Source organism: Paramormyrops kingsleyae, chromosome 12 (assembly GCF_048594095.1).
Source record: "Paramormyrops kingsleyae isolate MSU_618 chromosome 12, PKINGS_0.4, whole genome shotgun sequence".
NCBI lineage: Eukaryota > Metazoa > Chordata > Actinopteri > Osteoglossiformes > Mormyridae > Paramormyrops > Paramormyrops kingsleyae.
Genome location: NC_132808.1, coordinates 22,167,313 through 22,228,260, shown reverse-complemented (window position 1 = coordinate 22,228,260; position 60,948 = coordinate 22,167,313). Strand labels below are relative to the sequence as shown.

Sequence of the window (60,948 nt, the reverse complement as noted above, 5' to 3'; positions counted from 1 at the left end):
TTATGTTATACATTAGAACGCTTGTATGGGGCTGCTGTGAAAACTCTGATGTTAAATCAGCTCATTAGTCATCTAGGGTAGGATGAGGGTTATCTCTTATAATGAGATTTTTGACATTTAACAGTTGTTTGCATTGATTAATCTTCATCGAACTAAAATACAAAGCCATGAAGAATTATAAAAAGACATAACTATAAAGATCAAAACGAGATTTTTTTTTTTAAAGTTTCCGGTCTAACAATTAATTTGAAATTTAATTGTACGACTAAAATATTCCATATTTTTGCGTCCACTTTTCAAAGTCAATCATATTAATTATGGTGCATAAAAAGACATTAATCACGTGTCGAAAAATATACAGGTTGTAAATGCCTGTGAGAATAATTTCGCTATTAAGTGTAATATAGTATTCCGGTTGATTTGGGGTCCTGATCAGTAGTAGTGGAAACGTGCTGGGATCTGTAAGACACAGCGCTGCTTGCTTGTCTCCACCTCCCCAATTGCGCCCCCACCTCCGCGCTGCTTGTCACGCGCATGCGCAGCCGTTCGCTCGGAGTGGCTGCTCGGTCTGTTTCGGGATTGCCCGGACATTTTCGCCTCTTTGTTTTACTGAAAGTACATTTAACTCGGATTCAACCCAATATCTAGCGGACTGTTGTGCTCTCGAACAGGTCAGTTGCCGTAAGTTTAAAATGAATCGAGTTGATCGGGGTTTTTTTTTGGACGAAGGCTTCTTTTTGAACGGCTTGTAGGAATTGCATTACGTATGGGTTTTCTTATTGTATGTTTCTTTTTTCCGCTTGCTGGTGTATGCATGCTGCGCGTGTTGTTGTATGTGTCTGTGTGTATGTGTGTGTGTGTATGGCGACCCTGGGCCCTGCAGTTACACACCGGAGGTCATCTTTTCACGTAAAAGTGCAGTTTGAAAGGGGGGGTGGGTTGTGGGTGAAAGGACTCGCGGTGCCCTCTGCTGCAGTATGGGAATGTAGTCGTGCACGCTTAAATGTGTGTTATTCGGACGTGCATCCATGCTGTTGTACACGGGGAACACACACGTTTTCATCGGTCCGGAGTGTCCCTGCGATCCGTAGCCTACTGTTAACCCCTTCGGCCTCCCAAAGTCCGGGAGTTACAGCCGAGGCCACACGATTTAATAAGGACAAAAGAAAGTTGAAGCCCAGGCAAAGCCGATTTCGTGCCCATCCGTGACAGCCTCACAAAGCTGTGCCCCCATTACTTACGGAGATCGATTCTACAAGTGATCGCCGCTCGCCAGTTATTCGCACTTTAGTTACATCTTAACAGCGAACAGTAGCCGTGAAATGTGGTGTAACGACTGGGGTCGAAACGTAAGGAAAATGCGCGTAGCGATCGAAACGTGGGGGTCTACGGATAAATGTTCAGATCCAGGGCGAAAAGATGATGACAGGCATACATTTAAATGCCCCAAGGAAGCCGGGAATTCTGTTTTACTCTGAAAAATAAACCGGCATACATGTTATTTTCCCAACATGTATGGTATGGACTTTTTGCGGCTTGTTTATAGCAGATAATTGTCCCTGATGCATTGTTAAATTCCCGATACACTGTTAAATCCGTGACACTGATGGGGGGTATTTAGTCCTCCGATCAAATCCTACCCATCACACAAGGAGGTGGAAAATGAATCCACATAAAGCAGCTTTTCTGAATTACCAGGGGATGCGTCGTGGATTCGTACATTTCAGTTGCCACACACTTGCTGCCTCAATAGTTACTTTTCACCTGTAACGGCATATTTATATTAACACCTGTATGTTGTTACATTTTAGCTATACGGACACGTTTGGGGAAGCTACATTCAATCAGCTTTTAAAGAACAACTCGGTTTGCAATTGTCGTATAAAGGCAAGATCCAATGAAATCGATCAAAACTTCAAATGAACGTTTAGTAAGTAGCTAAAACGCACGATAGATTGAAGGTGTACAGGGTTCTGTTTCCGTTTTTGCAGTTATCAAACGTCGTTACAACCTCGTACAAAGGTTTTCCCCTTATAAGTTTGTCGTTCATTTGAAACGCATTGCATGTAGATTTGAATGAGACGGCACACTGAGGAGATATGGTGTTGTGCTGTCCTGTTTTTTCCAAAGTACCTTGCTCACATTTCATAGACAGGGAAACATTGTATTAGAAAACTAGAGAAAATGGAGGAATTTTAAATGAATAATTGCTGGGGTCTTTTTGAATGTTGTTATATATGTCCATTATTGATCATATTTTGTTGGCATATTTACAGGAGCATAGGAAACAGTGGGGCATAACCCCAGTATTTAATTTGGCTTCACCCCCCCTTTAAACGTTTAGGTTGTTCCTCACAATATCATACTACCTCTTACATCCTTTCATATTCACATGAGTGATATTACTGACAGTGTTCTGTTAAAAAAAAACAAAACACACAAAAACTGAACTATGAAGCACCAGTTGATTTAGTCAGCCCAGATGTATGCTACAGTTTGTTCGTGTGGTCAGACGTCTTTATTTATAGCCTGTGACATAAATATGAATAATGATTCTGAAAATAGTGTCACGGTGGGATTCTGACATTTCACAAGGCGTGATTTTTGGGAACTGCACCGCCGATTCGGTTTCAAAACACACGCGCTCCTGGTGGTTTATTCTTGCATGTTTTGGGAACGTTAAGGACATCGCTTTGGGTGGCTTCTTAAAAAAAAAGGATGCCCAGTTGGAGAGAAGTGGAGAAAATTGGGCTTCTTATCGCTGTGGCACTTGTAGTTCCTTTTTCAGTCCTGGTGGCCCTTGGTCTGTGACATGACACCCACTCACCGTGGTTTTGGTGGTCTAGTCTTTCTGCTCTCTGAAGAACTAGCAAATGAGAGGAAGTCGTCCTCACGTTAGCGTGATTGTCACTGACATTCTGTCAGGGCATCTTGTTAGCAGAAGAAAATGTGGCAAATATAAGATTAGTATTTTTGCATACACTGTTTAATAACGTACTCGAGTGTTACCTGTGAATTAGTTGCCGAAAATGGCCTCCAGTGACTTCTGATGACTTTCAATGTCAATGCACCGTGACCGTTATGTTTGTGGAGGTTCACATGTGATATAGTGTACGTTGGCTCTAAATATTCAAGCAGCACTCGCCTGAAATGTGGGGCTACCTGCTGGTCAAGATTTAAACTGGATATAGAAGCGAACCAGGGAAAACTGGTTTAAAATCGGTGTCTGGTTTTGTTTGCCTTAAGGTGAGGCTGCTCGTTTTCAACTGACGCTGGGGATTATCTCGCTGGTATTCCCCTCATAGGAACTCCTGAAATTGTCAGTAGGTTGCAGAAATATTTATTTTAGGAATCTATAAAAACTTGATGCAGTAGTTGCGCAGAATGTGTTGCTCGTTCGAATATTATAGGCCCATTTCGAAGTGCTTCAGTATGGAATACATACAACGCTTTCAAAGACTCCTCCTTGCGTTTTTCCTCTTTTAATTTTCATTGTGTGGCTTTTGTTTTTATTTTAGGACCCCTTATAAGCATGTTTTTGGGATTTGGCTCCCTGTTTTATGTGCCCCAGAGCATCAGTGTGCTTAATGACATGCAACGCGGATTCCCTCCGTTTTCTGTATTGCCTGTGAGATGCTTCTCTAGAGTTTGTCGGTTATAAACTGGTGTAAAGGAAATGGTACGGCTGCTCTTTTTTATTGTAAACTGTCTCTACCTTGACCAGCAGGGCCAGGAAATTCCAGTTTGGCTCTGCATGGTACGTTCTCCCTGACTCTGCGACTAGTCAGCGTTCTCCGTGTCTGCAAACCCGGTAGTGGCATCCGGCGGTAAAAACCAGGCCCTTTACCGCCACTCGCCTATATAAGTCCCCAGCTGCGGACGACACTGTCAGCATTCCTAGCCATTCACATGGTTTTATTAGATTTTTTCTATGCCACTTTTTTTGAGGTTTTGGCTGCCTTTGTCAGAGACTGAAGTGGATGGTGTGTTGAATGACTGAAAACTCTTTTCTGTAGTCTCTCTTGCAGTGTACCGGGGAGTCCGTCTGTAAGTATCATGTAGCCTGGGAGTCCGTCAGACATGCACCCTTATAATAATAATAATAATAATAATAATAATAATAATAATAATAATTGATACTTTATTGATCCCCGTGGGGAAATTGTTTTTACACCTCCCTCAACTTGCTCTTTGCAGAGTAAGTTGTCCGTGAAGGGCAGCAAATGCATGTCTGTCTTTTTTGATTCACACCTGCTCTGGTATTTTTTCAGCCCATACCTGATAACTTTTTTTTTTAAGATGGCACTTCTTTCTGAGAGTGGTGTGAACCAACAGTTGGGAGTCTGTGAGGTGCAGGGGCTCCGGCATCCTGTCCCCAGGGTCATGTTTAGGGTGTGAAGCTGCATTTTGTGTTTAGTCTAGCGGTGGACGTGTCCCGCGGCTTCTTCGGTGAGTAATGCTAAGGTGATATCAGCTTTTAATTTTTGGACCGATTATTTCCCTCCCCACTCGTCCGTCAGCACTCCTGGAACTGCAGTATATCTGGGTGACTCATGATCAGTTAGTCTTGCCCCGGTTTTTGTTGAAAACTTGCATTTAATTCCTCAAAGAAATGCAAATTGACTCATTGCCACCCCCCTGACACCAACGCCTGAGTTTCGGCCCTCTCTGTCGGGAGTTTCTGATTCCATATCAGATTTGGCTCGTCTACGACACGCCCCATGGCTTCCTAGATCCCTCAGCAGGGGAGTGGGATGGGGGGGGGGGGGTGGGAGTGTATTCCCTACCCCGCCAAAAGCTTTCACACACAATGACACGCATGGTGAGTTGGAGTGGCTTCTAAGGGCACCCCTGCCACTCTCTGATGCTTAAGGATGTGGACAAAGGTTGTCAGGATTTAAATCCCAAGAGGGACACTGCTGATGTACCTTTGGACAGAGCTGCTAACCCAAATGGATCTTGCCAAGTATCCTCCTATAAAAAATTTGCTTGAGTGCCATATAGCCAAGTATACTTAAAGCTGCCTTATGTTTGCTTGTGCCAGATGGGTTAATTACACCCTAATTATGTCCCACCTGTGAGGGACTTGGAGGAGAGACAGCCTGAAAGCTAAGAGGTGGTCTCATCGCTGCCTGCCCCCCCTCCCCCCGACATCGTTGTCTGTTGTAATTGGATGGCCTGTCTCTCTCTCTCTCTCTCTCTCTCTCTTTAAGTTCCGTTCATTAATGTTCCGTTGAGATGCCGCCAGGCCGAGGTGCCGTGGACAGTAGAACGCTCACGGTTCGCCCACCGGGTGGCTCTAGCCACTACATGCCAAGAAATGCAGCGACCAGCAGGATACTTGGTCTTCAGGTCCTACCTGCGTGTTCAGCAAGCATCTCACTCCTTGTTTAACCCAGGATTAGTTGGAGCCTGTTGTATGCGTTCAGCGGCCTTCCCGCATTCAGGTGAAACACACACTGTGCGGATTAACACATTTTTGTATAAATGATGCATGTATTACTTAAGTGGTCATGTTAATTTCTGTTGAAATCTGTTGCGAAAAATTGGTAAATGTTACATCTCAAAAATTTATTTGAGCTTTTTAGACAGATATGGCTCTAATGATTGGAATGATAACATTTTATGGGTTTTTATATTATATGGGAAAATGTGCAATTTTGTTGGGTGGGGGGGCAGCGTGACATAAATGGACGGTTCGTGTCCTTGTTCCTTTTATGCACTGGGTTTCGCTCAGCAGCAGAGGTCAGGAAAATGGCTGGCAGTCTCTCTTTTCTCTGTTTGCTGTGATGCTTTATTGGAAAGATCGTGTTATATGCAGTTATACTGTTTGCCTTTTACTTATTTTGAGCAGAATTGCTCAAGAGAAACTCCCCCGTTCCATCTCCCCACACGCTCTTTGATTCTCCACGCTCTTTTAACCATGTTCCCGGCGAGCCCCCCCCGGGCTGTCCTGTCTACCCCCGCTCCTGTGAGGGAACCCGCGAGCGGGGGCGTGCAGCGAGCTCCCCCGCACCAAACGGGACACGCGGCAGGCTGCAGAGTGAGACGGGCCCTGCTTTCTTAAAGCTACTTAGCGGCATGTGGGGGGGGGGGTGGTGGTGTTTTCACACGACAGGAAACCACCTGCTGGGGCCTCGAGGCCCCCGCTCGCGGGATGACCTTTTCGAGAGGTCACAGTTGGCTGGGGTGTACTTGTGTAATGCGTGTAACTGCATGGAATGCGTCCTTATGGCCGGGAATGCAGCTACATCCGCTAGCTTGGCGCTAGCTCTGCAGTGACCTTAGGTTAACTGTGCTTTTGGGGGTAAATGACTTAAACGTGTTGTAAACAGGAGGAATCTTGTTCTCCTAGTGGGATCTGATGTGAGTGAGAGGTACAGAAAGGTGATCTGTATAGCCTAGTACTCTGGTAATCCAGGTACGTCATGGAAAACTTGTGTAAAAAGCTGGCCAATTTCTATACCGGCTTGTCTTGTACGGGGTTAATTTATTTATCTCTTTAAAGGACAGGGTGATTAAATAAAGTTTTGTCCTGCCTAAATGAAAATTCCTGGAAATGGTAACTTTTATTAGGCACGAGTTACTATTATAATAAATGGTAACCATTTCTGATGTAGAAGTTATTCTCGTGCTTCATCTGTGTACATTGTCTAGTTGAAAGTTAGTGCATTAACGCGGCCTTTTGGCGGCAGGTTCTCTCATGATTAATGCATTTATGCCGGAATAATTAGAGTCGGCACAGTTCGCTGCGTGTGTTTTTGAAGTTCTGCACACTTGCCGCTTCCTTCCACTGGTCGGCCCGACCGATCGCTCGCCATCTAGATCGCACTCATTATTCTACATAAGGACTTAAGAAATTTACAAACGAGAGGAGGCCATTCGGCCCATCAAGCTCGTTTGGGGAGAACTTAACGAATAGCTCAGAGTTGTTCTGCTCTAGTTCTTTCTATGTGGCAAAATCTAGGTGTTTTTTTAAATTTTGACAGAACACTCCTGCTAGAGAGCTTGTTTCCTGTGTCTGTGTGTGTGTGTGTGTGTGTGTGGGGGGTGGGGGGGGGGGGTTGGGAGGGGTAATGTATGACAGACCAATGACTCTAGTGATCACCGTGTCAATTATCTGATTCCTCCCCTACTTGCTTGTGCTTCCATAGATCCTGTGGGGTAGAGAATCCCAGTATTTCCCTCTGGCCAACTGGGGTATATGCGGGCTTTCTCTCTGTGCACATGGGGGGGGGGGGGGAGTCGTCATTCCCCTCAGCTGAACTCGCATAACCTTCTCTCGCAGTCCCAAGGTCATTAAGCGGACTCCGAATCCTGGATGTATTTTGATTTGCCAGGGAAAAAAATAACGTTAGCCAATCACGGGGTGTGGTGCCCTACAAGTTTGTCACATGGTCTTGATGAAAACGTTAAATCGCCTTCTGGATTCTCGCGGCTGTTAAAAGTCGATGTCTCTCCACGGGTCTCTCTCCCCTAAGCCCGTGTCATGGTTTGTAAGGAGGGTGGGACAGTTGTAGGCTTCGAGAGAAATTTTGCAGATCTCACTCCTTTTTTTCTTTTCTCCAGATGAATGGTTTCTCCAACTCTTTCACACACCTCAGTATGTCAGTAGAATATTAAGCAAGATAATATAGTCAGGCTGAAGCTTTTGACCCCCCCCCTCCCTCCCCCCTGACTTGTTCTCTGCTATCAGTGAGATGTTGTGTAATGATTCCAGCAGTTGGGTTTGTAATAGTCGTAGAGAAAGATGTTGAAGCTTGACTCCAGGGGTTATTTGGAGTCTGGTTTGCACAACTCTTGATTTATATTTTTTTTTTGTCTGAAGTCCTCGAACGTGTCATAAGAAGTTGGAGTGAGGAGGCAAAATTACATTTAGATGCTTTTGTCCAAAGTGTTGAACAAGTGAAGAAAGCTCAGGGTCATTCAGCATCTTGCATTAATGGAACAGTTGGGGTTAAGGGTCAGAAGATTGCTCGTTTGGTTAAGGGAATCGAGCCCATGATGGGCACCAATCGCAGCCCTCGGACCCTAATCTGTAATGTGTGGCGCTGCTTGGTTAGCATCGGGGCCCCAGTAGGCCACCAGTGTCCAAACATTAGCGGCTCCACCCTGCTCTCTCACTTGCCCGCTAAGCTGCTGTAACAAGTCGTGCTCTTTGGCCCTGGTGGTGGGCCGGTGCCACAGCGGCCTGTGTTTTAATTTAATGTCGAGTCAGAAGGTTCCAGACTGGTTTAATTCTGTCGGCTGTGGTTCTTGTGGTTTCTCGAGGCTCTGTGTTCAGCAGGGCGGCGTGTGTCCTTGCGCTGCATTCGTACCCTATTTGTATGTGGCTAAAATGGTCTATACCAAGATGGTTTACTGCATCGCCGAATTAAGTAGAGGGACCTAAGTAGTTGTCCTCCTTCTGGAGAAAGAGCAAAGTTCTTCATGAAGCTGCACCCGGATTTGGGCTTGGCAAACTGAAAGAAAAGGTGCAAGTACAGGCTGTTTTCGGTTTGGGATTATTGGAAGGAGCTGTTATATGTGGGCTAGATACCCCATGGTCAAAGAGGGTTGTCTGGCAGGTGTAGCCACCCGCTCCAACCACAAGGGGGCTCTTTGAGCAAAGGAGAGGAGGCTGTTGTTCTTGTTGACCGTTCTCTGACCCAGGCCAAGCCATCAAGCAAGCGTGTGCCGGAGCCAGCCTCCCCGCTCTCTTTCCTCCGGGCCTGGCGCACTCGTTTCTGGGTAAGGGTGCCAGAGCCTCCGCTGCTGCCGCCACCAGTCCGGAGGTCTGGGGACCGGGCCGGTACCAGAAGGCCTGTGCAGCCACTCGCTTTGTAACATGCCACAAAGCCGGTCTTGTCCAGCAGCATAAGCCTCTCTTTGTGAGCAGGGTTGAACTTGGACTGCGAAACAGCGCTAACCTTCGCTAATTGTAAACTTCACTTAGGCTTTTAAAAGTGTAAATAAGCACAAAGATTGCGAGAGTCTTCAAAATAAATAGTGTGTTTTGGGCTGAAATGGGCTTCTTTTCCCTTTGTTCTTCAAAGCAATAAACTTCCACGAAAGCTTTCAGATGAATGAATGCTCATTTTATTTTATTTTTTTTTAATGTTATGTGCTTTGACTGATTATTCTTTTGACAGCATCACTGATTTGTGTTGAAGTCTCACACTGGGCCAATTTTTTATTTTTTTTCCCGTTATGCTTCCTAAAACTGCCTTACGTTAACATTCATTAATATGACCCCTCACGCTTCTCTTATACGCTTGTATCGAAAACCTTGTGGTTCGAATCCATTCCCTACTGACCACAAACTGGAGACGAGGCGTGAAAAATTAAAAACCTCTGTCGGCTGAATACTTGTGTCTTCTGCTTAAAAATGCATGTTCTATGTAAAATAAATACTGGGAAAGGTTTCAAAAATGTTTTTTTTTTTTCTGTTCAAGGTAGAACAAGCTTTGGAAAATCTGTGCAGTCTGTCTGTTAGCTGACGTGCACGCTTGCGGTTGGTCAGCTGTGCGTATCAGTCCTCTTAAGCAGGTCACCACAGTCGTGGTGATCGTCGTGTTTTTAAGCTGTGAGTTTGAATTGTCACCCACATCTTTCTGATCTTTATGAGGCATGTTGATGCCATTTCATAGTGCATTTGGCACCTCTCCATCCCACTTCCATACCTCTTTGATGTCTTCATTTCTGCTGTTGTACAGTGAAACCCTCTTCATTTTTGTTTGGGGAGTCTAGCACCATGAAATACACACATAGCTGAGATTTGTTTTGATGTTGATTTGCAAATGAAACTGAATTTCGGTGTCTGTTCTTTTCAGGAATAATTGGGCTAGCCTATGATTTTTGCCGTGTATTTTCATAGCTTCTAATCGGTTCCTTGACATTACTGGCCCACACTGCAGACCCGCTGGTTTGTGGTTAAGCTGATCCATTCTTGCTTTTCCGCACCATTCTGAACGATGAGTGTAGTGGATCTCCCAGTGAGGTCTCTTCTGTAATTACCCAAAAACACAAAGCAGCAAACGGTAACCGGAAAATCTTTGGCTCGTAAGGTGTGAAAAGCTGAGGTTTTGCTGTTTGATAGCTGTGGTCACCAAACGAATTCAGTTTTTGCATCCAGCAGATGCTGACGGGGATCATATGACCTTTGCTGGTCGCTGTGCACGGCTCACTTGCTCGGAATCTCTCTGCTCCTTGTAACTGTGCCGGTTGCTCAGTGGTGAATTCTTCCCTGGAAGTAGATAGCAGCCCAATGGACTAATAGGGATGACATGGCTTTTATGTTTCCTGGGATGTACAGTACCAGTCAGAAGTTTGGACACACCTTTCCGTAGACAGGCTTATTTGTACTGTTCTCTGCATTTTAGAATAATTATATTAAAATTGTAATGTGTATGAATTATGCTCTGACGAAAAAAGTGTCAAGCCAAGAAATATAGAATTTGTTTTGGGTGGAGGGGGGCAGCTCTGTGGTTTGAGACTCAGAAGGTTGCTGGTTCAAATCCCTGGGTCAGCATAGTGATCCCGCCATTGGGCCCTTGAGTTTGGCCCTTAACCCCATCAGCTCCAGGTGTTGGCTGACCCTGCTTTCTCCTCTATGCCAGTTCCATGAGGTGGCCTCCTGGATGCTTCTCCAGCTGTCCTGAAGGAGGTCCCACGTATACGCTGAGCACCCATTGGCCGCTTTTCCTTCACTCTCTGGTCAAACTCCTCCCAAACCATCTCTGCTGTGTTTACGTCAGGTGGCCTGGTCATGTGACGTGACACTGTATCACTCTCCTTTTTTAAGTGGCCTGGCCTGTCCAAACTGTTGACTGGTACTGTACTTGCTCCACTGACCCGAAGCCCGAAGCATGCCAATGGGCACAGATCTGTCGTTTCGAGCCCCTCCTGTCAGTTGTGTTGTGTGGCGGTTGCCAAACAGCTGTCTAAAAAAAGTTTCCAGCCCAAAGCTGCTCGCTCCCCCCAAATAAGCTTAGCAGATAAGGTCCTAACTGTCGTTGCTGAGACCACCTCTGATGCTGGGTTCAGTGCCATTCATTTAGTGAGATGCTGTGAAGTTTAAACCTACTACATTTGTCTCCCAGACCATCCAGCGCCTCCTCTTTAAGTCTGTAGACACTGAGGCTATATGTGCACCGTCATGATGTTTGTGTTGCCGGTTGTTTAGTAGCTCTAAATCGTCCATTGGTGGGCCTCTATGAAATATGTTGTTCTAGGGGTCTGCTGAGTTCAGAGGGTTTGCCGAGGAGAGACTTTCCATGCACTTGCATCATCCTCTGTCTTTCCTGGAAAGGTTAACCAAGGCTTCTGAGGCGAGACAGACCTGCGGGTGTTTCAGCTGTTAGCCTTAACCCTCTTCATCTTGTGTGTTGACCTAGAGCGGCTGTCGGCCTTCACTCGATTTCGCCGAGTCCTCCTATGGCACGTAACTGAACATTAAGACCCGTCCCTAAATTGCGTCCATGCAGATCCGTCTGCCGTGGAAAAAGTTGAATCAGCCATGGTGCCTTATTGTGTGACACGGCCTGTCGCTGGCTGACCTCTCCCTGCCACAGCTTGATCCGAGGGTGGATTCGAATGGATGGAGATTTTTTTTTTCTCAGTGGTTCTAGTGTCATTTCTGGCTCTGGGCAGCTTCTCCGGATAATCAGAAGGTTTCCCTGTCACAGTGTGCTGTCCTGTATTGCCCCCTCCCCCCCCCCATGTTGATGCAGTTGTCTGCAACAGAGTCATTATCCAAGTGTTTTTATACAATATATATATATATAATGTGCTTTTTCTTGTTATAAGTATACCTTGCCTGCAGACTCACCAATCAGCGGATTTAATTCGCGATCTACATTCTTCTCTCCCCTTACAAGGTTTTTTTTTTTTTTTTTTTTGCCTCAACCCTTGAATGGATTCCACTCAAGCATTTGAACCGAGCCTCGCATTGAAATCGGAACCATTTCCGATCGGAAAGCCCAGCGACAGCCCGACAGCGCGTCTCTCGTTACCGTCGCGCTTTGTCAGGAAGCCTCTCTTTTTGTCGAGACGGGAGCCTTGGGCGGCGGGGCTTCGCCGACGCTCCGCCGTGACGGAGGGTATCCGTCCGTCTGCCGCTGCACTCCTAGGGCTCGGCTGTCTCCAGCGACATTAGCACGGTGAATAAATGCAGCTTTCCCCCCTCAGGCTTCCCTCCATAACGGTGCGATTTTTGACACGGCCACGCTGTTACGGTAGCCCCTCATACGGATTTTTTGCTGGGATGCTTTCTTTTATCGTTTTGTTTAAAAAAGAGATAGGGGTAGGAATCGTTATCTTTTAAAATGAGTTGTCGGGGAGGGGGGGAGGTTGGGGTGTGTGTGTGTGGGGGGGGGGGGGATCTCTGGAGATGGTGTCTGTCAGAGGCAGCACTTCCCGCTAGGCCTTCTGGACCTGCTTCCTCAAACGCAGATGGCCCAAAGCGCCGAGTGACATATGTGCGGCGGACAGCGGTTGCTGTGAAGCGTGTGAGAATGCATCGTGTCGTCTCGGGGACATGTCGACTACAGGGAAGACACATTATTGCCCTCTTTGGGCTTGCAGGGCTACACCGGTAAACTGGTCCAGTTAATGGCACATCCTCATATGGTGAGCTCCTCTCGCCTGGGGGGGTGGGGGTGGGGGGTGGATTTCCTCTCTTGATTGAGAATTAATGGTTTCTCTTTAGCTACATGATAATTTGCGTTACGTTTGCATTTAGCAAGTCATCCCGTGATCTACACTGTGCCGTGGCGGGAGGTGATAATCTGTTGTTTGCCGAAACTCAGATAAAAGACATTAAGTATGTCGTAGATGTTTTCGTAATTTAACAGGGAGTTACGACCATGACTGTGTAAACAGCCCGATACTGTGCAGGTGCTGCAGTCGTTTTGTCTGTGTGTGTCTGTGTTTGATGCTGCCAGTCCCTGGGCTGGATCTGGAACATTTATTTTGGAACTATCATGGTGCATCAAAGCCCCCGTGAGTATCTGGTGGACCGACGCGGTTGTCTTGACCGCGTGTTGATACCGGCATCGCCATGCCAACATTCTTCGGGGGGGGGGGGGGGTTCACCGCAAGGCTCAGTGGTGTCAAAACCTTCCTGCCTTTTTTAATTGTCAATTTTTTAATTTATTTTTTAAAGCTACTGTTTTGTACATGATTTCGCTGAAAATGGATTTAGTCATGCTAGTCCCCCATGGGTGAGGGACTGTTTTTTTTTTAATAACCTGTAGGAGTACGGTGCTCCCCCCAGCCTGATGTGGGGAAACCATCCGCTAGCTGAGCTGCATAGCTTACGGCCGCACGTGAGCGACTCCCGCCGCGAATGAGCAGCCAGGCGCCTCGATGCTGGAACATCCCGCTTTATTGCACCATTTCATGACACGTTTTTGAGTTGTGAGTCCCAAACCCGTTAAAGGGGCTTTTGTGGAAAAAAACAATTTTCTAACTTTGCAGTGCAGTGTTAAATACTCAACTGGCATCTACTTGGATAAGGTCACATGTCCACCGTTAATTAGTATTACATGGTACAACGTGTCGGGGAGTAATTTGTGTTCAAACAAATGATGATTCACATATATATATATATATGCAAAATCATACGCAGAACCTGGGCATTTGGAGCATTTACAACTAATAAATAAATAAATAAATATATATTTTTTAGTTGTAAATGCTCCAAATGCCCAGGTTCTGCGTATGATTTTGCATTGAGGAGGCTGCCCTGAATGCCAGGCAAGGCTTCCTGCTGTGTGAGTCAGCACATCCTTAGAACTCCCTCAAAGCTCAGTTTGTATCTCAGGCTCAGCAGATGTGTCATATATGTGGCAGTGGCGCTGCCAAGCATGTTGCGTGTCTGTGTGACCCACCCTGAATAGGACCACATCTAGAACAGTGAGAAGCCGGTTTGCTTATTGCCTAATAGGAGGGTGAGTCATTCTGGTGCCACAGAATCTTGAAAGAAGTTGAAATTTGCACATTACACCTAGACTGGCGGGGAGAACCTGGGAGAATGTGGTCAGGGTTAGCTGCCGTCTGCAGGACGATGCTGGAAAGGTGGTGACGGCTCTGGGTAAGACTGCTACTGGTTCAAGTCCGGCGCGGTGGGAATCGGCGGTAAGGGAGAGCGGCAACCATGGCTAATTTCAGAGGCCGATGCCTCTGGAAAGAGGGCCGTAGTTTGGAGGCACGTCTTGGAATTGTAGCTCGAGGTCCACCCTGTTGACGTATGGTGTTTGGATTACCAGTCCAGCTGGATTTCACCACACCCGCACTCCAGGGTGATGTCGTGTACCCTGGAGTACGGCTTATCCCTGGGTGTGGCTGTCGAGAGTTTGGGACGTCGATCGATCCAACCCATGTGTCGAAAGCCGACGGTGGATCTTTTGTGTTCTCCTCCAGGCCTCTTTCATAATCTTTTCCTGGAAACGGGTGGGTGGCATTTTTTAATGTACTTCAAAGCCAATGGTAGCCCTGGATTTTTTGTTTTTCGTGACATTAGAGCCGTAGTCTGCAGATGTTATCGGGCTTATCAGTTGCCTGTAGCTAGCATGCTGATACAGGTCCTGAAGTAGAGAGATACTTGTCAGGCACTCCTGTGGTCGTTTTCTGAAAGTTTCCGGGTTGTTGGTATTCCGTGAGCCCTTTACAAACATTTGCGCGGCATGCCAATCCTGCTAGTGTGTAGATTCTGGAATATTCCTTTTACACGTGGTGCTACCTTGCTGATATTAGAGAAGCGATTTTAACTGTAAAGAGAGGCAGGAAAAGGACATGGTAGATTAATCATCTCGGTCACTAATAACTTGAGTTCAGGCTAAGCTCTGAAGCACCTTGCAGCGATAATATGAGGATATTTTTGACTATAATATCTAGGGTGTCCCCACAGCATTTAATTAGTGGTGAATAGTTAGTGGTTTAAGGCAATGTTTCCCAGTTTGGTCATCAGGGACCCACAGACAGTCCACAAATGCGAACTGTCTGGCAGGGATCTCGGAGGGAGCAAAAAACGTAGACCAACTGTGGGTCTCCGAGGACCGGGTTGGGAAACACTGGTTTAAGGGTGTCAATGACAATATAATGGGAGCGAGTGGGAAGTGCACACAAAAACGCAGCCGTATGTGCTTCGAGAGAGAGAAGCAAACAGGATCAGCCCCCGCCTTGAGGGCCTTGAGATTTGAGGAAGCGCAGGCCTGGCTTCCATCAAGCGACGGCTTTTCCAGGGGAAGCTCTCTGGCGTGGCGAGCCGGCGGAGCGGGTACGCCCGGCGCCTTTCCTCCTAACTGCCAGCCTTGCGCAACCCAAGCAGCTGCGAGGCACCCGGGACCTGCAGACCGTGCCGCGTGTCCGTGAGAGGCTTAGCACACATGGGCTGCGTTTCCATGAAGGGGCCCAGAGGTTGATGGTTGGACCAAACCCATAACCTCCCCCCCCCCCCCACCTTGGAAGTCCAGGATTGCTCTGGAGATGCTCCTCTCCTTGTGTTTTTTCCACCAGTCGTTTTTTGGGGACAGGATGTTCCGAGCTTGTGATTCTGCTGATAGAGGAGAGTCTACGACAGAACCGAGCCGCCGGTAATCGGACTTCGGTTTGCTGGTGACATGCAGGTGTTGTTTGGGGGACACAGACATCTGTGTGTGTCACGCCTACAGCCAGAAATATATATATTTTTTTTTAGGGGGGGGGGGGGTCAGCAACCCTAGGCTTGGTAGATTATGCAGACAAGGAAGGTTCGAAACCCTAAATCTTCATTACCTGTTTGTCCCTGGGGTGCATGTCTTTGATTTCCCCCCCCCCCCCCCCCCCCCAATGAATGTGACGGCTGTCCCCAGCAATGCCGCTGATCAGCTTTGGTGGCGGCCTGCTCTATTGATGCCATTCCTCTGATCCTCCTGGAATATGCGTCCCCACCCTTCGGCGGGAAGCCAGCGTCGGCGTTTATTAAAGCCGCTTAATTAGCACACCGCTCTGGGCTGGCGGTACGGGGGGGCGCCCCTGGGGCTCATCCGTGTGCGTCAGATGCACTCGGGTGAGTCACGAGGCTGACTTTTCGGGGGCCCCACCTCCATAATGCCGACCGCGCTCTTTTATCCCCCGAGTGGGGATTAAATCGGAGCAGAAGAACGAGCTGCCGTTTTTAAAAAGGGAACGTGGAGCTGGGTGCATACCGTGCCGTGACTTCCTCCCAGGCTGCGGGCCTACCTTACAGGACGGCCAGCTGGATAGGACGGTGACCTTCGTGCTAGAGACCGCGGGGGCTGAAAGGCGACCGGGCCCCGTGAGGGAGCAGGTCTGATTCCGGAAAGGTCAGCTGCCAGGCCCAGTGAACATGGGGGCAAATCAGTGCGATAGGCCAATTTCTGGGGGTGCACTACAGACTCTCAGCAGTCAACACTAAGGGGCACCACGTCAGCACGGTGGGTCTGTGCTCTTTCCCGCGGTGTTGCTCTTGTACCGCTCCTCCTCTGGCCTGTAGGTGGGCGTCCGGTTGACTTCTGGTTAATCCTCCACACCTACAGAACGTTAAACCAGCCCCAACAATGTTTGAGGCGTTTGCTGATTGACCATGACGGAACATTTACTCATCTCCTATAGTACCTCTTCTTTAACTCCTATACCTTTCCCCTTGAAATAAAGTGAGACAAACATTAAAAACTAAAATCAAAACTGTTTAATCTGGCTGCTGTATGGAGTGGTTCAGTGGTGCACTGGCGCAGTGGCTCGATGGATGGCGCTGTTGCCTCATACCTGAGGGGATAAGGATTTGAATCTCAGTTTGCATGTTCTTCCTGTAGGGAGATGTGTCATAGGGCCTGGATACCCTGGCGGATTTAGGGGGGCCAGCACTTTACAGGGGCCACAGTAGAGGCCTGGATACCCTGGCAGATTCAGGGGGCCCAGCACTATACAGGGGCCACAGTAGGGGCCTGGATACCCTGGCAGATTCAGGGCCCCAGCACTTTACAGGGGCCACAGTAGGGGCCTGGATACCCTGGCAGATTCAGGGGCCCCAGCACTTTACAGGGGCCACAGTAGGGGCCTGGATACCCTGGCGGATTCAGGGGGCCCAGTACTATACAGGGGCCACAGTAGGGGCCTGGATACCCTGGCGGATTCAGGCCCCCAGCACTTTACAGGGGCCACAGTAAGGGCATGGATACCCTGGTAGATTCAGGGGCCCAGCACTTTACTGGGGCCCTTGAATACATAAAATTGTATAATGTATAATGTAAGGAGAATGGGGGGCCCAAGGTGACTTTTGGTGCCTCTGGGATTGAGGTCTTTTGCTCTCTCCCAGCGAAAATGTGGATTGTCTGGCAGGGAGCTGGAAGGCAGCAAAACCATGGAGCTTCTGGGGGTCCCTGACGAGCAGGTGGAGAAGCACTGCAGCAGGCATTTGGAGGATGATGAATTGGTGAACCGAAGCTGTTTCTGTTTGTCACACGATAGACGCACTAATGGTGGTATTTCTCACAGAACTAAGGTCCCAGCTAACTTCAGGATCTGTCTTGTATTCTTAGCCCAAAGGGCTTTTTTAAGCTCAGGCTAACTAGTGGGATCTAAACCTTCTGCCATCTGAGCCGAAGCCCGTGTCCTTAGCCGCAGTGCCCCCTGCTGTCGCGACCACTTACACGGTGACAGGTTGGCGGAGTGTCGGGTTTTCCCATAGCCACTCAGCGTTCACGCCTAATACGAGACCAACGGACCTCATGGCACGGCGCCATGCGAGGGGGGGGGGGTTTGGGGTTTACGTGGTGGCTTGAGTTATGGGTTTGACGTATGGTGTACAGTCCTCCGCCCTTCCCCATCTGCGACACCACGCTCCCTCGCGGGCCCTGTTGTTATGGTAACCGTTTAGCCTCCATAGTGTTTGTGTGTTTCTACAGCAGGCTTTCGGACCAGAAATATCTTACATTTACGCCACAGAACCTGCCTGAACGACCAAACAAAAAATAACCATTAGTATTTGTATTTTTTGCAGCCCGACAGTAAGTGATTAGTAACTGAAACATCTCAGCATGTGTGCGTTATTCATCAGCTCAGCGAAACAGATTCAGGTGTTGCTTTGCTCTTCAGTGGTTTATGATGGTTTGTTTGTGGTTCATGAATAAGCCCTGTTAATGTGCTGGTGATGGGACGGGTCCTGCTGTACAGTAATCGCTGTAGCGCTGTGTGTGTGAGGCAATATCACTGCCTGAGGACCACAGAAGTCCAGGAGGACTGCTGAAGCAGTTGATGCGTAGATCTATGTGCTCTGCACTTGGGCCATTTCTGTGCTCTAAGTTCTACCACTAGGCCTGGCGATCTGGTGGACACCTCAGACTGGCCATTGGAGACCAGGTTTCATACTTGTGAAGAAGTTTCACTTCTAGTGTGTTGTGTCTTTAACCCAGTTTATGGAGTAAGATCACAGATCTCGCATGTAGCTCCTGACTTTTTGACTAACCTCCCGGCCTGCTGTCTCTCCCCAGCCTCATGAAGTCTCCTCCCGCGATGCACAGCTAACGCCGCTAACCCGCCGGAAGAGAGGTGGTCTTCACGTTGTCAGTCGAAGATACATGGCGGCTTTAGGGGTAAGACCCGGCTCCCCCTCCCTGTTCCAGGAAGGCCTGCCCTTAAGTAGAATATGTCCACATCTCAGCAAGACAAGCCTGACTTTACATTTGCCTTCCTCACCTCCCCCCCCCGCGCTCCCCGTCCGCGTTAAACTGTCCTGGGTGTAAACGGCTGCACTGTAAACTGCGGGCGGTTGGCGATGAGTCCAGACTTACTTCCGCTAAAGCTTCAACAGCCAACCAGCTAAAAAAAGCAAACTGGGATCTAAAATAGGGAACAAACGGCAAGTGGCTAAAAATGTGAGTGGCGCCGGGCTCTTCCCCTTAACCGTCACACACTTCACATAGTGCCCCCCCCCACAGTTTGTAACAGGTTCAGCTACTGCTGATATCATATGTGAATATTTATGGACTTCTGGACAAAATATTGGGACACGCCTATTAATCATTGCGTTCAGCTGTTTCATTCAGACCCGTTGCCACAGGTGTATAAAATCAAACACCTCGCCATGCAGTCAGGTTTGCAAATATTTGTGAAAGAATGGGACATTCTGAAGCGCTCAGCGAATTCAACTGTGGTACTGTCATAGGAGGCCACCTGCAATAAGTCAGTTCGTTGCTAGCAAGCTCCCTGCTAGATATTCCAATCTAGCCTCACATCACCAAGTGCAGTGCCAAAGCGTCGGATGGAGTGGGGTAAAGCACGCTGCCACTGGACTCTGGAGCTGTGGAAACATGTTCTGTGACTGACGAGTCACGCTTCTCTGTCTGGCAGTCTGATGGACGGGTCTGGGTTCGGCAGATGCCTGGAGAACGTTACCTGCCTGACTGCATTGTGCCAACTGTAAAGTTTGGTGGAGGAGGGATAATGGTGTGGGGCTGTTTATCAGGGGTTTATTAGTTCTAGTGCAGGGAACTTTTAGTGTTTCAGCATACACAGATATTTTAGACAATTCCATGCTTCCAGCTTTGTGAGAACAGGAGCCCCTTTTCTCTTCCAGCATGACTGTGCCCCGGTGCACAAAGCAAGGTCCATAAAGACATGGTTGGGTGAATCTGGTGCAGAAGAACTTGACTGCCCTGACCTCAAACCCATCGAACTCCTATGAGACGAACTAGAATGGAGATTGTGAGCCAGGCCTTCATGTCCACCATCAGTGCCTGACCTCAGAAATGCTCTTCTGGATGAATGGGCAAAAATTCCCACAGACACACTCCATAAACTTGTCGAAGGCCTTCCCAGAAGAGTGGCAGCTGTTATAGGTGCAAAGGGGGGACAAACTCCGTATTAATGCCTATGGATTTAGGATGAAATGTCTTAAAAGTTTCTGTAGGTGTAAAGGCCAGGTGTCCCAATACTTCTGTCAATATAGTGTATCTTTTCAATCAGTCATACATTTGTCCAGGTCCCTGCACTAGGAAAACAGTCTGCTATTTGAGTCTCTGGGTAGTGGGGAAGTACCGTCTGCTTTTAGCGAATTGGATTGTCTTACTGGACCTCTATTCAGCTCCCTGCAATCCCCCCTTGTCTACTTGGGGTGTCTTCTCGCCTGTCACACTGCGTGCTCTGTGAACTCGTCACCCGGGCCCAGGGCTGCCCGGGACCGGCCACAGTGAAGGCCGCGCACGTTTTCAAGAGGGTCTGTGTCTTTCGGCTGTGGAGACCAAGCTGCCGCCTGCCCCGTTAATCCTTTGCCGTGGGCCGAGAGCCTGGTGTCCCGCCATGAACAAAGAGGCGTGACTCAGTGTGGTGAACTCCGTGGGGGGGGGGTCTGGCTGCAATGGCATTTCTCGATTCTTATCCAGGGCTGTAAATGGCACTCCTGCCTTCAGCTGAGCGCCCGTGTCTTTCTCTTGGGGGACTGTCCGTCCGTCTGTCGGTCCGTCCGTCTGTCGGTCCGTCCGTCTGTCGGTCCGTCTGTCCGTCCGTCTGTCCGTCCGTCTGTCCGTCCGTCTGTCCGTCTGTCCGTCTGTCTGTCTCTGTCCGTCTCTCTGTCTGTCTGTCTCTCTCTGTCCGTCTGTCTCTCTCTCTGTCTGTCCGTCCGTCTGTCTGTCTGGCCATCTGTCTGTCCGTCCGTCCGTCTGTCTGGCCGTCTGTCTGTCTGTCCGTCCGTCCGTCTGTCCATCCTTCTGTCTGTCTCTCTCTCTGTCCGTCTGTCCATCCGTCTGTCTGTCTGTCTGGCCGTCTGTCTGGTCATCTGTCCGTCCGTCCGTCCGTCTGGCCGTCCGTCTGTCTGTCTCCGTCCATCCGTCTGTCCATTCCTCTGTCTGTCTGTCTGTCTGTCTGTCTCTCTGTATGTCTGGCCGTCCATCCGTCTGTCTGTCTGTCTGTCTCTCTCTCTGTCTGTCTGGCCGTCCATCCGTCTGTCCATCCATGTATCTGTGTCCCTTTACTGGGTAAGCACTGATAGAAGCATGTTTTTATACATTTAGTTTATTTGTCAAAGCAACATAAAACTTATAAAGCAGAGCCAGCCGATCCCGGGACCAGTTGGGGTTGAAGGTCCAGGTCATGAGCCAGTTGAGAAACCAGCCTCCCAGTTAGGGATTAGAATGAAGTACAAGTATCCAGTGACTTGTGTCCGGGTTTCACCCCACAAATGAGGACATAAATCCATCTGGACGTAGCTCAGTCATTACAGGCGAGAGATCAAATATACTGTATAACACAAGATACAATGTAACACACATTTACCTTAACCTCTGTAGTGGCAGCACAATTGGTTTGTTTTGGTTCTTTCCCCGTAGTGCACACGTCCGAGAACATCCACTATGTCTGCTTCGGACGTCTCTTGATAAATTTTATTAAGGCTCTTATGGGACATTATTGCTGTCGGACATTACTAGATACAATATAAGTTGATGGATGACCGTACTTTTAGAAGACCTAATTTGCGCAATTAAAATTGTCCCGTACAGTTTAGATGTTATAATTTTTAATTACTATGGTTAAAAAGGAGACTGTTACTGAAACAGATTAAGGGGATTACTGTCTTCTCATGATATCAAATATTCAGCCTTCTAACTTGTTGTCCAGGCTTCTAAACACTGTGCTCTCTGCTGCCCCCTAGTGGCACTTGGACTAAATCGGCATCTACCTCCCTTCTCCCCATGCCACTTACCCAGAACCCTGAGATGCTGACCAGGAGGATCAAGCTTTGGGATATCAACGCCCACATCACCTGTCGCCTTTGTGAGGGCTACCTGATTGATGCCACCACCGTCACCGAGTGCTTACACACCTGTGAGTACCTGATGCTATGATGCTGCCCTGTTCGCAGGTCTGTCAGAACTCGTGCATTAAAAACATGCCTCTCCCGATATATGCTGTTTGAGCTTCTTCTCAGTCTGGTCACGTCTGTCTGTCGTGGTCGATGCATTAAGAGTTCAGTTGGAATAGAAGCCAATGTGCACCTTAGGGCACCAGGGTTGGGGTGACATCCGACTTGCAGATTTATCCTTCTAAACACCTTTCAGAGCTGCATCTCGCCTCGCGTTCCATGATGTAAACAGCCTTGCTCAGAACTTAGGACAGAGTCACTAGTTAGAGAGCTGGATCATGCAGTCACTTGGCCTCAAGCCTATGAACTAGAACAGGGCTTCTCTCTGTAGGCTTTGGCTGCGCCTTTCTTGTACAATATTATGGTTTTCTCTAATTCCAGAGCAGGACCGTTACACATGAGTGTGGTGATTAGTCCGACAGATCATGTGGTTCCCTTAATGAACCAATCAAGATGTATGGAACAGTTGTATGGGTTTAGCATTAATGTGTTGTTGTATTTTTTTTAAGCCGCGAGCTAAAATATTGTGCCGCTCTAATGTATTCAAAAGAGCATTTATAAATCACACTGCAGTGTACCTTGCATGTGTGCACTGAAATCAAGGATTTAAAACTTTTTTTCTTCCTTTCTTTGACTTTGGTTTTTCTTTAAACCTCTTTTCGGGTCTGTTCTCATGGTTTGCAGTTAGTGTAGCGTCATTATTCTGTCTGGTTCCAATCCCCCCCCTCCACCTCAACCCCCTCCAAGACAAAAAGTAGTTCAGTTGAGGTGATTGCAGTTCAGTTGAGGTGAATTTGGCTCGTCTGCTCTATCCCTCCACCTGGTGGTCGTATTTTGAAAGCGCGCCATTATCGATTCTTAGGTCCTTGTTTGCGAACCAATACCTGCAAATTACTAATTGTAATAGGAACGATAATGGCATGAATAACCTCCAGCAACTCAAATCTTATAATAATGCAGGATTGACTCGCTTTTCTGCATGGGGAGAAAGGAATTTAACGGTGATGTCTGTAACTGAGACCGTTAAATGCTAAAGTATTGTCACTGTCAAGAAGTAGAGAAATAAATCGTGCTTTCATTTTGGGGATTTTTGTGTGTGTTTTTGTGCTGGCACATGCTCAGAGCAAACTGGGTCGCCCAAGCGCAGGAGGAGATTAATTTTCAGCGTGCTTCTGTGTCTGCAGACCTGCTGATGGACTGAATCCTGCTTTTTACATGTTCAGAGACCTTCGTTTTTTTGCCCGCTGAGTATCTTCAGCTGGGCCACTGCAGCTTTCACGTTTTATTCTATCACTGGTGAACACGGAGTTCCCATGAGTCATAGCATCGGAAAGACGCTTGCATTTGAGGATCGGGGGGGGGGGGGGGTTCCTTTCAAAACCGTTACTCGATGACTGTATTGAGGCCTTAATGGATTTTTGGCCCAAACTCTGCCCTTCGGTGGGTTCTGATGTCCTAGGTGTGTGGTGGCCTTATTCTAGTAAAATCCGGAACTCTGTATTCTCCATAAGCTCCATAATACATAATGGATGCTCTTCGAATATAATTGAAAACGCAGAGGAAAATAATCAAAAATTTAACTGGAATATAAAAAAACATATGAAATATCCTGCATTTTGAGTTCCGAAGACCAGAGCGAAGTGGGGGGGGGGGGGGCACCACACCACACAGCACAGCACAGCACAGCTGTCGAAGGACCGTTATCCTCAACTGAGTCAGGCTGCGGGTTCTGCTGCACGAGGCCCTGCCTCCCACTCCTACCTCAGCCAATTAAATTTCTCTGCTGAGTACTAAAACCATTGAAAGCTTGTAAAGTTCCATTCAGTTGGTCAGGAAGGGGGGGGGGTGGTGGTGGGGTTTCGGAGTGCATTCTACCTGGGAGGCCTTATTAATTGACCAAGTACTATGGGGCATTATGGGAACTTTCTCAGTCAAATCAGAAGAACGCGTGAGCTGCATTGGAAAGCTTCAGCTACTGGGGCCTGGATCTCCCTGCCTCTTTAAGACTGTTTGAGGAGGTCTTCTGCTCCTCATGGCCCACCGAACGATTCCCCCCGCGGTAAAGCTGTCACGCCCCCTCCAGAGCTGCTCGATTCCTTGCCTGTTAGGTCAGGCTTGTGGTCTCTCCAGAGCCCGGCTCTGCTGTTTGGGACACCGTAGATCTGAGCCATTGTTGAAAACAAACACGGACTGTGTCACAGCGAGAAGCCTTCGTCAGCGTGTTTGTGCTCAGACGGGGGTGGGGGCCAGGCCAGGCCAGGCCAGGCCAGGCGGGGGGGGGGGGGGGGGGTAGCTACTGCAGGGAAAGGGAGTGTGGGCTACAGATGCTCTCTGGAAGATAGAAGAACGGCTTTCCCGTGTCGTTATCTCCCCCGAAATCAAAAATGTGGGGGTGAATTCTGTAGAACAGAGTACTTTATTGATCCCCATAGGGAAATTCTCTTTTTACCTACCCAAACTTGCCCTCCATGAGACACACAGAGGGGTGAGAGCAAGCTTGGGGGGGGGGGTGTCACATTGTGGGATTGGCCCCGCAGTGGCTCTCGAACAAATGGGGGTTTAAGGCTTTGCTCAGGGGCCAAACAGTGCCATCAGTTTGGCAGGCCAGGGATTCAAACCGGCGACCTTCCCATCACGGGCACAGAGCCCTAACCTGCAGCCCCCCCACCCCCCGTCATTTGAGCCCTGAAGCAGAGGCTGGGGAAATCACCCTCAGGTTAAGTACGGCCGCTAAAGGATTGCTGTAAAGTAACGTGATGAATTTTCTTACCCTGGAGGCCTGAGGTTTTACACTGAAGAAGCTTTCGGCTACCCAAGAGGAAGGATATTGCCTGGGGCCCCCGTCGCCCTCTGGGCTGTTAGGGGTGAGATTTGGGGGCAGTGGAAGCCTTTTGGATTGGATGACTGAAAGGTGGTTTTTATCCTATAGAATATGGCAGGGCATTCCCTGTGTTGCAAGAAAAAGGAGAAGAAACCTGAGTTGATTGGCATTGCGCTGCGCGCGACGGACTGCGTGCCAGGCACAGGGGGCGCCAGTGAGGGTGCGCCGCAGTTTGGCATGCTAAGGCTCGACCCTGCGAGGGACCCACGCTGTCTCGTACGAAATAAGGGAAAGCCTACAGTGGAATTTTACTGGGCTTTTATCCGACGTGGTACGATCAGAGATGGGCACAAATACTTGTACCTTGTTACAAATTACAGATAGTTGCTCATTAAATGTAACAAAATAATAACATTTCTAACAAGAGTATTTTGTATTTAATTACAATACAAGTAATTTGTAATTCAAAATACATGTAAAATAGTAGTGGTACATGACCAAGAGGTGTACCATTACAACCCTAGTAATGTGTAATATTTACAAAATATACAGCTTGGCCTTAAATAAAATTATAATTTTGTGATTTACATGTATTATAGTAGTATTTGTGAAATGAAAAATGACTTTTGTAACATTAATAAGGTAATGAGAGAGAGAGAACGTAATGCACCTGCAGCAGTGAGTCGTGGTTGGGGGGGGGGCGATGTCGCAGTTCCCTCTTTCAGAACCGTGACACGAGATCGTAACCGTTTGTAATTTATACCCAGTGTTTCCCACAGAATGTGTGGCGATGGCTGACAGGGGTGCGGATTCGTGCGTGTGCACACACAAGTAGGCGCACCAACACTTTCTTAATTATCGTAATGTGTGAATAGGTGCCGAATACACGCAAACTCAGAGAAGAAACTGTTTACACTCAAAAAACAAAGGGGCTATGCGTGTAATTAGCAATGTCATGTTCCCCAGTCGGTTCTCTCTATTACACTGGCTCAGAGGCTATTTAGCTGTTTAGCTGATAGAAATTTTATTTCGTAATTAGGAACAAACGTAGCTAGCCTGATTTATCGCTAATTAAGTCTTGTGTATATAACGAACCACAAGTTGCCGCTGCCTGTGCATGCCTGTCGGAGTTAACTAGAAAGCCGCTAGCAACTTAATTCACAAGTTAGAGCACAAGCACTGCTGTTTGCTAATTGCTTTAATTCTCTGTCCTATACTGACATTCAGCAGTATCTGACGGTATATTTCACTGCATACATTACCTTAAATCAGTTAGCTGCGTTGGTGCTCGGCGCGTCTTTCTTTGGATTGCTGCTCATGGGAAATGAAGTTTGCAACGAGCAAGCTGGGCTCAACAGGATGTACTGCGAGATTTACTTGCACCTAGCCAAAACCGGTTGTGGGCTGTATTTAAAGGTGTGTAAGGCTGGTGATGAAGGTTCTTAAAATGGCAGAAAATAAATAAGTAAAACATATTTCATTAGAAATTTTAAGTATTTTAAATATATAAAATACAATCTCTCAAAGTATTTTGATACAAATTGTATCAGATTTTTTTCTGTCCAGTAATATACAAATTGCGAAATACTTAAAAGTAATTTAAAACATTTTAAATACATTTAATTGAAATACTCCCCATCTGGTTATGGTGGCCCTAACTGCTTGGACAGTCTGTCTTCTCAGGAGTATTTTAAGCAATATATCATAAAGACCCCGACTACATTGTAATTTATTATAACAACATGCTACTTATTCTGCGACAATATAATATCCTTTTCATTGTTTTCTTTTGTCATGTCTGTCAGACTCCCCCCATACTTGCAAGATCAACAAAAATGTGATGCTGAAAGGCTGGGGAAGGGGGGCAGACATGTGACCTCCCCGCCCTGTCTGTGTGACGCCCCCCCGCCGCCCTGTCCATGTGACGCCCCCCCGCCACCCTGTCCATGTGACGCCCCCCTGCCCCCCTGCCACCCTGTCCATGTGACGCCCCCCCACCACCCTGTCCATGTGACGCCACCCTGTCCATGTGACGCCACCCTGTCCATGTGACGCCCCCCCACCACCCTGTCCATGTGACGCCCCCCCGTCCATGTGACGCCCCCCCACCGCCCTGTCCATGTGACGCCCCCCCACCACCCTGTCCATGTGATGCCCCCCTGTCCATGTGACGCCCCCCCGCCGCCCTGTCCATGTGACGCCCCCCTGTCCATGTGATGCCCCCCCGCCACCCTGTCCATGTGATGCCCCCCTGTCCATGTGACGCCCCCCCGCCACCCTGTCCGTGTGACGCCCCCCCGCCCCCCTGTCCATGTGACGCCCCCCTGTCCATGTGACGCCCCCCTGTCCATGTGACGCCCCCCCACCGCCCTGTCCGTGTGACGTCCCCCCACCACCCTGTCCATGTGACGCCCCCCTGTCCATGTGACGCCCCCCCACCACCCTGTCCGTGTGACACCCCCCCGCCCCCCTGTCCGTGTGACGCCCCCCCACCGCCCTGTCCATGTGACGCCCCCCCACCACCCTGTCCATGTGACGCCCCCCTGTCCATGTGATGCCCCCCCGCCACCCTGTCCATGTGACGCCCCCCTGTCCATGTGATGCCCCCCCGCCACCCTGTCCATGTGACGCCCCCCTGTCCATGTGACGCCCCCCCGCCACCCTGTCCGTGTGACGCCCCCCCGCCACCCTGTCCATGTGACGCCCCCCCGCCCCCCTGTCCATGTGACGCCCCCCCGCCCCCCTGTCCATGTGACGCCCCCCGCCCCCCTGTCCATGTGACGCCCCCCCGCCCCCCTGTCCATGTGACGCCCCCCTGCTACTAGAGCATATTTTTCATCTTAAACTTATCATTTTTTTAAAATAAAAATGTTTGTATTTATCTGTTGAGATAATGATTTAAAAATGATGGCAAGCTTGTGTTGAATATGTAATATTTTTTTGTGACTCTGCGTGAAAGTTATTGACTAGCAGGAGGGAGCAATTGGCTAAACAGCAGCCACAGAATCCCTCTGGCCTCGTTTCGGGGGTGGGGGGGTTGGGGGTGGAGGAGGTTTAAATTGGCTCCGACCCTCCACAAAGCACTTAGACTCCCCAGGGCGACGCTGAACACCCTATTGCTCTCCAACAGGCTTTGAAATACAAATCATTCTGCTTGCGGTTTGGCGTCGCCCAGCTGGCATAAATAAACTGCCCACTGAACGGTGATGGGGATGCGGATTCTAGGGTGATTGGGGAATAGAAACGTCCTAATTTCCCGAAGCTTTAGGGACACAGAGTCCAGTTAACCTGCTGTTCAGCCAGTAGTTCAAGGGCTGCGTTGTGTGCTAGGAAATCACCGCTTTCACTTAAATCCATAAATCGCATCCTAATTAAAGTGACTCTGTGACTTGGAATCGAGCACCTGTATTCACCAGCAGGCTGTGGAGCCTGTTCCTGTTTCAAACACAGTGATTAACAGCACGACGACCCCACACTGTGATTCCAAGGCGCAAGTAATTTGCTGTACAGTAGATGGCGCCATCGGGCCAGAAATGAATGGCTGTCCCATGGCTTATGGGTGAGAATCTTCAATTACAAGGTGACTTTGTAGAACAGCAGTTGGCTCTCTCTCAGCACTCAATCAAAGACCATTACACGTCCATTATACGCTTTGTCGTAATGTAATCTCATTAGCTCATTTCCTGGTACGTGATCAAATGGAAGGGATGTCCTTTGACACGCTCAGACTTATTAAAATGACATTGCCGACTGTAATAGTGCCTAAGAGGTACCACTGGGGGGGGGGACCGTATTGGTTTGTAGAGTTCCGAGTGTGACTTTGGTCTAAGCGAGTGTCTCTCTCCTCTTAAGTCTGCAGGAGCTGCTTGGTGAAATACCTGGAGGAGAATAACACCTGTCCCACGTGCAGGATTGTGATTCATCAGAGCCACCCCCTTCAGTACATCGGGTAAGCGACACAGCCCTCACAACTCCATACGAGATTTCAGCTCGGCGTCGTTAAGAAGATGGCCAGTAGAGGGCGCCATTAATGCATCGCAAACCCCAGTGTGTGTGTGTGTGTGTGTAAGTGTGTGCGCTTGCGAGTACCTGTGTAGGCGGTGAGTCCTTCCGCCAGGGCCTCTGGGCTTTCGGCAGTGCGGTTGTGGCAGCCCAGACCCACACAGGTTGAGGGAGTCTCACCCAGAAGTCGCTGTTACACGCTCAGGTCATCCCGATCAGCGAAGAGGGCGTGATGTCCTCGCCCACACCTCCACGCCTCCCTCAGTCCTGCCCAGAACCGTCACTTTATCATGGAGATTATTTTGTTACCTTTGTACCCACCCCGACAGTGAGGTTTATAAATTATACAGCTGCACTAACACGACAGCGTCCCCACCATTTGCCCGTGTGACTGTTCTTTCTGTTAGAAGCTCAAAGAATGTTAACCTCAGCGCCCCTCCCCTGCTCACCGGGGGCTCCTGTCAGGCAGGTGGACTCTCTTGCTGAGCATGATGGGAGTCGGCACCCTCCCAGTATGCCGTCTGTGAACCGACACCCCGCCGGCTGGCCAGTTCTCTGCTGGCCAATCGGCGGCCGGCCCTGGACCCCATCCAGACTTTCCCTGTAAACATTTTTAAAAGTTTTAGCAGTTTTTTTCCCCCCTAATAGCTCACCTGCAGGACCTCGCTGCTGCACCATACTAGACTGAGGACTTGTGCTGACATTTGAAGCCCCATGACGCCCTTTGGCTGTCCTGCCACCTGCTCGGCTTGTAGTCTGTCTGACAGCATCATTTGTGCATGGTGGGGGGGCATTCCGTTCACACGCGCACACGGCCTGTCAGGACGGCGGTTTATTTTTAATCCGCTTCCGTAATTCCCGTCCGTCCCGAGGTGGGGAGGCACTCCCGGGGTTTTATTCCAGCAATCGGCCGGCTGGCTGCTCTCCTCCGTCGCCTATGACCTCGTCCCGCTTCGCCTGTCCGACTGACCCTACATGGAGCGGGACTTTCGGATCTGCGCATCTTCGGGCGGGACGATAGCAGACGGGTCAGAGGATCTGCCCCGTTGTCCGTACCTGCGGGCAAAGCGCTCCGTTGGTCTCACTCCATCCATGTTTCTGGAATCCTCCGTGGCACGTAATGCGCCGGCGATACCAGCAGCCGGCCGCAACGCCCCAGGTGCCCTTCTGACGGCTTTGGCACCGACGGTCTGCCCGTCCCGAGATGTGCCGCGGGTGGCTTTATAGAGCCCCAACTTCCCCCACTATGCAGATTTTTCTGGCGTCAGAGATAATTAAACCACAGTTGCACACAAATTAATAAATGAAAGGTCTATTTTCGTACATGCCCCTGCCGCACGGCGACTGCAGACTCGTCTGCGCAGAGTTGCCTCCTCCCGAGGTCATGGGATGCTGCCAGGCTCGTTTAATCAAGGAAAGGCGACGTGATCAGGAAACAAAGGCCGCCCCTTCCTGTGTGGCAGGCCCCCGGGGCACCAGCCGCCCCCAGGGCACCAGCCGCCCCCCAGGGCACCAGCCGCCCCCGGGGCACCAGCCGCCCCCAGGGCACCAGCCGCCCCCCAGGGCACCAGCCGCCCCCCAGGGCACCAGCCGCCCCCAGGGCACCAGCCGCCCCCCAGGCGCTCTACAGGCCAGCGTCGTGTTTTTGTTTAGAGGCTCGTTTTGTTTTTGAGTTGTTATTCAGGGGGTTGTGCTCTGGCAAGCCGTACGGACCGGTCTGTTTAATCTCTGCTGTACTTGGTAGCCGGGATGGACAGTGATTGGCTGTAGCAGATCAGCTGTCTGCCATGTTTATTAAACTCTGTGGTCAGCAGCTGGTTTTAACCAGCGATTGAAGAGCTTTTTGGGGTGGATGATGGTCAAAACTGTTCACCCGTGTGTTGAGGTAACGGTGAAACTTGTCGATCATCCTTTTAAGAGGGTCCCTGACCTTTTCTGGGAGGAGGGGGTCGCTGAACTCTTAAGGTTCCTGAGCCAATGGGGGTGGGGATGTGGAGGAGGGGGGGTAAACCCTAATGGGGGGCTCCCTGATGGCTACTGGGGGGTGGGGTCACTGAATCCTAGTGGGGGCCGGAGTGCACAACGGAGGCCTGTTTTCAGGAGCCTGATCAGCGGTACCATCTATAGACAGCGGGCAGGCTGGCCTGCTGGTCTGCTCTGGGGGGGGGGAGAGGATGCACACCCCCCATATGTCTGTGCTGTCAGAGAAGAGTAAGGAGCTGGGGACCACCCTATGATGGCAGGCGGGGGTCTCGCCATTGCTCCAAATGATGCAGCTGGGAGGCGCCTCCATGTTCACCCGTGCAGATACATGACACACGTGCAGATACACGACACGTGTGCCGGGAAAAACACGCCAGCAAGCAGGGCTGTGGGGCTCTGGGCGTCAGCCGGCCATCACTGTCACGGATGTGCGAGGGGGGGGGGCAGACGGCAGTTTGAGGTATGGAGGCGATGGTGCAGCCTGAAGAGGTAAACATTCGCTTGACCTGAGCTTCCCCCCCCCTCAGAGGTCACCCGTCATGATTGCACAGGGATCAGAAACTGCAATAACGGGACCGAAAGCCTGTACACAAATTTAAGATGCAATTGCGGTGAGAAAAGCCCCAGAGCTCTGCTGTCCCTGCCTTCTGTGTGCTCTCACTTGACATTTTGAAAAGGCTGTTATCGGATACGTGCCTTTTCCGTTTATTTCGGCGCTCTTGTGTTTACGGACATTGCGGCACGGTGGCCCTGCCCTCGCACCCCCAGGTTGGCCGATCTGAACCTGTGTGTGTGGAGGTGGCATGATCTCTACCCGCTGTGTCACTTTCCTATGAAAAATCTAGTCGCCTCCCACAGTTCAAAAACATGCGATAAGGTGAAGTGGTTCCCTGGCACTCTATCCTAGACCGTGTTTCCACTTGCAGGGATAATCCAGACTGACTTTAACCCTGTTTTGTGTGAGCAGTGCTGGGAGATGGATGCATGCTTGCAGAATTAAATTTTGGGCGCAGACGGGCCTGTGTTTTGATCTGAAGGTGTCCACTTTCTTCCAGCCATGACCGAACGATGCAAGATATTGTGTACAAACTGGTACCTGGACTTCAAGAAGGTGAGCATGCGCAATGATGTCACCGTACATATCTGCTGCATGTTTCTTCATCTCATTCCTTACACCGGTTCCATCTCTTCACAGATTCTTATAATGATCCGTCATGGACCGTCAGCTTTGCTAATTCTGCTGTTCTGATAGTTTGACACATGACCATGTGCTCTGTATAAGTTCTTCTGCATTCAAGCTTATTTCTCTCGTGGCTATTTTTAGTGGCCTTGTTTTTTTACAAGATGAAAGTTATTTAAAAAAACATGACAGGTTTAACATATTTGTTTTATGGGAGCACGCTTTGTTCTTGCTCAAAATGGCTGCCGCCAAACTCACCCCCCAGTCTCGCCTGCTGAGAGGGCCTGGCCCACGCTGACTCTCGGGGGGCCACCATGGGTGTGCCAGACCAGCAGAGGGCCTGAGAAGGTGTTCTGATGTGGCGTGTCTGTCTCTCCACAGCGGAGATGAAGAAGCAGAGGGAGTTCTACCAGAAGCTGGGGATGGAGGTGCCGGGAGACGCCAAGGGCGAACTGTGCAGCCTGAAGCCACCCCTCGACGACCAGCGTAATGGTACGGCCCGCTTCCACCCGGCCCCTCCACACGGCGCTGTCCCCCTATTGGCTTTCCATTTCTGTAACCAAATCTGAAAAGTTCCCGGTATTGTAAGCGCAGATTCCTCAGTGGAGTCTCTCCGCCAAGGCCTCCCTGAAATGAGAGTCCGCGAGAACCCGATTTCCTGCTCAGTCTCCGTAACTGGGGGTTTCTACCAGTACCAGAATCAGTATTATTGCTCCCATAGGCTTTAACTTGGGAGTGAATTCTTTGTAATCCTGGCTGGGGTTATACCGCTGTCATGTCAGCTTTGGAGACTGAGCTCTGAGATGAGAATTTTATTAACACAGTTCCGAAATCACAAAGGCTGATGGTCAGATGTTGCACAACATTGGGTTGATGGTTTATCCAGGTACATAAATGGGTATTTCTGCATTACATATAGCTACTGGGTACTTCAAAGCAAGATTTCTCTTGGCAATCGCACAAGCAAAACAGGATATTTCTGCATTGATGTACAGATCAAACCTTTTTCAACCCAAAGGGAAACCTACCAAAGCAGTATTATTAATTGATTTAATTGTGAAAGGATGTATCAGCAGCTTGGGTGCCGTGGTGGATACAATCTGAGATGATGTTCATAGAGCATGTGGGGAAAAATCAACAAGATCCTGATAAATAGGGTTTTAATGGCTTAAGTGCTGCAATTTTAACGTGCGTCGCGCTAAAACGGTTGAGCGCAGGAGTGGGGAAAAAAATGCAATTTGTCTTTTAGATTAGATTAGCAAATCCATCAGTCAGCGGGAGCTTTGATTCATTTTTGTGTTTAGTGTAGTATAGGGTCCCTGCATTGCGATTTCAGGAACAGGCGATAAGGAAAGATTCCAGCAAAACAACAGGCAGCAAATTGATAGCGCAACGTCGGCTTATAGAGGAATTTTTCCATGGCGAGGGACGAGACTGCGGCAGTTGTTGGATTCCTGGCAGGTGCCGCCTTAGATGCAGGAGGTTAAAGCAACGGCGTCTTAGAGTCGCGTCACGGTGTGGCCTGCCTCGATTCCCATAATCCTTTACTTCTGTTGTTCAGTGAGAAGGAAAACCGCAATCATCATAACTCCCCTTTGGAGAACAGTGCTGTGTTCTCCCTCGCAGTTATGTGAATGGTAATTAGGCAGTTATACTGCTTAAGTCCAACCACCCCCCACCCCACACCCCCCACCCCCCCGGATTGCTCAGCGGCCTGTTAATGGCCAGCGAGGGCGTAATTCTTAACGACATAATCACAGCTCCGGCGAGGGGAGGGACTCAGCCAGAAATGAGCATTGCAGTCCTTATACCTCCCTGGTGAAAGGCGGTCAGAACCATCGCTTCTCGTTGAAACCTCAAGCCGAGAGTCATATGCTGTAGGGGGCGCTGTAGAGGGGATAGGGCACTGGTATTTAAACCCAGTCTCTATTTAACCCCTTTGATTAAAGAAAGAGTATTACTGAGCTGTATTTATTAATAATATCCTAGATTCTCATAGCTTCTCAGGATAAGACAAAATCTCTCCACACTATGCACTGACCTATTCAGTATTTATTGCTGCTGCACTACTTTGTCTTCTATGTCTTGTGTGTATTATGTCCTATGTTTTGTCTGTGAGGGAGGGGTTTTCAAGTAAGAATTTCATTGTGCTCTGTACGCTGTACTTTGTACATATGACAATAAACTTCAAACTTAACATGCAGTTATTAAGTGTACAGTGTCAGTATTATGATGTGTCTGTGTGTTTCGGTCACACGATCTTCAGTCGGGGCCTAAGCGTTTTCACCTGTCTACCCCGGGCACAGGGGACGTGAAGCCTGAGGATGCGGCCAACAAGGAACCCGGCGAGGACAAGCAGGAGGAGGAAAACGACTACCACAGGAGCGACGAGCAGGTAGGGGGCGCCGGCGAGGCCGCGCTCTGGCCGCGGATTAGAGGAAAAAGCGTGACAGCAGCATGACTTTGAAAGGCTGGAGCTGAAAGCGGGAAAAGTTTCCTCATATTATTTATGAAATTATTCGTTACGCACAGAGGTGTGTCGTTTAGCTTTACGCAAAGACTTTCTTAAAGCTGTTTTCAAAAGCGACGCTGATACCTCAGTGGTGACGTCTTTCCCTAAAAACAGGGGAACGTGTCAAACTCTGTAAACCCCGAGAGACCCCCGACATTTTGTCTGGTTTACATAATCCCGCACGCAGGCAGCGTCTTAAACCACCGTTTAGCCTCTCGTTTGCCATATAATTGTTATTCTCCTGTGTAACAGTATCAGTAGGCGGCTTGACTTTATTAAAGACGTGGTTGTCATATAAACACGGCTTAATCCTTCGGAGTCGCAGCATTCTGGATGGCGGTGGGATTTTATTACGTGAAAGGTGTAGCTTACCTACTAAAGCTGATGCTTTAATGATAAAGGAGGGTTATTTGTTTATTTTTGCTGCCAGTCAGGGTCTGCCTATGTTCTTCGAATGGGGGGAGACCTCGTCAGTGGGCTGTACCATGTAATACTTGGGTGGGGGGTGTTCACCAGGTGCCGTGTACAGTCTCTGGCCCACAAGTGAGCCGCCACATGATTAATTCTAACTAATTAACTCTATCTGAAGCAGAGCGTAAATATACAGGGTCTTTTTTTCAGATGAGATAATTTGAATGGAGGTAATGAGCATTTTTTTTTTAAAAAGAAAAACATTCACAGCTAATACTGTTGCTGTTATTCCACTTGACTTATTTGAAACCACATTACATCCAAGTCATTTTAAAGCAAACCATGCAGGTTTGAATGTCTTACGAGCCAATAAAACAGCCAGATCTCTCCGATTGCTTAAGGTACTTCGTTAAAAATGCCCCGAAACAACGCCACCCGCTTTTGTCTCCGTATGCGAGCTTTATTTATGTGCTTTTCGCTTTGTGCTCTGCAGCCGCGTATGGATTTGTTTACAGCGCCGTTGTTTCACTCCGTTCTGTAATTGTGACACCCTGGCCAGCTGGGGTGTGCTGCCAGTGCAGTGAAACCCCCCCCCCCCCCCCCCCCCCCATCCTTCTTTACGTAACCAAATCCTCTCCTCTGTTCTCCCTGCACACCATTGTCAGTCTTTGGCCTTTAGCTTTCTGGGAGAAACAGTATGTGAAAATGTGCCTCAGATGTGTGACACATGGTCTGTCTGCCTCGTCTCTTTCTCTCTCACGTATTATGGGGCCAAATCTAGGATTTATTTTTTTTTAAAGGGTGGGGGGAGGGGCATACGAGGGGTCATTATTCATGCAAAGAGGCAAATATTATTAGCCAACCATATGTTTTGAATCTGTGAGTGACAGGGGAGGGAGACTGTGTATATGGTCCCTGTCTGTCCGTCCATCCATCTATCCATATAAAATAAATAAATAAATAAAATCATGTTTTTCAAGGGAGTGTCCTGTCCTAGTGTATCACTCTGAGCCTTTAAATCTAATCACACAGACCGAATGGCGTATGTTGCTCCCATGATAATCGGTTCCTGTTACAGTAGAGGGAGCCCTTGACTGAAGGGTATCCCTCCCCCGATCATCCTCCTGTACTTCTTGCAGCATTAACCTCAGATGGGCTCACTCTGCAATCCTTTTCTTGCACTGTTTGTACGTGCTGCTGCCCCCTTGCATCCCTCAGACGTGCTGCATATGTGTGTAACAGAGAGTGTCCACTTCCAGCCATTAATTCCTAATGGGACATGTACCATCTGAGGTTAATGATTCCCCTGCTGTCACTAATTCTATTCATATTTTTGGGAGGCCCCAGCAGAATGTGTATAACCATGTCACACCACTTGGGTGTATTCCCTATATCCGTCTTGCTGTGATTGGATGGGAAGGTGTGGCGCCCAGTCGTGACCTGGTTTCCATGGAAACGGGCAAGGAGGCGTCTGTGCTTGCTAACCAGCCCGGCCTCCTTGCAGGTGAGCATCTGCCTGGAGTGCAACAGCAGCAAGCTGCGGGGTCTGAAGAGGAAGTGGATCCGCTGCTCCGCCCAGGCCACCGTGCTGCACCTCAAGAAGTTCATCGCCAAGAAGCTCAACCTGACCTCCTTTAATGAGGTACCGCCTCCCTGCGTTCGCTGGCCGACGCTTTCGCTATTCTCCAGTTAGAGCTCAGCTACTGAGACCCCCTGGACTCCCTTTCCAATTGGCCCTAGTCTCCTGTCAGTCGCAGGTGTAGATGAGCTTCCCCCAATCCCATCGCGATCCTCCTCTTTTAGGCTGGCAGCTACGTTTCATCGACTTATCCTCCCCAGTACGATTTCTGGGAAAATGAGCGGCTGCCTGCTTCCCGTCTGTGTTTTCTCGCGCAGCCTGTCAAAGCGGCGCCATAGAAAATCACCGCGTGTCTGCGGGCCGCGGCGAATCATCACCATTTTGTTGTTTTCTTGTGCCGCCTACTAAAAACAGCGTGGGCGTCTCCCTCAGGACCGCTCGGCGGCTGGCCTCCGGCTCGCAGCACACCGCTCATTAGTCTGGCGCGTTACAAGTGAGCTGATTTAGGCACAATACAAAAGCGGGAGATGATCCAGCCATTATTCATTTGCTGCCTTTTATAAGAGCCCTTAGTGAAACTCCTTCATCCAACTTGATTGATCGAAAATCGAAACCCTCATTTACGACCTGATTGGTCAAAACTGAACCCCTCATTTATGACTTGATTAGTCAAAAATAAATCTCTCATGGCTGCTCTTTTTGTACATTTGACTGTGCTGCCTGTCTAAATTTTCACTGTTAACAGGGCTTTCTTCTGCTCCAGTTTACATGAGCCTTTGTCCCCTGACATACGTGAAACAAGCTCGCTCGTCTGTCTCGTTAAAGTGCCACACTATCACAAAAAACATTCTTTGAGGACTGAAAGTATTGATTGCACATTGGTGATGAAACGTGATGTAGGAGTTATAAGGAGGGCTTATTGTCGTCCAGCCGAAGGGCCCAAACCTGGTGGTGTCTCAGATTTTAAAGGGAAGTTTTGATAGATAGACCTCAGACCGCAACACTACTGTGATTGGACCACAACGTGACCTCAGGAAGTACAAAATAGAACCAAATTAACCCTCGTGGGCAGAGAATATGCCAGTGTGTTAGCCTTCAGTCTTAATTTCACGGCATTGTAAAGATTTTGCCAATTTTTGAAGCTGTAGCATGTTTGCTAATTTTGTTTGTCTCAATCAGCTTGACATTTTATGCAACGAGGAGATCTTGGGCAAGGACCACACGTTGAAATTCGTAGTCGTGACAAGATGGAGATTTAAGGTAATGAATGCATGGTGGCAACACTCGATTGACAGAAAGGGATTTAAACGGCATGCATTGTGTGTGTGTGTGTGTGTGTGTGTGTGTGTGTGTGTGTGTGTGTGTGTGTGTGTGTGTGTGTGTGTCATACCCGTAAAAAACCATATGGAGTTCAACTCCAGAGTTGATTCATGCAGGGCCGGTAATGGTGTGGAATGTCCCATATGTTTGGAGAAATGAGTTCATTAGTGTAAGTTCTGTTCTTCTGCTTTGCATATGGAAATTTCCGGAAGTGGGTGAGGTGGGTGTGTGAGGTGTGTATGAAACTGCTGATGAGGAGAATGAGGCCAGATTGTAAACTGGAGATTACCACTGGTTGTATTCCTGTGCTGAAAGTGGCCATCCTAGTTGTGTCATCTACAGGCCAAGACTCTTAATTCATCATGTAAATTACATTTCTGTATCTGTTAAAATATCTCCTCTGTTTTTAACTGAAACCTTCGCCACTTGCTTGCCCTTCAGCTTATTATGTTCACCTCTCTTTCAGAAATCTCCTCTCCTGCTACATTACAGACCTAAAATGGATTTGCTGTAGATGGACAGGTCGGTTGTTTTTGCCCCCCAAGACGGAGACAGCTTCATGAACTGAAACGATTACTGTCCTGGGGCTGCACGCAGGCCGAATGGCACACCAGCGTAGCTCAGCGCCGGGTAGCCCACCAGGATTTGCGGTCCTCAGTGTTGAGGGGTATGAAAACATCCATTTTCGTCCTCTACCTCCTAGTTATGTGAACAATGAGGAAGAATAAAGATATTTATACTTTTGTACAGAAGAGAGAAGAGCCGCCCAGACACTACTGGTATTCTGTTTACAAACGGATGAGGAGATAGCAAGGAGGTTACTGCTTTTTATACCCAAACTCCCCTTCCGTCTCCCTGCCTTTCCGGTGCATGGATGTCAACTCTGACACCAACAACGTGGGCTGGAGAACCTTTCAACAAGCCCCTTCAGGTTACACTTCTCAAGTCTTTGGAGCACAGAAAGTATATATAATTATATATAAAAATATAACAATTTCTAAACTGTCGGAGTTTTGTAACGTCTCCAGGACTTTTTTTTTTTGTTTGTTTTGGTTGTTGCTTTGACCCGTTTGTGAATAGGATGAATTTGAAAAAAGTAGTAATTTATGTTCTATATTCCAATATTGTACATAAAAAAATGAGGTCAGAGAGTTTTAGGTATGTTTTCCAGAAGTGCTGTTGGAAATACGCGTGCGTTGTCAAACCGCAATGTCATTAACGAGAGGGGTGTTTGTTTTTATTTTTGTTTTTTATTTTTTGTGGAAATTTAAAGTGAAATGTATACCAGCTCATGTTTCACGTGACTTGGATAAACTATTTTTTTTTGCCTAAAAAAGCTTCCAAAACGGCTTTGTTCCTTAGCATTAACACCCAGTTCAAAGTTAACTTTTGTCTATTTGATGTGTTATTTTATTATTATTATTATTATTATTATTGTTATTGTTTTTAACCTGTGTTCTCTTGTATTGTGTTGGCCTCTGGTTCCCTCATGTCTTGAAAAGGCAAGCGTCTGTTTTTAGTATTCACATCCTGGGTTCCATTGTGTTTCCCCGTTCTCCTGTTATAAGATGCGCTGACATGCCAAGCAGCCTGTCAGAGTAATAGAGAAGTACTCTTCTCCCAGACGATGTTCTGCATCACCGTTGATATTTACAGCATCGTTTCCGACCTTGTTGTCCACCCCCCCCCCCCCCCCCCCAACTACCAAAATCTCGGCCCATATCTTGGCAGTCCTCCTTCCTGATTGGTTGGAAGCTGTCTGAATGTCAACACTGAAATTATGTTCTCAAACAATCACAAGGCCTTATATAGAAAGCTCTTAAATTATTGAATTGTCTAGATGGGGATTGAATCCATTTTTTCATTCTCTTGTAGCTCAAAACTTTTGCAATACTATATACAGTTTTTTTTCTGATTTTACATTGCTTCGGGAGATCAGCTAATCATTCCGGAAGGTTCTTAGAAAAAGGCAACTTGATATCAAATTGATCATTGTGTATACCAATCAACAGAGTACTGTGATTGGTCAGTATACTCTCTCATACAGCATTAAATGGACACCCTTTACGGAGGAAAACAGAGACACGACCTTCAGTGCAGTGGACTATGTAACATTTAAATATATATTTTATTTAAGTCGTCAAGAAAATGAAATTCAGAGGTCTGCTGAGTCATTCTTTAAAACTGGTATTTCTTTTCCTCCAAAATCAAGGTGCATATTTAAATTTGAGTGCTCTAATTGTAATTTATTGTGTTTTGAAGCGTTGAAGAAAGACTGCTGAGATTGTAGATGTGAGTCAGCCTACTGCACCACTTTCGAGCTGCATATTTCGGGACAGGAGTTCAGGTGTTTCCTTTCAGCTGCGTGGCACGGTCGCCCGTTAGATGATCCGTCCTTTGCGTGCCAACCACGTCCCCTATAGTGAACCCCGAGGTGAAACTAGTAGTGCTGCCGTTGCTTCTTCCTCTGCACCCTTTTTGGAAATTCCTGGCTAGGACCCAAATGCTGTTTCTCGTTTACCACAGTGGACCTCAAAGGTACAACGATTTGTGAGTCGCTGAGGCATTATCATGTACCGAGATGTAAGATGGAACGCCTTGAATCTTGTGGAAACGGCACACAGATGACGGCACGTCACTTTTCGGAAGTGTATGTCATGTTGTTGGGGTGGTCAATGAACAACTATCCGGTGATATTTGCCGAAGTTGTAGCGTGATATAGGGATACCTCAGCAGGTGCCGACAATGATGGCTCTCAGAAACTGTATCGCTGTCTTAAACCACAAGCAGTTTCAGCTGCACGCATTTTCTAAAATGTCTTTGGAAAGAATGTGAATTTTCATTACCAGATAGCTGGTGGCTATTGACCAGTGTCACCCTACCCTGAGAACAACTCCGCATCCATACCTGTGCAAACATATGTTTACTCCCCATCTGCTTTCATCAGTTTTATTCATAAAAGAACAATGTTGACCCGCTACCACAATTTAGAGCTGTTATGAGATGCTTAAATTTTTGTGCGAAACAGCCATTTTGCATCGTTGCAATATGTAAAAAAAAGAAAAACTACTATGGCTTTTAAATTTTATATTAATATTTATATAAATATTAACAGACCCTGAGGTTTGCGCTGTTGTATTAAAGATCTTCCGGGCTGCTGGATGATGTTGTGTTTTGTGGGCCTGCCCACCCTTGTAGATATGGTATTCTGAATACCATAAAGGAACCCTCAGCTTTGAGGAAATGAGCTGGGGGGACCTGGGGGGGGGGGGTGATGTTTTTCCGAAGCCTTTGTTCTCTCCTCCTTGCCACAAGCTGAGGTTGGTGCTAACTTATGTTTATTTAATTTTATTATTATTATGATTTTATTTTTATATATATATATTTTTTTTTTGGTACACTGGGAGTGAGGACTCCGCCTCCTCATGTGGATTTTCCACGCTTCCACGTTGTCATCACAGCGGCACTCTTCACTGCGTTCTCCTTCGGTTCCGTGGCAAATGCTTCGGTTCCGTAAGCCATTCTATCGTTCGCCGTTGTGAGAAGCGGAAGCTGCACGCTGGCCTGTACGTCACAGGAAATGGCGTGTAAAACCTGACGGGTCTCCAGCGTAGAGCTAGAGATAAAGCTCAGTCTGTCATCTCCGGTCGGTCTGTCGTCAACTCGCCTACCCCCGGCGGTCTGGCCCGGCCTCCACCTGCCGGCGGGGCGACCCTTACTGTCTTCTCTCGGCAAAGCACATGCTCGTCATTCGAATTTGCTAGCAGGGGAGCCGGAGTTATGAAAGACGTAGGGAGAGTAGAGGGCGTCTCTGGAGAAGGCTGGGGTTATCTCAGCGTGAAAGGCCTGGGAGCTTTGCCAGACGCTTCCGGGTCCAACAGAGCAGCGTGAGTGAACTCAGGTGCAGCACCTGCCTGGAGACAAGGACAGCCTCCTGTTCATATGCTCATTCCTGTTCATTTTTCTCACTGGATCTACAGACGGCTGTAATGTGGACTTTCGTGTTAATATGCTACTTCATCTGACGTCCCAGTTCCACTGCCTTTACACCAAGCACTATTAATTAAACGCCCAGAAAGGCGACTTGACAGCAACCTAAGTGAAAATAGTATTTTGACTGCTCATTTGACACAGTCCACGTATTGCTTTGAACTGGCTGCAATGCTCAGTGGAAAAATTACTAGTTGGAAGTAATTTGCGAAGCTGTGACCGCCGTGGTGATATCTCTAGCTGCCAAACCTCCTTGAGTAACTTTTAATGCTGGTCCTCATGGCAGGCCTTGTGTCAGTAGATGACTTTTCACTCTGAGGGTGTGATGTTCTGTAACCAGCCACTTGGTTGGTGTTTTATGACGTGTTTGGGCATTGGTTTTCTGGTGTGATGTTTGCCGAGGAGGATGTCCTGGTATGGGCACTACCTCCTTGTCGTTGAACAGAATACATGTTTGTGCTAAACGGTCCAATCCTGGGCATCTGTGGGCCTTATTCCCCTTCTTTGATTGGTGGGAAGTCAAGAGTGGTGTTCTGTTACCGTGCCAACGTAACACCAGACAAAGCACCGCTAGAGCGTAAGGTAGCTGGCGAGCCTGTCGTCGCCGAATGGAGCATGTTGCGGTTTTGGCCGATGAGTCATGTGGCTTGTGGTGATTTAATAACCGCCCTGCCTGCCAACGTGCCCTGGATGGACTAAACTTAATGGGAGCTGGTGAGAGTTTTTTGGGATGAAGAAAACCACCCTGCCCAGCCTTCGTGCTGGCAGACCCGAAATGAGCCTTAAAAACAAAGCAACCATGAAAAGAGGATTATTTTAGCAATTATCTGTCCAGCTGTACCCCAAGTTAAATCACAGTGTATATCCTTCCTGACCTGAGTGTCTGGTGCTCGACAGCAGTTTCTGGATTAATTTCCTGTTGGTTGGTTGTGAAGTATCTGACACAAAGAAACTTCTAAAAAAAAAAAAAATTAAAATGATATATATATATATATATATATATATTCTGACCTTCAGCATCTCCCTTTTTGGTATCAGCCTGTGTTGATTATTTCAGTTTGTTCCTTTGTAGAGGTTATTTTTTCACAGTCCTGCTCTCTTGTGTGTGACGAATACTCAAAATGTGCTCTGCTCAGAGTCAAGGTCTTCAAAGTTAATGTGGCGGTGTGGTTTGGTATGTTTAGTCCGGAGATATATGAAATGTGCAATATACGCTTCTCAGAGGGGTCAAAGGTCGCAGCTGGAAAACTCCAGGTTGTTTGTTTGTTTGTTTTTTTTTTCCTCGGATTCTCTCGGCTCACTGACCGCCTTCCCGCTCCTGTGTTCTGGGGTAACTGGGAATCTCGGGCCATTCCAGTGCACCCTGATGTGTGATGCTGGCTTCCATTTGTTGACCTTTTTTTTTTTTGTTTGTTTTTCTTGTATTTCCGCAGGTTTTTTGTGCCACAACGAGAGGGCGGGTTTTTTTCGTTACATCTTAGGCACTTATTGAAAGTGTCCTTTTCATTAATGGTTCTTGTATTTATTGCACATGCGATAAAAAGAAATTTTGTTTTGTTCCCCCCCCCCCCCCCCCCCTCTGTTTTTTTTCCCCCTGTGTATGATATTTTGAGTCCAGGCTGAGTCGATTTAGGGCTGTGCTGTTTATTTCCCCAAGATAAACAAGGAAGCATTTCGTTGAAAAATTTCAAGAGTGTGTATTTCAGTAATAAATGCCTTTGAAGAAGTCCAGTGTGCCTCAGTGTCACATCTTCATCAGATATGATTCGTCACTTTATTTTTCCGACTTTGTTGCTCTTCATCCATCACTGGAAAGCACAGTGATTCCATTCACTCCCTTATTTTATGGAGTACAAGAACTGCACTATGAAACCCAGGGAGGGAAGTAACACAATTTAACCCTTTAAAATAAGCAAGCTTTGTGCATACATGTGCTTGTTTGATAAAAATAGGAAAATCTTTAAATAGTAATCTTTTCCCCATCATAATGGCTGTGTTTCAGCTAATTAAAATTTGGGTAAAAATATGTCAGTACCAAGTACTGAATTCTTTCACGTAGCATCCCTTTCTGAGAGAGAACAGTGTGCCTGCCTTGAGACTTCACCTGGAAGTTGGGGTCTTTACAGGGGCGGAGCTACAAGGGCACTGGCCAAATCTGAAAGCTGATTGGCCCCCGGAGTCCCCGCCTCCCAGGTCACTCACTGACTTTAAACATATCGTTAGCTAATGATAAGGTTTCCACTGTGTGTAAACACACCCTATGTAAAAAAATAAAATAAAATAATAATTAAAAATCCCAGAATCCCCCTTGCCGGGCAGCCTTGCCATGGCCTCAGAGCCTGTGTTTCTTGGAGATGTATGCGTAACAGTTGGCTTGATTCTGCAGGACCTACGAAAGGCTGACGCGTTACCGAATTAGCAGTCCGATTGGAAACATCGCACCTTTCTTTGCTGAAGCCATCCAGCGAACGCATGCAGATAAGCGGCTGTGCAATTTCCTACCGTCACCTCCCAAAGTTACGGAATAAATTAGAAATCAATTTTCATCAAAAGCAAATTGCAATTGAATCCCCATCATCGTCGTAATCATAACGATGCTGTATGGTAATGAAATAAGAGTGAGTAATGGAATGTGTAAAGCGCTTCTAGTAATGTGAGATGTGTTTTGCATGTTAAGAGGCTTTCAGTAATAATAGCGTGGTTTTCTAATTTCACGCACTCTCTGACAACCTCGTAATTCGCTTCCCATGAAAACGGGCGGACAGACGGTTCCCAATCTAATACCAATGGGTCAAGGAAAACCATGCACACAGCTGAATTTAACTTATTTATCCAGTAGGAATTTGATGAGTTGGCAAAAAACCTGATTGGCACCGATGCCATGTTACTTGGTGGGATGGTTTAGATTTCTAATTCCAGGAGAGCTAGCTGAGACTTGTTGGTTCTCATTAGACACCTTCACCAAGACCCACCCCCAGCTGAAAGCTGATTGGCCCCCAGAGTACTCACTCCCCTGTCACTCACTGGTTCAAAACACATCATTGGCTAATTATGAGGCTGGCCCCTCTGTATGAATTGTAACCTCTCTTATGGCCCCCACCTTTAAAAAAAAAGTCTTAGAATCTCCCCTGGCAATAATGCCCTGCTTCAGCCCTTTTGAAAAAGAGAGGCAGCGTGGATTGGAAGACTACACAACGGTCAAATCCTTTTTGGTAGGGTCCTCAGACCGTACAGTCGGATTGTGGCGTTCTGTGAAGTGGTACTGCTGCAGGGGTGGACAAGTGTTTGGTTACAGCGGGGGGGGCTGCTAATCTCAGTGCCCTCAGTCCGGTTTCAAGGAGAACAAGCCTTCATCTGTGCCCCCACCCCCCTCTGACCACAGGAAACAGTGAAAAGTCCTGGGGTTGGTTATTAATGTCCCCACATTTGGAATACACCATTTCAGACACACGCATGGATACTGAAAAAGAGCTGCAGCACAGAGGCACCCCCCCCCCCCCGGCTCTGAGGAGTTTGAGGAACCAATGTCCCTGGAAGAGGTTTCCATAATGTACAATACTACTACCCACCCCATCCAAAGGGGGGAAAAACGGAAGTCAGCGCTGTTATCACATATGTCTCGCTGATATTTGCATGGAAACAGCATCTCTCAGGTAGCAGGCAGAGCCAACCAGCCGCCCCCCCCCCCTTACCCCTGAGCAAGCAGCCAAGGCATCTGTCATGGGGGAGGGCTGCGTTCCAAGTGGATGTGACACGGGCAAAGGTGCGGGCCGAACGGTTGGGTTCCCTGCCCCGTCCTTGGCAGCACGCGGGGGAGCGCAGCCCACGTTGTCAGCCTGGGGCAGAAACATTTCATGCAACCAGGGAATGAGAGAGAGACAGAGAGCCGGCATCGCGGCAGCCCACTCAGAAAGCATCAAAACTGCTTAACTCAGGCAGGGAATAACGTCGCTATCCGCGATGTAGCAGCGAGGGGTGCTGGAGCTGTCTCCATCATTTGATTTAAAAATGCACCCTAATGGTCCTTCCCTGACAAAAACTTCTCCGGTTGATATGTATATATAAACTTTGCCACATAGCAGAATGTACAGATTCTGCTTGAAACTCCGCTCTGAATCTGATACGATCTGATTTCATTTTTGCACCTGCGATACGCCTCGTTGGCTGGGATTTCATCCAAGCTTGCTGTTTTTTTAAAGCGTCACACGGGAAAACGAACTGAATGAACAGAGTTTGCCTGGAGAGTTTTGATCGAAAAAAAAATGCGTGGATGTGCTGGACGAGCGGCAGCTAATTACAGCATATTTCATTCAGCGACAGTCCCCACAGTGTACGGGCGCAGCTGCATCGCTGTAGATACCTGCAGTCTGTTCAGGTTCCGGCACAGGAAAAATTACGGTGATTAATGAAATGTACATCTCGGCAAGACGGGGGACCTCAGGCTCACTGGATAACTTTGCGTAATGTTTATGAAAAAAATCTTTAAAACAAATTACCCAAGTACTGTCCAAGGGACCTAAAATACTCAAAGCTGCATATATGATTTTGCACACAATAAAGAATTCTTAAAAAAATACAACTAAAATAATAATTATATATTATTGGTAATAATGTCAAGATGGTTCCGAACGCGGCACGAAAAAACGACACGAATTTGCGAAATATTTGGATGCGAATCTGAGGGATCAAAAACTTTCACACCAAACACTATGGGCGTCGTGTCTCCCTCACATTTCATAATTATTCGTTTGGACCCCCCCACCTTTAACATAAAATATTAGTTGAATTCCAAGAAAGCTTACACTTTACAACAACGATTTTCCAAACCACGGGTCAGCCCATTACAGGGCATGATGACATAGGGAGAACATGCAAACTCCACACACATATAACCCAGGCGGAGACTCGAACCCGGCTCCCAGAGGTGTGAGGCAACAGTGCTAATCACTGCACCACCATGCTGTCTCCCGATGTATGTGTCAATTAGCAGAAAAATAAGTACATGAGGTATTACAGAAAGTGGGATACCCTAAATTAATATTAACAATATGTAATATGATGTATATATTATTATGGGCATGATATGGACTGCTATTGGGCTGGCCGCCCATCAGTGGAAAGAAAGGAAAAGTTGCCTGGACACGAAACAGTCGATCTACCGGCACACACCCCCTGTTTGCCATTTATTACTTATTGTCAGGGTTGGAGCTGCACTCAGTAGAGGTGTCTTCAAAACAAACCTTAGTTTAAATCGAAGTCGGATCGGAAAAAAAAAAAATCAGTGCTGTCATTACAGGCTTGTATTGCATACAAAATGAAAGATTTGCTTCCTATTAAAAAAAAAACTGACCACTTGTAAAAATGGACATCCTGTTGGTCGTTCATTTTTTAAATGCATCCAGAAAGTACAAAAACCGCGCTCTGTCCGAATAAAAATGGATGGAACACGACAACGTGAATTTGTCGGACTTGGTATGAAGGCCTTCATTGAATTATGTTTCAGAATAGTTTGGGGTTTTTTTTCGGTGTAAAAAGACCTTCAAGAGAAGCAGTTGCAATCTTCTATTAATCTGATTCCAAGAGATATTTGCCTTAGATACACTTTAATGACAAAAGTATGGGGACGCAATGAAAATTTGGAAAACATCTGGATTTGTCTGTACTGGGGAGCCCAATATGATATGCCTTCAGGGGGGCAAAATCTGTAGTAACACTCCTGGTCACAGGTGTATGAAATCAAGCACCTAGTCATGCAGTCAGGTTTACAAACATTTGTGAAATAATGGGTCGTTCTGAAGGGCTCAGTGAATTCAGGCGTGGTACTGTCATACAGGGACGGATTACGGACCAGGCCAGCGGGGCCGCTGCCCAGGGGCCCTTGGGGTGCAGGGGGCCCGTGGGGCCCCTAGCCCAAAACAATTTGCAATGCTTATCAACAATGTATTTTCGTTTGTCTATTTTAGAGGGCCTACATTCTTTGATCCTCTGCCTACATGGGCCCTTGACCCTATAGGGCCTCTGATGGAAACATGGAGGGAGGGCGTTTGGCTGCCAAGGGCCCTTGAATTGTGGTGGTTGTGGTGGTGGGGGGTGGGGGGGGGCCCTCGCGAACGTTTTGCCCAGGGGCCCACACAACCCATAATCCGTCCCTGCTGTCATAGGATGCTACCTTTGCAATAAGCCGGTTTATGAAATTTCCTCCCCGCTAGATATTCCACAATCAACTGTATGTGGCATTATTTCAAAGTGGAAGCATTTAGGAACAACAGATACCCGGCCACAAAGTGGCAGACCAGGTAAAGTAAGAGAGCAGCACTCCGAGTGCTAAGAAATGTGAGTCAATGGAATAAATGTCTATTTTACGTTTAATTTTAGACTAACAGAGACCATGCAGGCTTTTCCTCTTTCTTCTAGGCCTCATTCTCATGTCTCGCATAGAAAATCTTTAATAAAAGGTCTAATTAGAAGCAAAAATGTCTGAGCATGAGCCAGCAGTCTCTTCACAAACCCTGTATCCCCGATTCCTTCTTCAGGAAGTTGGCTGTGTGCATGTCTGTCTCTGGAACCAGCAAGCAGATATTTATTATTTATGCAGCTGAAGTCTCTGCTCAAACCTACAGTTAATGCTCTTTCACAGACTGTACTTGCTAGCTGGAGTATCATGCCAAGGACTCTTCCATGTGCGAGTGCCCGCGCGCACACGATAGCATTAGCGCTAACAAATCTTAGCCTTTTCGTAGGCGTTAACTATAATTCGAAGCCTAATCCTCTATGCCACACATTAGCATAATCATATTTCCTGTGTGCATCGCCTCTTGGGAAGCATTCGGAATGTCATTAACCTTCTGCCTCCCACAGTTTTTTCGGGAATATTAATACAATTATCATTGTGGGATGGACAAGTCAACTATCGCTATGCTTGGGGTGAGGCTCATGTAATCACTGCTGGTGTTTTGATTTAGCGGCCATTATCCTGCTGGGTGGAGTTTCATGGAGAAGAAACGGCTTTTTGCGTTTGTGCGACCGCTGAGATCTGAGTTTTAACTCCCATCCGTTGGAGTGAGATTCATCCATTCCTCTCCTGTTCTCATTCTTTGTGAAATCCCTTCATCCAGGTAATCCCAGTAGCGTTAGTCCCGAGGCCTTGATGAGGACTTTAGCATGAGGCTTTTCATGGGTGCATCTTCTGATCTTAGCAGCTTGCTGTCGATGTGATCGCTTTGTGATCTGTGTAGCCTGTGTCTTTCTTTCTGGTTGAAAAATACAGGTAGGAGGATCAGCAGAGTAATAATAGTTCCGGTGTTTGTTCCAAGCCATACCGCTAGCATGAGCTACCTTTTCTGAGAGATCAAAGCCAAAACACAGTTTCTCAGGGGCGTGTTTGTAGGTGGCATTTTCCAGTACGTCAACAGATAGCCTTGTTAGTTCACACGTCTGCAGATGTGCTATGGAATTCCGATTGTCCTCCTTGGGTGGATTTTGCATGCTCTTCCCATGTTTCTTTGGTTTCCGTTAGTCGATGCTGGGTGAACCGGTGACTCTTTGTGTGTGTAAGCTCGTCTTTTAGTGCTGCCTGAAGGGGTGATGTCCTGCCTCAGCTGTGACCCCACTCTGAGTCCTGTCGATTGCCGTGATTCCCGTTCGTCCTGCAGTTACTCAAAGTGCAGAGAGGAATGTGTCATAACAGGGAGAAAACTCAGAGTAACCGTGTGTCTTCTTTCACGTTTATGTCTTTCTCTAGCTACCAACATAGAGAGCCCCGGTGATGGCGTTTCCTTAAAAAATCTAATAATTTACTATCCCGATCTCGTTGTACTGTGATATAAAAGATTGAATCTTGTATCCTGAGAGACTTAGCTAAGGGATGTCATTTCTGTTATTTGGAATTTAATATTTTAAAAGATTAATTTTGTTCATCTTGGTAGCATTTGTAATTTCAAGGCAAGAAAACAAACGTACAGCTATTTAAGTATTTTTGAAAATTGTCGTTTAATGGCTCTGCAAAGGACACAGAATATTTTCACGAGTGACTCTCATCTAGAGCTGACACCATGCGAGACATAACAGGGGTTCTGAACACACAGTCATGCTGTGCAACAGGCAATGTGAAGTGTTCTGGAGTAGTTCAGACCCTCCCGGGTTACGATGCGGTTACATCCCGATTAAACCTATCATAAGGCGAAAATCATGCTTAGAACACTTACATTTGTCTACTGTTGGGAAAAATCATTAACACAAAACCTAGTTTATAATAAATATCTCATGTAATTTACAGAATCATACCCATTGTGAAGTTGAAATATAACACGGACCATCGTAACTCAAGGAGTGTCTGTGTATGCAATACTGCTGTGTTAAACCTTACATACTCATGGCAAGTAATTCACAGAAGTGTGGATTTTTCCTTTGATATCACATAATGATTTGCTATCATGGTATTGGTCATAGAAATTCTGCAATATTTACATTTTCACACTGAGGCTGTAATCCAGTTTTCTGTGTTTAGCTACCCGTTTTGCCATATACAGTGGTACCTCGGTTCTCGAACTTTCAAGAAATTCGAGTTCTAGTGAGTTCGAGAACCGAGGTACCACTGTATTTCATGTAATAAAGTTTTACATGGAAAAAAATAGTAGATTGTGTATTGTTCATTTTTTTGTTCGCTGATTTTAATGAGATTCAGTGAAGCGTCACTTGTGTACAGGTAAATAGTCATTTTGATTATTGATTTGACGTCACTCTTACTGGAAAAACACTACAGTGGGATCCTGTGAGATGCAATGTGAGGTCACCATGGCTGCTTTCTGGTGCCGATTGACCCATAGCGTGTCAAACAGCTACTTTTCTACTGGGGTGTGTTTTGCAGCGTGCTCAGAAAACCCCCCCAGTACAAGAAACCAAAGGTCTGTGTTGCCGGTTCATTCGGGCACTGGGCATGCTCACTTAAGATTTCAGCACAGATGTTTCTCCGGAAATTCCACGCGTAATGATGTGAGGGATTTCATCTCCTACCGTCGCAAGACAGGAGGCCAGAGCAGAGGGAAAGTAAACATTCATTTTATCGATGGGTGGTTAATATCTCCGTTCCCTGGTCGTCTGTATATACAAAGTTGAGTTTTGTGCTTAAGAATAATAATAAATATACAGTACAAGAGGACAGTAAAATCAAAAGCTATCGCTCTGAATGGAGGGCATTATTTTATACTTTAAACCCTACTGAGAAACAAATAGAGACCATGGGGGTCTTATTTTAACAGCCCAACACAGGACCTCAGCTTAGCGTTTGTGCAGTTTAACTGGGCAGTCAAACGTATCCCCCACATAATGGGAACGCAAGTGTGCTCCAATCAGGCTGTTTTGCATGGTAACTCCTCTTCCCAATTTAGACAGATGAGGGCAATTGGGGGAGTTTTATTCTCTGTGTCATTATCACCCCCCCCCCTCCCCCTTTGCTCAGTTTCCCATAATGCAACAGCACGGAAATCACAGATCTCCAGAATGTTCCAGCCTTCATATGGTTTAGCCTGGAAGGTCACACTAATCCCCTATGGTCAAGGTAGCGGAGGGATGTGAGGAATTGGGGTCTCGACCGGAAGAGAGGTTCTCGTTAACAGGTAAAGATTAAACCCTTCTAGATGTCTCCGCAGGGCTTTGCCACAAAAGGTGGTCTCTCCATAATTGTCGCTCGGAAAAAGATACGTGCGGTGATGCTTCCGGCAGCTGGTGGGAGTCTGCAGGACGGAGAGAAGACGGGTGGCACAAGGTGAACCCAGTGCAAAGTGAGAGGATCGTGATAGATGCGGCAGGTACGTCAGCATGCATGGTGACAAACGCAGTGACGACGGCAATCCAAGAGCACATGAACAGTGGCGCCCCCTGCTGGTTCATCCTGTGCTTATGCAACCTCTGTGCAGGAGAGGGTGGGTGAGGCAAGCACTTTTATATACAATTATGTAGCGGGGTACACCTTGGATGAAATCCCAGTCTGTTGCGGGGCACATATATGCACACACTCACACACAAAGGAAATACACGTCCTTTTCATATAAAATGGTCAGAATACATTTACAACAAATAACATCTACAATTAAAAACTGAGACATCCTAATCTACACTGAGTGGCCACTTTATTAGGTACACATAGCTAGTCTGCTTCCACAACCACTTCAAAGGTAGATGAATCGTGCATTCAGAGAAGACTTTCTACACACCTCTATTTTACTGAACTGTTGTTTTTGTACCTATGACCCTCATGTTAGCATTAATGATTCTGGTCAATCTCCTCTGACCGTTGTCATTCACAAGGTGTTTTCAGCCATAAAAATGGTCCCGCTGGATGTATTTTGTTCATCTCACCGTTCTCTGCATATCCTGGGCACTGTAGTCATGATAAAATCACAGGATGGTGGTGTTTTTGGAAATTCTGGAGCCAACATCTCTAGCGAACATAGCAATGTTCAAAATCACTCTCAGTCTTAGCCTTTCTAATGTTTATCCAAACAGGAACTAAACCTTGATTTTGTGAGTGTATTCAGTTGCAGCCATGTGATTCTGTTTGGGGGAGCAGGGCTGTCTACATAAATAAGTGCCTAATAAACTGGCCACGTACTGTACATGTGTACATCTGTACATGTGTGAATTACCAATGTGGATTTTAAAAGCATCTGCAATGCTGTGGTTTTCCGTTTGCTCATCTTTACATTCCATGCCATTTGTCAAATTTAAACACAAAGTGCTTCCTGCTTTCACGTCATTAATAGACAGAGCATTCGGACTGGAATTAAACCTTATTGCCATCCTTTATCTGCCATGCGAATTCGCCTGCGGCAGCTCCTGGATCCTGTGAACTCCAAAAAGTAGAATTAACAGTTTCTGAAAATATGGTTGTTGTTCCTTGTCACTGCCAGCCAAACACTGTAATCCTGAAGCACAATTTAACCGACTGGAAGGACAGCAGGACCTGAATGTTGAATGCCTACCAATCTCCTGTGTGAGCCAATTTTATGTACGTACTGTGCATCGGTAAAGATGTTATGTTTCGGAGCGTGCACACAGGAAATTTATAAATCCTCCAAGTAATATGGATATAATAAGGAAAAATGAGATGGAATTTGAAATGAATGTTTTGTGAAGGACTTGTTGGCTGTGAGTGGCTCAGTGGGCTAGGCCTCTGTGTCCATGATGGAAGATCACTGGTTTGAGTCCCAGCCCTTAGGGACGCTTCATATTAGCTGACCCTGCACTGTGACCCCCCAGCTATGGAGAGTAAGATGGGGTAGCCGAAGAAAAGAATTCCGATGTACTGGTGCAAATGGCAAATAAACAATTTGTCATTTTGTCATGAATATATGGCATATTTTCTTTCGTGGGTGAACTGCGCCAATCTGGGAAGCAGAACAGAGCCTCAGTGTTGGACTAGTAACTGGTTCATATGGTTGGTTAATGACTTAACCGTCTCTGTCAGCTAAGGTTTGGCAAGTCTGGCCGGCCTGTTTTAGATCACAACGTTCAGCTTTGAAGTGTTCAACCTGTGCTGCACATTCAGGATATCCCTCTGCTTTGATCTGCTGGCCCCTATGCAGTGGGGGGGGGGGGGGGGGGGGGGGGTTAGAGAGTCATCGCTTTGAAGTTATGAATCCTGGGGACCTGACTGTCGCCTATCATGGGTTTTTTAAACCTGGGACTGACTAGAGATGCAGATTTTTATTTCCATTTTATCTTACTGACCAGCAATTCAAAGACATACTTATTAGTGAAATTTGGCACTATGTGGATGCTGCTTTGTGTAACACTTACATCACCTAGCGATACCCATTGATTGGTATGTATGTAGTGTTTCTCTTGAGCGTCTCTGTGATGAAAGAGGGATGTTTCCTCCATCGCTTGAAAACATGAGAGCTGTCGGAAATCCGCTGAAGAAAATCTAGGGCTTGGATTATACACTATTGTAGGATGAACAAAGAAAGTGACTCTGTGTTGGCAGTCTGCTGCATAACCTTTGGTCACCCGCTTGCGGAAGGTGTAACAGTGTGTCAGTTCTGTTTTTCTACAGCTGATCCCTTCCTGTAGATGAATGCTGTTTCTTTCTGATAAATCCTTTTTACAGCCCCTGCTTTTTCTTGTTTGGTACTTACGTGATATTTGAATGTTATTTTTTTTTCCCCCGCCAATTTTATACAGGTGTTTTATTTCGGTCTTTTAATGTGTAAATGATGTTTGTTAAAGGAATTTCGGCTTATGCCAGCCATGAAAATAACACCAGAGGTGAAGATAAAGACAAGGATCTGTGCCACGTGACTTTCATCATCCGAGAAATGCCGCTTTCTCCAGAGAAACGTTTCTAAAGAGGGTATCTGATGCAACCTCTTCGAGTCCGTTCTGTAGAGGTACTTATATTTGCCTACTTATCGATTTGAGTAGGCGAACGGACCTCATTCATAATACCATCATGCCCCATCTCCCTCGCTTTCTCTCTCTCTCTCTTTCCCCCGCATGAGCATGCTCTCTCCGTCACTGCGGCGATAGTCTCAGACCACGCAGTACGAGCTGACAGATGACTTCTGGCTCAAAGTTCCTTCATAAACTGCAACATTTTAAGATTGAAAATGCATTCAGCAGTCCGTTTGCCACCTGTGCCCTATTCCCTTTCCCTCTCTCACACACTCTCTGACTTTATTCCTCTCTCTTCAGCCGTTCCTGCACCCCAACACTCTCCCTGCACTGATTTTTCCCTTCCTACACGTGCACACATCAATACACACGGTAAGCACAGTTCCAGGTATTGCCTGGTCCGCTCTGTTGATCTGGAATTACGTTAATAATGCACTCTGTGTGTGGAGTCACTGGAGTGAGCTTGAAAAAATAACTTCCCTGGCATGTGCAGACGATAACCTGATTGGGTTGTCTGAGATCTCAGCAAATTTTGTTAGGTCATTTCAGTAATCATTTATTCAGCTAGAATCCTGACCATCCAGAGCCTATCCTTGCAGCAACAATGAAGGCAATGTGGAGTCACTCCATCCCAAAAACTGCATGCCTTTTGGTTGTGGATGGAAACCCAAGTACCACAGGAAGTATTTTGGCAGTACAGTATATTAGTGGTAACACTTTATATGAATGCCATATCTATAAGAATCTATCAATACATTCATAACACATTATAATGCATTCATAAAGCATTATAAACATAGCCATACATATTTATAAAAAGACACAATACGTTATATCCATGTTTATTATGCATTATGACTGCCTTATGAAGCTCCCATTTATAATGCACTATAGATATTATAATGCAAAATACAGCACAAAGCATCCTTAATTCTGATACAGACCATTTTAATGCATTATGAAGTGTCTATAGTGCATTATAGATGAGAGCTTCATTGGAGCTTATGAAGTAATATAATCAACACTATAATGCCTTATGACTGTCAATAGAAGATGCTGTAATGCTTTATTAATTCTTATACCAACCATTATAATGCATTATGAAGGTATCTATAATGCATTATAGACGACAGCTTCAAGTAAAGTGTTTCCATAATAGTCTTAGTGTGAGTCAAAATAACCATAGCAAACCAACCAAATCTCACACAGACTATACCATATATATTCAACTTATTATGCAAATCTTCACTTCGTAAATCAGATTTTTTTTCCATGCAGAAAGATTTCAGTATTGCAGGCCTGGCTCTCAGCTCTCTGGTAATACCATGGTAACCAGTTGCCTTACAGTCAATACTGTGAGTGACAGAAATGATGTGTTTCAGCATAGTGTAATGTCCCAGCCCGGTCCTCAGGGACCCACCCCGACAGTCCACATTTTTGCTTCCTCCCAGCTCCCAGTCATGCCCAAGGGCCTAGTGCTTATAATCCACTAGCATCTGAAGAAAGATATTCTTCCAGAATTTTCAGTACCTTCTTTAACTGTATGTAGCCTATATTAAAGCGTAACAAAATCATTGTGGTTATTGGATCAAGTCAACAGCCAAATGCTTTGTACAGCATACCAAAGAATGCATCATATTTGAGGAAAAAGTCAAGGTCTTCCACAACCACCCACTCAAAGTTGACTCTGACCCCCAGCAATAGGGATGGATCAAACCTTTGCCTTCTCCAGCAGTAAAGGAATTCAGGAACATGAACATTTTAATGTCTGTTGACAGCCTCTCTCCTTTTTCAGATTTGACCATATTCTGAGGTTTCATTCCATGAATTGAGGAAGTATCATTTTCAGTCTGATGACATATATCCATACATATTTCAAAATACAATAATAGAGCCCTTGTGATTTCAAACAAACAAAAATGATCCTTATATTCAGGTTTTTTAATCTAAATCTAGAACACAAGATCTGATTTTTATTAAAAAGAAACTTTGTTTTGTTTCCTCGATATTCCCCTTGAAACTGAAGCAAATAAAATCAGAAAACTTGTAATGTTGAACTAACGCAGACAACCTGACTATTGGACCCCCTGAGAAATCTTGCAGCAGAAAATTGTAATCAAAGCACACTGGTAATCCACCCCACACAAACCTGCAGTGTTTGTTATGTTGTTTGCACTGGAGAAGCCTGTGTATGACGCCTGTATAATTTTGAATTCATAAATTTTAGGATTTTTAAAGTGACCCCCCCCCCCACTGTTGGTACATCGGTGGCAAGTGTCAGGAGTGCCACACCTGAATGCCCCCTAAGTCCATTTGCTGACCCTCCCCCCGATCCCCCCATCCCCCTCGTTGAAATCTCAAAGACTACTCAACCCGGAGAAAAATTCCGGTGGGGGGGCATTCTTAGGCACAGATGGTGGCGATAGCTAAACATTCATGTCCCTTACCCTGGACTGGGATGACACAGGAGGCCCACTCGGTGTCACTTGTGATCCAAGACCTCGGCTGAATTCTCCGCTGCCAGCTGGACCAGCAGCAGAGCACAAAGAGCCGCAGACGGGTTTTAAAGATGCCAGCGTGTCCTCGCCAGACCCATCCTTAAAAACCCATCAAGGATAAACCCCCAATGTAAATCACCGCTTTAGCTCTTACAGAAGCAGCACGGGACTGCATGACAGGGAATTTTAAACATACATTTCCTTTGATCTTACCCTGTGTTTTAATTTATGCTTCTGCTATCAATTAGAGGCCCGAGTGTCACCACACAAAGACTCACGGCAGAGTACAGATGTATTCTGATCTGACCTCCTTACATCGTAAATTACCAGCTTAGAGCTGCGCAAATAATTTTCCTGGGCACTGAGTTAACTAGGACGAAGTAATTATCTGGGGTTTTAAGTAGCATGTGTGTTGAAAAAAAGCCAAGATTCTTATACATTTTCAATTTGCTGACATTTTGAAACGTGATGAAGAAGATGTGTGAATCAATGGCCAATCACTCTATCCTGGTGTTCTAATGATGTCACTTCCTTTTTGGGAAGAATTGAATGCCACAGATACAACTGGGACATTGACTCATGTTTATCCTCCTTTATACATATTCATGTTAAGAGAATTACATTTAAAACCGAATTGGATGCACTGAAGTGTAGAATATTGATTTTAATTCCAGGAAACACTCATGAGACACCAGTTACATTTTTAGTTAACGCGAAGTTACATAAAACATAAAATTGGTATGGTTCAGCTGCATATTGAGAAAACAACCAGCCTACCTGCAGTATGTAGTCTTCTGTGTATTTTTTTTTTTACTATTTAACATTCCATTGTTACTTGTGCATTTAATTGAAAATTATTTAGCTCGGATTTGGAGGCACATGGGAAAAGGTGACGATTATATGGGTGGGTCTTTTGTTTCAATCAGTTGTTCAGGTTATAATATAAGGTGACCCCTGCGGCAATTTTGTGCTGCTTAAAAGTGAAATTGCCATGCAAAAAAATGAGAATTTCTTCATAAATAAAACATGACTCCCCTTAAGAGGAGCGATTAGTCATTAGTAAGTGAGGTTAAAGGTTTCTAAGTGGTTGAGCATTTCGCTGTTGTTTTAATGGTGGTGCCTTCAGCATGTCTGAAATGCCCAGGGTAGGCCAGAAGCACTCATACTGCAATGCTATTAACCTCACAATGGAGGTTTATTTAATTTAGTCATACTTTCTGAGGTCAACATGGAAACGTCTTACGTGGAAACCTTTGTGCCCAGCAAAATGCAAAACTAAAGGTGTAATTTGAAGATCAAATTTACTCGGGCACACTTGACAGGGCACAAATACTTAGTAGTAACTCAGTTGCTATTGCAGAAGAAATCGTGAACAAATCATGAACAAATATAGTTGCTACTTGAGACAAAAGATGCTTCATCATTCATTAATGATGATCAAACATGATATCAGTATTTCACTTGTGTTATTCATTACTTGTTTTTTCAGTAGTTCCTTCAGAAGTTCCTTCAGTTGTTCACAAAGGTTCACAGAAATAACAGATATAGTGACAAATATAGTAACTGCTTGGGAAAAAAGATGTGTCACGATTTATTAATGATAAACAAACGTGAGATCAGTATTTCATTTGTGTTATTCATGACTTGTTCCTTCAGTAGTTCACAAAGTTTTACAGAATTAACACACATAGTAACAAATATAGAAACTGCTTGAGGTAAAACATGTGTCACTATTCCTTAATGATGAATTAACATGAGATTAGTATGTAACTAAGACTTAGTATGTGGTCAATTAATACATAAGTGATAGCATAATATTACATTATCTGTGTCCCCTCAAGTAAAGAGTCACTATTTACACATGTATAAACTGCAGGCAAACGCTAAAAGCTCTTATTTTAGTCTTTAGAGTAGATTGCATCATATTTCACCTGTTGGAGTGGAAATGAGGGTCAAACAAATCCATAGGAAGAATCCAATAATGGCAATCTGCATATATGCCCTGTCACAGGCCCGCTGGCCAGCCACTGCCTAATTGACGGTGACTCCAGCTAATGGCGCTGTCAAGTCCGAGTCGGGCGGAGGTCTGATGAAGATGTAGGGGGTCAGGATGTCCGTGGTGACTGCTAATTAACCCCCTGTGGGAAGCAGCAGCCAGAGAGGGTCTTGCTGACATCCCCACGGTCTTCACTGAGTCCTCAGAACCCTGGACCATAACCATGGGAACTTGACTGGTTTAGACAGGTCAAGCTGTGTTGTGTGTGGGGGTGGGGGGTGTTGGCTTATCTGCATTACTTAATGACCCAGTGTACTGCAGTTTTTTCCGGTGTGAGGTATGAACACTATAACAATAACTTACACACTGTGCACCTTCATAATGCATTCATTATGCATTCATAGAACATACAGTGCACCTTCATAATGCCTTCATAGAACATTCATAAGCAGCATGCAAGTACACCTTAACATCCTAACATTAACAGCTTTAATATACAGTAATAACAAACATTACATGATTATACAATTATAATGTTTGTTATTATTATATAATGTTTGTTATTAATGTGTATTACAGCTGTTAAGGGATGTCAGGATGTACATACATGATGTTTATGAATGATTTCTGAATACTTAATGAATACATTATGAAGGTGTACTGAACGTTTTATGGATGCAATATAAAAGCATTATGAAGGTGCAGTTAATGTAAAGTGTTACCGTTTATTTAATTATAAATGTATGTCATGTCTATTTACTAATAAATGCAGGACATGTTTAAGCTGTGATAGTATTCACCTGACTCATGCTCTTACCTGCGATTAGTAATACTAAGAATGGATTTGCTGTATGTCGTATCTGAGATTTATTGATGTTGTGTTTGCACCCAAACAGTACGTGTAATGTCAGTGTGATGTGGCTTCCCTTGGCGTTTCCTAATACCTGAACAAGAATCCTGTGTGCTACATCATCTTGTCCAATTACCTTCTGTCCCTGGTGTTTCTGGGTAGCGGTGCTCCTCTGAGCTGAGTCTAATTATGGCGTTAACTCTTTATGCATGTTATGTTCCACTACCCACCTGTGACTCAAAAAGAATGCGGGGGGGGGGGTGATGTTTCTCCCCAGCTGTCCTCCGGGGGCACAGCCGGCTTTCGGGCTCATGTCACGTGCCTCTGGCTTTACTTCAACTGTCCTTTTTGACTGGGAGTAACACTTAATCGATAACATTAAAATAGAGTCATCAGCATGGCGCCATCAGAGTATTTCCTGAGCGGGAGCTGTTCCTGAGCTTAGCACGAAAGATGAAAATCCTCCACAGACTCCCTCACGCGCTCTGATTACATATAAAGTGCACACTTCATTACGGCCAACGTGAAACGATCATTTTCACCATTAAGGTGAGCGTGATTCCGGGAAACTGCTCCCTGGGTTTTCATCTTACCATCTCGATTCGGTCTTTGAACCAAGCCGTCTCGTGACTCTAGCGTAAAACACCCGTAGCGTGTCTTTCCAATGGCCCAAAAAAACCCAAAAACACAATTAATGCAAATTAGATTAAAACTGTGAGTGTAGGAAGATAGAATGTAAGTGACAGTGCTTTCTCTTTGATAAAAAAATGTATTTTCTGGGAAAGGAGATTGATATACATTTTAGATCTTTCATTATTTTTACTATTAAAAAGCAGAATGAGCTGGATGTGGGATCCACAGCACTGGCAGCTGCCTGCTGGTAAAATTTACAGCCTGTTTTTGCTAGTGACCCTCCTGTTTTGAGCAGAAATACGTTTATAGGGAGTCGCCAGCATTAATTCAGCGCTTCAGTCCTGGTGCTGCTTGCAAAATAATTGAGATCATAAATCAAAGGGTAAAAACCGTGACGAGCGCAACGATCCGTCACGAACTATTTGACAATGCAAACAAAAGAAGAACCAGAAGCTTTTCTTAAGTTGTGAAAATAAATAACAAAATAATATATATATATATATATATATATATATATGCTAAACTTATTTAGAAAAGAAAAACAGCCCACAATTACGTTTCTGATCTGACATTGATATGACCTTGCAATCCAACAACAAAAGACAAGAAATTGTGCTTCAACAGAAATTTTACAGGGCTTACTGTTGGTCTTTCATAAAGGCTGACAAGTGTTGCGGGGGGGGGGTCCCATGACAGCATATCATATTGGGCCCCCAACCCAGACCAGTTCAGTTACGTTCCAAATTTTTTAGGGCCCCTGTCCAGTTCTGATTTTTCCCCCTTTACAGTGTCCCTGCTCACAAGACCGCAGTGTAGGATAACAGTTTTAGAAATAAGTGTTCCAGTGGGACATTTATACAAGTAAAAAACGACTCCAAGGCCACTGTGAAGACTGTGAACTATATACTGCATTGTCATGCAGTACCATTTCTGTGGGAGATAAAA

General features: G+C 46.5%; 1 protein-coding gene across 2 annotated transcripts; it reads left to right on the top strand.

The window, feature by feature from the left end:
- Positions 1 to 508: 508 nt before the first annotated feature.
- LOC111835473 (polycomb group RING finger protein 3) lies at positions 509 to 43,362 on the top strand. 2 transcript variants are annotated; one of them, XM_023795828.2, is made up of 10 exons: positions 509 to 671; positions 18,474 to 18,575; positions 21,684 to 21,801; positions 28,512 to 28,608; positions 31,700 to 31,755; positions 32,206 to 32,316; positions 34,131 to 34,219; positions 36,252 to 36,389; positions 37,506 to 37,586; positions 38,113 to 43,362. In XM_023795828.2, the coding sequence occupies exons 2-10, from the start codon at positions 18,561 to 18,563 to the stop codon at positions 38,158 to 38,160; spliced, it is 753 nt and encodes a 250-aa protein (XP_023651596.1). In that variant the 5' UTR covers positions 509 to 671; positions 18,474 to 18,560; the 3' UTR covers positions 38,161 to 43,362. The 2 variants fall into 2 exon arrangements, with proteins under 2 accessions (XP_023651596.1, XP_023651598.1); XM_023795830.2 differs by lacking the exon at positions 509 to 671 and adding an exon at positions 13,964 to 14,074.
- The last annotated feature ends 17,586 nt before the right edge of the window (positions 43,363 to 60,948 follow it).

Excerpts from the sequence above, each read along its gene's own strand:
- LOC111835473 (XM_023795828.2), top strand. Across the intron at positions 34,220-36,251 it reads ACCACAGGAGCGACGAGCAG|GTGAGCATCTGCCTGGAGTG; the intron begins GTAGGGGGCGCC and ends GCCTCCTTGCAG. Across the intron at positions 36,390-37,505 it reads ACCTGACCTCCTTTAATGAG|CTTGACATTTTATGCAACGA; the intron begins GTACCGCCTCCC and ends TGTCTCAATCAG.